Source organism: Micrasema longulum, unplaced genomic scaffold (genome assembly GCF_059751315.1).
Source record: "Micrasema longulum isolate JH-2025_06_02 unplaced genomic scaffold, ASM5975131v1 h1tg001751l, whole genome shotgun sequence".
Lineage (NCBI taxonomy): Eukaryota > Metazoa > Arthropoda > Insecta > Trichoptera > Brachycentridae > Micrasema > Micrasema longulum.
This window is the reverse complement of record NW_028278927.1, coordinates 1-72,089: the sequence shown is the minus strand read 5'-3', so window position 1 is coordinate 72,089 and position 72,089 is coordinate 1. Positions and strand designations below refer to the sequence as shown.

Here is a 72,089-nt window from a genome sequence, read left to right as displayed (position 1 = left end):
ACTAACATTCTATCACTTCTTCACAATATTTTAAATAATCCCACTTCGCCTGTTTATCTGAGAGAGCTCATCCAACCTCTTTCACAATACGGACTATCTCTTCGTTCTAGTAACGGCTTGCCCACCACATACCGCACACCGCATCTGAGGACGTAAGTCTCCTTGGCGGTGACAACATACACGGAAAATTTGCTCGTTGTCAAACGAGAAAAGCTGCCCGAAGGAGCTCTCTGAAATCTGGTAGCCTTAGTAATCCAGAAGTACATAATATGTACTTCATTGGATTGAGAAGAGAGGGAAGCGAATTCTTCACTGAATTCGTTCTAGTAACAAGAGAACCCTTTTAATACCCTGTCACCGCTCTAATTTTCTTGCCTCCTCTTTCACAGTAGTAGCCGCTCGATTGTGGAATAATCTACTCACTAATGTTAGAGACGCCCCTTCTTTATTTACATTTAAGTCAAGATTGAAATGTCACTATCTAAATATTTAAATTGTTCCTTTATCTTTCCTTTCCATCCCCTCTCCTCTCTTCATAGTAGTGTTAATTTATTTTTTTATATATATGTTTATTTTTGTTAATCTTTGCTTTTAACTTTTGTATAAAATTGTAAGATTCAATATGTCCATGTATTTATAATTTTCTCAGACTGAACGGTTTGGGTAGGTAGGAATAAATTGCCTTAAGGCAATATGCCCGCCTTTATGTATATATATATTGTATATGCAGTGGCGTGCATTCCATAAAGGCACATAAGCAGTGCCTACCCTATTGAATTTCATTAAAATAATAGCAAAAATAATATATCAAAAATATTAGTAACTATTTTTAAAATTTGAAAAACGCGCCAGAGATGATTCGGTTAAGTAATATATTGTACCGATCAGCGCGCCGCTATCGGCCTGGGTCGGGAGAAGCACGAACTACAAATGCCTGTTTCTTCCATATGAACATAACGCGATGCGGGAACGAAATGTGTATGTGTGGGTTTTATTTCAGTTGTAATTACGCGTGTATGAGTAAGCTAGTAGGCGGTGCTTTTTGAACGTTGGTAGGTACATTGTTTTAGAAAGAACAAACGAATACGTTACTGACATCTAGCGTTTTTTTAGATTATTATTTTATAAAAGACAGTCGTGTCGAATAAATAACCTCAAATTGGTTTCTGTAATAATTATACAATCGAGAGTATTTTTGCTTCGCGTTTATTTAAAAAAATTAAATAAAAGAGGTAATTTTTTGGAACTTATTGATTTGCTAGCTAAATATGTCGGTATCTTAAAAAATCACTTGCAATAATCTAGTAGTGCATTTACGAGAATATCAAATAGAGCCCAAAATTATTTAATTTCGAGTGTAGCAACCGTAATAAATGAAAATATAAAAATATTTAAAAAGGATTTCGTAGTAATATATTATATAAATTATATTAAAAATAAGAAATATATCATATAAATTTAGCATTTATTTGGATATTTGATGGAGCTTAGGTAATTTCAATATAAACTACCTACAGCATAGTGGTGCAAACTAATGTGACTAGTGAAGGAAACTGTTTGGTAAGATTGATTAGGTACTTATACTATATAAAACGTACTTTTTTTCTACTGCCTACCCTAGTTGAAAACTCTGTGCACGCGACTGTGTATATCAGTGGCGAGCAGTGAGTTTTTAAATTGGTAAGCTATGAAAATTCTGATAAAATGTCTATAGCGGTAGTATGGCGTATAAAAAACAAGTCTATTTTATATTTAATAAATAATTTCTAACGAATGGCTCCAGCGGCTAATAGTTTCAGCAAAAATATTTTCTAATGTAGCACAAACATTTGATTTAAAAAAACATAACTGCAAAAAAAATGGAACTCCTGTGGACTTGAACCCCCGCCTTCATCATTAGAAACCATCGACCCAACCGCGCAGCTATTTCGCGTTAAGGGCCACTCGTCGAAAAAGTAATTAATAAATTGGATAATTCATTAGCGCACCAGTGCATCTTTGGTTAAGTCAGACTATTATAACTTGTCTTGAAATAAAACAGTATTTCTTAATAAATTATAATAATCAAATAATTTAAAAGTATTCCTTACCGAGTACGATAGTTCACCAAACAAAACATAAATTACGTTTTAAGAATCATTGTTTCATCGACTTTTATATCACATTATTATTCACAAAACGACATAAGTTATGCATATTATAATTCTTCATATATATTTATTCTTAACACTATACACTAGTAACGTTTTTATCATAACTCTAACTAAATTTTAAAAGTTTAAATGGATACTGAAGAATAACCTACAATATTCAACTGTCATCGTATGCACAAAAACGAATTACAATCAAAAAACAATAAGCGAATCTTTGTTTTTTAAAAAAAAAGGATTTATACTATATTATGGATTAAAATATCAATTCGTTTCGATTAAAATATCAAAATATTTATTTATTTTAAAGCAAATTTACTTTCAAACCACCGAAACAAAAGTATGCTAAATTACTTACGACATACAAAATAGATTCGTTATCTCTTTCTTACACATAACGAGTGCGTATATTGTCACCTCCCTTAGACTTTCGTAAGTCAAATTGATGTATTTTAAAGAACACTAGCCCTTATAAAAAAGTATTGAAAGACTAAATTGCATTAATGAAAGCTGCAAGATTTTACTGTAATCGCAAGTGTAATTTTTCGAACGAGATTCTAAAGTTTTAGGTTAAAGACGTATTTGTGTATATAGTGAATTTAAAGTGAGCAGAGTAATCTCGTGTAATCCAGTAGTAATAATTTTGGCCAATAGAGGCGCAACTGGTCGCTGTATGGAATAAAGGAATATGATATAAATTTAATAACCAAAGAAAAGTAATATATTTTTTTGGTGATGTTTTTTTTCCTAATAATACTACAGTATTATAAAACATTACTTACGATGTCAAAAAAATATGGTAAGTTGCATGTAATCGATTATAAGGAGCGTTCGCCCCTGGTGTAAATGTACATAGTGTCAAATAAATCAAATAAAAAATAAATAAATAACATTAAGATATAATATAACTACAAAACATTGAATCACTGGTACTCTTTAAAGTAGGTTTGAGGTCTTGGATTGGAAGGATATAGACACATTCTTTTTTTAAAAATGCACACTGCAAATAAATCAAATATCATTATATGTTAATATGGTTTTTCTTTTATTTTTCTTTTCTCATCTTATCTTTTCATGTCATTCCATATTTATATGCTATAAAATTTTTGATAATTAAAACGAATATATTGCACCTTTAGGATGAAAACGACTCAACTAAAACAAAGCAGCTTTTTGGGAAATTGCAAAGGAAGAATATAAATTGTGACACTTGAATTTTGAATGAAAGGTGAATTTTTCTACACTTCCTCTTTTCAAAATAGATGGTACGGAAATTCCATTCATGACTTCAGTCAAAAACTCAGGTTAACATATTACAACAGAGATGAAGAACATTTAAGAAAAGGGAATATGGAAGTCCAGGCATCTACAGGGCTTATGACCTGTCAATGGCTGGTTTAATCGGGTTGTGGTCTTGTGGCTAGTGTCTCGGACTCACGGACCAAAGGTCTGTGGTTCGAATCCCACTATACCCCAACTTGATTCCATTTTCTAATAGTGAGTTATTTACAACTCGTTGAGAATGGCTCTCAAAATTAAATATTTGGGTAAATCATAAGAACGCAAATATTTCTTTTTAAAAAAAAAAAAAAAAGTGGCCACTTTACACACTGTAACATTCACCATTCTGCCTATATTTGAACATCTATATTCCTTCAATTCTTCCATCTGTTGATGTTTGTGAAGTTAACTTAAACCAGCCATTGACAGGTCATAAGCCCTGTAGACGCCTGGACTTCTATATTACCTTTTCTTAAATGTTCTTCATCTCTGTTGTAATATGTTAATATATACAGCTCCCCAGGGAGTTGAATCCAGTCCTTGTCTACAAAAATTTGGACAAACTCAAAATATTGTTAAAAACTTAGGTGTTATCATTCATTCGTTGAATGCGTACAGCGAGCCAGTCTCCGTGAATGTACTTTAGGCGCGATTAAGGGTTTTTGGAAGGTCCCAGCTAATTTGAAAGACTGTTAACCATAAAAAATCAAACTCTCTTTTCTATATTGTGTAAAAAATCTACCTTCTAATGCTAGCAAATACGGAAATACGTTTGTATGAAGAGAAGTCAGACCGCGTGTCTTCTAAAAGATAAAATTTGAACAGCTTTCTGATCCATATAAACGGACGCAACAGTTTCTTGTTAACACACATCAACAAAAAAATAATACCAGAGATTCTTCAACTGTAATAAACATAATATATACAGGGTGTTCTTTAAACCTTGTCACATCCGAAACCACAATCATCAGTATGGGCAAGAAGACATATTAGCATATTTAAAAAAATATTTAGAACAAAATTTTTTTTCAAAAATTAAATATTTTAAAAAACAAATGGTTGCTTACTTCTGCAGGGAAGACGTGAGGGGAGCGCGGCGCAGTATCAGACTCCCCCTCCTCGTTTCTTCCCTGCAGAAGGAAGCAACCGTTTTCTTATTTTGATATTTTAAAATTTATTCGTTCGAAAAAAATATTTTAATGTGCCAATATGTCTTCTTGCTCATACTGATCATCGTGGTTTCGGATGTGACAGGGTTTAATGAACACCCTGTATAAGAGCATCTAGGCGTAAAATGTTGCCACCATAAAAAATAAATGTAGTAATTATATTTTTTCATCTGTTTTACTACCTTCCGGAGTGTACGTATCAAGACGTTATTAAAGGGGCCGGCTTTGTAATCGCTTGGTAGATATTTGTCTGTAATTACAGACGATCGCTTAGCCAACCGTCTTGGTAATTGTCAAAAGTCATACAAAAATCTTGTTCTAGCGAGCATTTTTTGCTTGAATTGTGATTTATTTGAGTTTATAATCGCTTTAAAGTGGACACTTTTTATCAAAATATAAATGAGAGTTTTTTTAATGAAGTAAGGACGTGGCCTAAATTTTCGGGGTCATTCGTTGGTTGGATTTGATAAATATAGTATAAATATTAAAATATTAAAATCTTGTTCAAGCGAGCATTTTTTGCTTGAATTGGGATTTAATGGAGTTAATAATCGCTTTCAAGTTAGCACTTTTTATCAAAATATAAATGATACTTTTTTTTATTGAAGTAAGGAACGCTGACTAAATTTTCGGTGTCATTCCTTGGTTGGATTCGATCATATGACGCCGAGATGACTAGTCGGTAGAACATACCGAGGTATGCAAGATGAAAATAGCGTTCATAATCGCGGCGCTGGCAAACTAGCAGTTGAAGAATCACTTTTGCTAGCTTGACCTAACCTGACCTTAGATAGACGAGCGAATAAAGTCAAGTTGTAGTCAGGAGTACTTACTATCGTCAGAGAATATACATTTGTGCCATATGTTCGGATGTACACAGGAAAATAACGAATTATTTTTATTTTTAGCGAGCAGTTTAAAGCTGATATAAATTTATTGCAACATACTTAATTTTGATTACAAACTAAACAATAATGTACTAATGAGAAAGCACGAAATTAAAGATCTTGGGATTGTTTTAGACTCAAAACTACTTTTTGAATCGCATATCAATAAAATTACCTCCAAAGCATCGAGCATGTTAGGTTTCATAATTCGAATGAGTAAACACTTTGATAATCCAAAGGCCCTAATTTCGTTATATTATACGTTTGTCAGAAGCCATTTGGAATACGCATCTCAGATATGGAATCCCCAGTATGCCATATATATAACTAGAATAGAAAATATTCAAAACAAATTTATAAAGTACCTTAAATACAAAACCGGTATTTCTTATGTATCAACTCTCACTGCCTCCACCTTCCGTGGAATCATTTCTCTACAATACCGCAGAGTGTGTGCGGACCAACTACTGCTTTACAAAACTGTGACAGGAATGGTTGACTGTACAGAGCTGCTTGGTTTAATAACAATACATGTGACAGCCAGGATTTGTAGACGGTACCACCTGTTTCATGTACCAATAAGTAAAACATCGTATGTTAAAAATGCTTTTTTTCGTAGGACTTTTTCAGTGTACAATACAAAATTTAAAAATATAGATTATACAAACATCACTCTGTCAGATTTAAAATTTACACTAAAAATGTATTATGTAACTTAGTAGACATTATATTAATAAATATGTACATCTCCCCCCCCCTCCTTATCCTCTCTTCAAGCATTTTTGTCCTTATCCCGCCCAATTTACAGTAACTTAATGTTCTTAAAATGAATATTTAAAAAATCTTTGATTATTGAGTACATGAAAATAACATTTTTATATGTATAAATTGTATGTATTTATTTGATATGTAATATATTTTCTTTACTTACTTTGTATACTATGTGGAAATGTGTTATTAGTTCTGAGTTTATACACTATATCTGTTTGTTTACTAAAAATATGTATGTAGAACTGTTGATTTCCCTAATAAAATAAAATAAATAAAAATAAAATACGAGGGCGGATTGAAAATGAAGCTACCTAAGTAGGAAAAAAACTTGTTTTTTTCAAAAACCATTTATTTCTCAACAAAATCTCCGTTTACTTCGACACAATTAGTAAGACGATATTCCAACTTTTTTATACCATCTGAATAATACGATTTCGGGAACCTCTCAAAATACGCGTTAGTTTCAGTAATCACTTCTTCGTTTGAGCTGAATCTTTTCATGCGAGCAATTTTTTCAAGTTTGGAAACAGGAAAAAGTCACTAGGAGCTAAATCTGGACTATAAGGTGGATGATCAACCGATTCGAAGTGTATTTCACGTCATTTTAGCATCGTATCTAATGCTGTGTGAACCGGTGCGTTGTCTCGAAGAAAGAGCACTTTTTTCTTCTTTAAATGTGGTCGTTTTTCCTTGATTGCATCATTCAATTGATCAAATATTGCGCGATAATACTTTCCTTTGATTGTGGATCCTTTTTCAAGATCATCATTGAGCAATATTCCGAGTGCATCCCAAAATACAGTGGCCATAACCTTGCCAGCCGATTTCACTGCCTTTGCCGTCTTCGGAGCACTTCCACCAGCTTCTACCCATTGTTTCGATTGATTTTGGTTTCAGGTGTATAGTGGTGCACCCACGTTTCATCGACAGTTATTAATCGACGCCAAAAGCAACAGGATTACGCTTTGTCATGTCCAAACACTGCTGTGAAGTGGTCTCTCGAACTCTTTTTTGTTCGACACTGAGCAAACGCGGCACCCATCTTGCCGATAGCTTTTTCATATGCAAATGTTCATGCAAAATGTTGAACACACGTTCATATGAGATGTTTACCATTTCAACAATCTCACGCAACTTCACTCGGCGATCATTCATAACTATATCGAGGATTTTCTTGACATTTTCTTCAGTAACCACCTCTTTTGGCCTTCCTGTTGATGGTATTGTTGCAGTGCTCGTTCGGCCGCGTTTAAATTCAGCAATCCAATATTTGACCATGTAATCTGACGGAGCAGACTCACCGTAATGTTTATCGAGCTTTTCTTTTGTCTCTTACGCCATTTTCCCTTTCAAATAATAGTGTTTAATCACTGCATGAAAGTCGCTTTTTTCCATTTTTCAAGAAACACAAAAGTTGTGTACTTCAAACGACTACAACAAATAAACTAATCGATGAATTTGAGTGACATTTTAACAGCTGCCGTTTGACAGATCGAAATTCGGAAAAATAAATCTTTTTTGTGTTTGTGCTGCCATCTAGCGCTAGGTAGCTTCATTATCAATCCGCCCTCGTAGAGGGAAAATATTTTCGAGTTATAAATCTCAGAGTAATAATGGGCCAAGCTTTAGAGGAGCCCAAACGTAGGGAAACCATTCTATGACTATTGGGTATTAAGTTAGCTACAGTTCGCAGCGGATATTAATTTGCATTGTAAATACTTTTAAAAATGGACCTGTGTATTTATTATTGCAAGGGTTATTCCAATTTATTTTTCTATAATTCTCGTACATTTATTTTATAAAACTGAAAATACAAGTGCGTATTTACGTTTTCATTTATTTATTAATTTTATTCACAATATACTTATGTTACATTTATTGAGACATAAATCCCAACTCCATGGAACCAAAGTCCTGCGTTGAGTTTGTTTGTTTGTCCGCACATCGTCGGAAGCTTAAAAACTTCCTTATATCAACATATTTACTTCAGATACTGTTTTTTTCTGAGTAAAATGAATACATTTGGTGAATTAAGTATGTTTACTGTTGATAATGACAGTTGATTACTGGCAATATTTCGGCCTAGTGCGGCCCCGAAATATTGCCAGTAATCAACTGTCATTATCAACAGTAAACATACTTTAATTCACAAATGTATTCCTTAACTTGAGAAAAAACAGTATCTGAAGTAAATATGTTGATATAAGGAAAGTTTTTAAGCAATATAATACACGTGTCGGGACAACAAATGCCAAAAATCAATGTAAATCGTGGGAGAATATTCTTTAACAGCTCCTTTTAAAGACTCCTTTAACAGCTTTGGCGCTCCTACTGCTGCAACCAAACATACTGCAATTCACCACAGTCGATTACTATTTATTACAACGCATTACCGCGCTTCTTCTCCAGGTAAAATCACTAAAATGTTTTTCCCAACGCTGGCTGATGCGGCAAACTTCCGCCATCATCACCAAAGTACTTTCGAAACGACCCAAATCTTTACCGGACACGGAGCTATGAGAAGTTACCCATGAAGGTTTAAATGAAGGAATGATGACTATTAATATTATGTATCTTTTTTGGGTGATACCGTGTATGTTGGATTTGATCCGACGTTTCGGCTACCATTGCAGGAGCCATCTTCAGGGAAAACTGTGTGTTTTATAGGGAAAAGTATGTGTTTGAGTACTAGTAATTTGTACCGTGTCACAGTCAGCAGTAGGCACATTTCTAGTTTTGTAGGAAAGAATAATTATGTTTATGTACTAGTAATTTGTACCGTGTCGCAGCCGGCAGTAGGCACACTTCTACTAGTTTTTGTCATATGTAGTGCTGGGAACCATGTTAAATTTAATTTAAGCCCGTCGTCTTTGTTTATATTATTTGGATGTCTGTGTATTTCAATTGCCTCTTTTATTATTCGTGCACTATAATTACTAGGTTTTTGTAGAATTTTTGGTTCAAAGGCGAAAAAATGTCCTGTGTCTATAAAGTGTTCCGCTATTGCGGATTTGTCTGGGTGCCCAAGTTTACACGCTCTTTTGTGTTCGTCAATTCTCTTCTTTGCTGTGCGCCCTGTTTGTCCAATATACACTTTACCACATCCTTGGCAACTTAGTTTGTACACGGCTTCAGTTTCCAGAGGATTTTTATCTTTTGGGTTTACTAAATGGTCTTTTGTTTTTCCCACAGTCCCAAACGTTGTTGCAATATTTTGTTCCTTCAGCACTTTGGCTATCCTGTCAGTTACATTCTGTACATATGGCAGGTATGCAGTCTCTCTGGTAATATCTTCTTCCTTGTTCTTCTCTCGACTATGATGACTATTGTCCACGCGATGATATTTCTTCACAGAGTATCGAACCTCTGTTATTTCAGTGCCCATTTTTCAGTTTGCTACGCCATAATCTCGAAGCAGAATGCAGGAAAGATGGAATATCCTTAACAGATATCCAAACTGTAGTTTTTTTTTTTTTTTCTTCACATAAGCATTCTTCCAAACATTTTTATTTAATTCCCGCCAAACTGCAAAAGCAGTTTTTTTGCAGGGACTTCTCTCTTTAAACATTTTGGTAACACAATATAATAATGTTTACATAAAATACAAACAGCGCACTAAATTTGGTGAACGCGCATTTGCGGTCGCAGGCCCTACATATATATAGTTGGATAATTTATATAGCGCCATTTTTGTGAAAATCACCTCAAGGGCGCTGTACAATTAATAAATATCCCAGTACGTCTTGCAGCTACAGAGCGCATGGACGGTTGGGATTCTAGTTCCTCGTTTTCAATTAAGATCAATAAAAAAATATAACAGATAGGAGCTAGATTACAGGACGTCTTGCAGCTACAGAGCGCATAGACAGTTAGAAATTTAGCTCCCATTTACACATTTTAAAAATTGACAAATAAATTTAGAGTATTAATGATACTAAAAAAAATAAAAAAATATGAATAATAAAAAGGAGTAAGATTACAACACGTCTTGCAGCTACTAAGCGCATAGACGATTGGAATTCTAGACCCCATTTATAAAATTTAGGTATTTTTAAGTTGGTATATGAAAGCTAGATAACCAATCATCATGCAGCTACAAAGCGCATGGACGAGTGGAATTCTAGCAAAGTTAGAATGATATCAATAAATTTATAAAAAATAGAGCATAGTAGTAAGTTTGTCAAGTGTTCATGCCAAGAACTAAGCAATAAAAAACTAAATAAATAAAGCACTGTTTCAACTCCATGGTTGAAAGGGAGATAGGGAGCAAAGGAAACAAAGGGAGATAGATGTCCTACGGCATGGAATGCTCTCCCAGCAGAGGTGCGAGGCTGTGAAAGTGAAGTGATGTTTCGGAAAAACTTAAAACCCACTTGTTCTCTAAATCATTTGAATAAATCCGTAGCACGTGACAACAAAATAAATTGTTTTGATTAAATTACAAATTTAAAATCTTCAAATAAATTAATTTAAAAATAGAATCACCATATAAAGCGCCCTTGAGGTATTTTATTACGAAAATGGCGCTATATGAGTTATCCATAATAATAATAATTCACGGATCTCGACATACATCGTTTTACCACACATTCGCCTGAGGGATTGCATTTCGACAGCATTCGACCTACTTTCATCGTCATTTTTCCAGTTTCATACTTCGCTCCTACCATTGCCATTTACATAAATTTAAAAAATAACACATTTAAAACCCGATTAATTTTACCGGTAGGTAATTCTGATAATACTATCAATTATATACATTACACGACCTTCATTTCATAGAATTAATGTGAAAATATTATTGTTTGTGAAAATTTCAATACAAACATTTCTTTGGAATTTTGCTGATATCAAAACTTCTGGAAATCTCAGAATTACGTGGAATTATAAAATAATAAACACATACATATTTTTCAACAATATTTTGAGTTTGTCCAAATTTTTGACAGAATGGTGAATGTTACACAGTGTAAAGTGGCCACTTAAACCAGCCATTGACCAGTTCTTCATCTCTGTTGTAATATGTTAATATAATAAGGACTGGATTAAGCTCCCCGGGGAGTTGAATCCAGTCCTTGTCTACAAAAATTTGGACAAACTCAAAATATTGTTGATAAATTACCTGGTCCATGAAGAAGTATAGAAATTGAAAAAATAACATTTTCAGGCGTTGCCTAGTATGCAGGTGAAATAATTCAATTAGATGAATACCTAGACTTCCATATTCCCTTCTCAAAAACGTTTTCCCTCTCTGTTGAAATAAATTTTAAAAAGTAAGTGTTTAAGTACTAGTAATTTGTACCGTGTCTTTAGCTGACGATGTCGGCCACGACAAAACCCGGCTACTGGTAAAAATGTATAAATAAAAGAGGAATAAAACTACGGTAATACCTCGTTTTTACACCGAAATGTTCAGGATCCATTTTTCTTCATTCATTCTCATACAAATATTCCCCCAATTAACGCTTTTTTATAATTTTCATCACCCCGGTTTTACGCTTAAAAATTTTCAGAATTCATTTGATGTGTCAAAAAAGCCAAAATTGCGTCGTATTCATGATGCCGCGGCCCGTGCGCCGCCGCGTGTGCCACGCGAATGAAGAATAAAAACAGGTAAACAACTAAAAAAGGATAAATTATTGTCTTAACCTAAATTCAAAGGAGGCGCAGTGTAATGGACCTTTTGTTTAAGTGTTCTGACAAAAACGTCATATTGACTTGTACAAATCATGTTTTTTTTTCATTTTTTTTTGCACAACAACAGGCCAGGAGGCCCCATTACAGTTGTGAATTACATCACAAAAGGCCGTGAACTATATGGAGTAAAAAAATAAATAAAATGAACGCAGCACTAAGCACAGTAATTTCTAATAAAAATATGTCAATCGAAGCTAAACTGGCAGTGCGCAACGGACTTTAGTCCCAACACTTATGTATGGAAGTGAAACATAGAACTGGCAGAGGAAGGATGAAAGCCGAGTGAACGCGGTTGAAATGCGATCTCTTAGACGAATGTGTGGAAATCAATGTATGAGAGGGTTACGAATGATGAAATCAGGCGAGAGTGTAAATCTGAGACAAGTATAATTGATAAGATTAAGAAAGGGTCTCCGAGATGGCTCGGTCACGTGGAACGAATGGACGACGAGAGAATAGTAAACAAGTGTATATGCGAAAATGAACGGCAACGTGAGACGAGGACGACCGAGGAAGACGTGGCATGATCAGATAAACCAAAATCTTAAGTCTGGTCATGTCAGAAACAGACAGAACCGAAGGGCATGCGTGACAAGATGTATGAATGTGGAAGAGGCTAGGATTGTATGCCGGGATAGACGTGTGTGGCGGTCCATTCTCTCTGCCTACCCCTACGGGGCAATGGCGTGATGGTAGTAGTAGTAGCACTTCTCACAACATCTTCGAGATTTGCACTGGTCAAAAAGCCCAGAGAGAATAAAATACAAGCTTCGCTGGACAGCATTGGCTCCGTTCATTTCGTTGCCCGCATTCACTCTTCTTTCAACATCTTTTTCTACCTTCCATCTCTTGAAAACATGCAACAAGAAAAAACTGCTTTATGGAATTTCGTTTGAATTAAAATATTTTCACACCCCTAAAAAAATTCCTTCAATTCTTAGTAACAAAAGTCTACTCTGTATGCAAGAAAAGCGATTTGCTTATGAATGTTGATAAATCGAAAGTGATGGTTTTTGAAAGGGATGAAAATATAACTAAATGTGAGATCAGCGTGAACGGAGATATTCTGAATCAGGTAGAAGAATTTGTGTACCTGGGAAGTATGTTCACTAGGGACGGAAAGACCGATAAAGATATTGAAGGAGGGTGAGTGCCGGGAACAGGATGAACGGTGCACTAAAATCTACTTTGGCAAACAAATGTTTATAGCAGGAGGCTAAACTAGCAGTTCACAACAGAGTTCTAGTTCCAACTCTAATGTATGGGAGCGAAGTATGGAATTGGAAAAATAATGATGAAAGTAGGTTGAATGCTGTCGAAATGCGATCCCTCAGGCGAATGTGTGGTAAAACGATGTATGATAGGTGCACAAATGTCGAGATCCGTGAAGTGTGTAAGGCTGAGACATGCATTATCGACAGGATCAAGAAAGGGGTGCTGCGTTGGTTCGGACATGTAGAGCGAATGAACAGCGAAAGAACGACTAAAAGGATCTACGATGCAAATGTTGATGGATGAGGAAGACCGAGAAAGACATGGCACGATCAAGTCCATCAAATACTTGAAGATGGACATGTCAAAAGTAGGAATAATCGGCGTGCGTGCATAAGAAGATGTATGAATGTAGAGGAAGCGAGGTCTGTATGCCAAGATAGAGTGATATGGCGTTCTATCCTCTCTGCCTACCCCTACGGAGAAACGGCGTGATGGTTTGTTGTTGTTGTAAAAAAATATTACTGGAATGCACGAAGCATAATATATGATTTAGTGACATTTTTCTGAAAATAAATAAAACCTATTCAAAAATATTTTTTTTATAATTTTTTCCACTAGCAAAAATACCATTTTTAGCGCCGAAAAATTTTTCAGCAAAAAAAAGTCATGCAATGAAAGGGTTAAGGAAAAACAGTTGCGAATTTCATATTTTATTTTCGTTTTCTTAAATTTATACATGAAATTCTTTTAACATGTTTTAAAATTAAATAAAAAACAGATTACATAATTGTTTGAAAAAAATACACAATATGAAATAATTAAAAGCAGGTAAAAATATTTACATCCCCAATTACAATAGTTTCTACCTCAGAGTAATAATTCTCTAGAGAAGCAGCAATATTTTGAGTTTGTCCAAATTTTTGTAGACGAGGACTGGATTCAACTCCCTGGGGAGCTGTTTATATTAACAATTTACAACAGAGATGAAGAACATTTAAGAGAAGGTAATATAGAAGTCTAGGCATCTACAGGGCTTATGACCTGTCAATGGCTGGTTTAAGTGGCCACTTTACACACTGTGTAACATTCACCTTTCTGCCTATATTTGAACATCTATATTCCTTCAATTCTTTCATCTGTTGATGTTTGTGAAGTTAAAATGATGAAACCTTTATTTATGCGGGTGAGATTCATCCAATTGAATTATTTAGACCTTATCCTAGACTTCTATATTACCTTCTCTTAAATGTTCTTCATCTCTGTTGTAATATGTTAATGTAAACAGCTCCCCAGGGAGTTGAATCCAGTCCTTGTCTACAAAAATTTGGACAAACTCAAAATTTTGTTGATAAATTACCTGGTCCATGAAGAAGTATAGAAATTGAAAAAATAACATTTTCAGGCGTTGCCCAGTATGTAGGTGAAATAATTCAATTAGATGAATCTCACCCGCATAAATAAAGGTTTCAGCTCTTTAACTTCACAAACATCAACAGATGGAAGAATTAAAGGAATATAGATGTTTAAATATAGGCAGAATGGTGAATGTTACACAGTGTAAAGTGGCCACTTAAACCAGCCATTGACAGGTCTGTAGATGCCTAGACTTCTATATTACCTTCTATTAAATGTTCTTCATCTCTGTTGTAATATGTTAAGTATGTTTTATTTATAAACCAGCTGAACACGGCAATGCTTTGCTATTGCTAGGTTTGAGTAAACATTTGGACAAACTCGAATATTGTAATACCAAAATGATGCTTAAAAAGACATGAAAGTATATGAATCGTGCATGTTGCCGGTGACAACATACAGACTGGAAACCGTGTCTTTAACACAAAAAAGTAGACAGAGATCAAAAGTCGGGAACAAAGTTCAAAATAAACATGAATCGTGACGTACTTGGGGCGTAAATGTAAATGCCTAGACTTCCATATTCCCTTCTCAAAAATGTTTTCCCTCTCTGTTGAAATGAATTTAAAGACTATTAGGTTATTGCTCTGAGGTTTTCACAATTTTATATTTACACTTTAGTCTAGCAAATTAATTTTATTTTCACAAGATTCCACTTTTTTCCGAACGTTCTTCATTCATAATTTAGGCGTTTTCCTCGGTTTCACACTATTTTTCTTGCTCCTTTGATAGACGTAAAAACGGGGTTCGACGGCACGACTGCGTTTTTGACTCGTGTACCGACGATATAACAATGAGCTTTCGAGTGGAACTCTCCGGTTCGATTCTCCGAGCGGAACTGTTTTCACGGGACCGAAAAACGTTTGAGAATAGTTCGCGTGCAACCGCACTCGTCCTTAGTCCACGAGTAAACTCGCACTCGCGTAGCTCACGGAGGAGTTCCGTGTTGTGGCGGCACTGCGAGGATTGCGCGTATTGGAGGAACTTGAGGGAGACGCTGCGCTGGCGCGAGAGTGGTCCGCAAGCCTGGAAGATTACAGTACGATATTAACAATATTTTCAATTTGTCCAAATTTTTGTAGACAAGGACTGGATTCAACTCCCTGGGGAGCTGTAAACATTAGCATATTACAACATGAAGAACATTTAAGATAAGATAATATAGAAGTCGAGACATCTACAGGGCTTATGACCTGTCATTGGCTGGTTTAAGTGGCCACTTTACTCATCTATATTCCTTCAATTCTTTCATCTGTCGATGTTTGTGAAGTTAAAGAGCTGAAACCTTTATTTATGCGGGTGAGATTCATCTAATTGAATTATTTCACCTACATACTAGGCAACGCCTGAAAATGTTATTTTTTCAACTTCTATTCTTCTTCATGGACCAGGTGGATTTATCGACAATATTTTGAGTTTGTTTAAATTTTTGAAGACAAGGACTGGATTCAACTCCCTGGGGAGCTGTTTACATTAACATATTACAACAGAGATGAAGAACATTTAAGATAAGATAATATAGAAGTCTAGGCATTATTAGGTTAAGTTTTATGGGGCTTTTATATCTTGAGCATTATTAATTTTTTTTATTATTAGAAAGCCATCAGACAATAATTGGGTAATAGTGACAGAGTGCGGGTATTATCCTCAGCTCCACCCGACCGAGTCTCCCCAGGGTACGCTCGGCTACAACAGTTTAGAGACTAGAAGGAATGTGTATTTGACTACACATTTTCATCAATTGTTGCGCGGTATGGTCGATAATTCTGAGATTATGATGAGCATTGGTTTGTATGTTCCTGATAATTCCCTAAGACAGCGTCAGCATAGATTGTTTCATATTCCTATATACTGGAGCACCCTGCCGTTGGAAGGGCTATCGCTACGCTGAACAACGTCACTCTGGATGCCGATCTATTCATGTATTCGAAGGGGTTTTACGGAGCAGGATTCTCCTGCAACTTTGACCAGAGTCTCTTTCGTATATTCTTTTTCTTTTAATAATAAATAATAATAAATATTAATAAAAATAATAAATTTTAATTTTAAAAAATTAATAATAAATAACAGCAAATCCCCTGTTTACGTTTTTCAAGGAGAAGCGAAAAAAATGTGTTAAATGAAAAACTGCAGAAAAATTGTAAAAACGGTCATAATTGGGGATTATTAATATTTACCAATGATTCCATTAAAATTGTTTTGTATTTTTTCAATCAATACCACAATCTGCGTTAATTTTTATTGAATTAAAAAAAAAACATGTTAAATTTTTTTTATGGGCATTTAACCTTAAAAAACGAAAATAATAATATGAATTTGCATAAAATGCATACGACGATTTTTTCCCTAAATATTGGGAAATTTTGTTTATATGGTATCACTTTTTTTAGTGTGGCACCACAGAATTTCAACTGTCAATTAAATCGCGGCAAAACTGTTTCACACTTTTATGATAATTGTTTAAACTAATGATGGGAATAATCGAAATGTTTAGATAATCGAAATACAAGCATTCGAGACATGCAAATAATCGAATTCAAACATCGAATCAATCGATTTTTTTTAACCGTGAAATGTAAGAAAACGGCAAAAAAACACTGCTGACTGTTGGGTGTGGTAAAAAAAAATACATGTGTAGTAACAAAGTACTTGCAAATAATAATGAGGAAGTTCAGCCCTACGGGAACTTTGATATAAAACATGTTTTATTACGCACGGTAAAAATTAGAGCAATAAATTGTAAATTTCTTAAAAATGTATGAAAGAAAGATTGCAAAAAAAAAAAATGTTTTTTTCCACAAAGCCCACTTTTTTATTTTAAAATTATCCAATCGAGTAACATTTAACCTACTAGCCCCTCCCATTCCCAACCCCACACCCAAATATTCTGCAACATATCCCTAAATATTACTAACCTAATTTTAGCACATGTTCGGACATGGTGCTGTTTGCACCCCCTTTAACTCTGCATGTAATTTATGTATTTTTTCGTAAATACTATGTATACTACGGCGATGGTCGGCCTCGTGGTGTAATGGTCAGCGCGTTTGCCTGCCATGCAAGAGGTCTCGGGTTCGATTCCCGACATGGTTGATTTGAAATATTTATTTATAAGGGTGTTTTCACACTAAAATATTTCATCGTCCCTGGACTGGTATCTTAAGCGTAAGACTGATCATCTGACCTTCATGTAACACAAAATGACCAAAATACGCTGCGTTTGGTTTACCAATACAGTGCCCTATGCACCATTAGGTGCGGAGAGGGAATGATGATGACGATGATAGTTATCCTATTTCCGGAAAACAAACTAACAGACGTGGACTTAATACGTCACACGCAGAGTAATTTCAAAATAAAATCAAAATTAAAATCATAGTGCTGATGATACGACACACAAAAATGTTAAAAGTTGTGAATGTTTGGCCACATGTCAGAATTCATATCTCGATTGTCTCGAAATGTCAAGTCCGAAATCATATTTCGATTGTCTCGAAATGTCAAGTCCGAAATCATATTTCGATTGTCTCGAAATGTCAAGTCCGAAATCATATTTCGACTGTCTCGAAATCTCAAGTCCGAATTCATATCTCGTTTGTCTCGAAATGTCAAGTCCGAAATCATATTTCGACTGTCTCAAAATCTCAAGTCCGTATTCATATTTCGATTGTCTCGAAATATCAAGTCCGAAATCATGTCTCGATTGTCTCGAAATGTCAAGTCCGAATTCATATTTCGACTGTCTCAAAATCTCAAGTCCGAATTCATATCTCGATTGTCTCGGAAAACCATTTCGAATGAATTCACTCGAGATATCTCGATTATTTTTCCGATTAGTACGAGTGAACTCGATTAGTTGTAAGCATTTCGAAATGTCTCGATCTTTTTAATAATCGAATATTTCGATTCGATTATTCCCACCATTAGTTTGAACGATCTTCTTTCCAAATTATGTTTTATAACCTCAAATAATATTTCTATTTCCTAATTTTAAACTTTCTGCATCGTAACTTATTGATGCAAAGACTTTATTCTTCTTAAACATGCGGCAACCGCATGTCTCAATTTAGTAAAATGTCAAAATTAGGCACTTAAACAAAATGGTGAATTACACTGAACCTATTTTGAATTTAGTTTGAGACAACAATTTACACATTTTTTATTTACCTTGATTTTATTCACCATTTTGGGCAAACGCGGCGGCGCGCGGCTCGGCGTCTTTTGACAGATCGAATGAGTTACGAAAAAATTCCAACGTAAAACCAAGGTTATAAAAAACTTAAAATACGTCAATAGGGGGAATATTTGAATGAGAATGTATAGAAAACAATAAACAAATTTATAAAAATAGAAGTTAGATCACAACAAGTCTTGCAGCTACTGAGCGCATGGACGGTTGAAATTCTAGACCTCACTTACTAAATTAAGATATTTGATAGTTGATAACATTTACATATTACGATAAAAATAATATGATAGCTAACATCTGGAATTTCAACGACATAAGAATGATTTTAAAAAGTTAATAATAAAAAATAATTTTAAGAAACGCAATAATAATACATTGAGCAAAGAACTAGTAAGTATGGCAATGAAGTGAACATGTAACAGCACAAAAAGTAAAATATAAAAAAGTTAACAAAGATGGCATTCCTTAATTAAGGTTAACAAGACAATAGACGATACTCAAACTCGTCCCTGTTTTATTTTGGTGTGCAGTAAACATGATCTATTGTCTTTTTTTTAGTAAATAACTGTAAAAACACTCGGTTCACATTTGGCTGTTCCCTGGGAGATGATAGTAGAAACGCATCTGTGTGCGTAGTGTAGAGTGTAGGTACCAAGGAACATATCTGCTTCTTTTTAGTTTTGTTTGTTATTACGCATGTTTCTCGCGTAAAATTTCTGATTATTATTATTTTACTTTATTGATTAAGATGTCAGATAAACTTGTGTATTTATTTATTTATTCACACTCTTCATCAAAATACAATTCCATGTTCACTTACTGTATTACTTTTAATATTGGAGTAATTTTACGTGATACATGAAAAAAGGTATCATTTGTATTTTTAAATGAACATAGAGAGGTAGCACTATATCATACAGAAATTGTTCTATAATAAATAGTTAAATTTTGGCACTTGATCTTCACGAATAAACCCTGTATAATAAACGGTCATAAGCCCTGTAAATGCCTAGACTTCCATATTCCCTTCTCAAAAATGTTTTCCTTCTCTGTCGAAATAAATTTGGAAATTCTAGCAACTTAAAATAACAATAAATTTACAAAAATATGGTTATAAAATAAAAATAATTACCTGTAATAGAACGCCTATAGGATGACGGCCACAAATTGTGTTCCCAAAATTATTGAGGTATTCTGTAAACGCTTGCGGGTTCAGTGTTTCTATAATGTCCATGCCCTGGAATCATATTTAATTGTTATTTATTGCAGCCTTTACTAATGAATTATTAACTAACTAACTAACTAACTAACCATCACGCCATTTCCCCGGAGGGGTAGGCAGAGAGGATAGAACGCCACACCACTCTGTCCTGGCACACTTCCTTTGCTTCCTTCACATTCATACATCTTCTCATGCACGCACGTCGATTATTCCGACTTTTCACATGACCACTTTCAAGAATTTGTTGCACTTGATCATGCCATGTCTTTCCCGGCCTTCCTCGACTTCTACAACCAGACGCATTCGCATCATAAATCTTTTTAGCCGTTCTTTCATCATTCATTCGCTCCACATGACCGAACCATCGCAAAAGACCTTTCTTAATTTTGTCGATAATGCTTAACTCAGCCTTGCATTCTGCTCTAATTTTGACATTAGGGCACCTATCATACATTGTTTTTCCGCACATTCGCCTGAGGGATCGCATTTCAACAGCATTCAGTCTACTTTCGTCCCTTTTTTTCCAACTCCATGCTTCGCTTCCATACATTAGGGTTGGTACCAGAACTCCATTATATTTATATATATATGATTTTTATAGCGCCGTTTTTGTGAAAATCACCTCAAGGGCACTGTACAATAAATAAATATCCCACCACGTCTTGCAGCTACAGAGCGCATAGACAATAAGAAATCTAGCCCCTGTTTACATTTTTTATTTGACAATAAAGTTTAGAGATTTCGCGATATTTAAAAAAAACCATGTCGAGAATCGAGCCTCTTGCATGGTAGACAGACGGGTTGACCATTACACCACGAGGCCGACATAGGGAAATATCACACACTACTAATACTGGTAACAACATGTGAAATGAATTTAGAAAAATTATTTGTGATTTCAAAATGAATATATGTTTTCATACATAACTTTAAAAATGAAATGATTAAAAAATGTTTTTACAAAAACGCGACCTGTTTGCTTTTGACAATTGTGACGTCAAGATTCGTAACGGTTTTCTATTCATATTTAAACAGTCACAAACAAAGTTCAAAATTTGACTGAATCGTGACATGTTAGGGGCGCGGCCGACGCAAGGAATATTGGTGGAGAAATGTTTTCATACATAATTTAAAAAATTAAATTACTAAAAAATATGTCTATACAAAAACGCGACATGTTTGTCTATGACAATTGTGACGTCAAGATTCGTAACGGTTTTCTATTCATATTTAAACAGTCACAAACAAAATTCAAAATTTGGCCGAATCGTGACATGTTAGGGGCGCGGCCAACGCAATGAATATTGGTGGAGAAACGTTTTCATACATAATTTTTAAAATTAAATTATTAAAAAATACGTCTTTACAAAAACGCCAAGTTACTCCACATTTACTCTGTGTGTGCACACATATATAGATACCACATTTATAAGGTTGAGGCGTTCATATTTATTTGCTACCTACTGGGCCCTGGTTAAGATGTTGCAATGCCTACCGGGGTACCAATTATTTTCCCGGCCCCAAAATAACAACCGAACTGATCGTGTGTGCATGTGTTTTTGATATTCTCTCCGCGATCGCAAGTAAGTTATTTTTGCGATCGATAACTCATTGAATCCACTGTGTTGTATAATCGCATTTAATATTCAAGAAAACACGTCAGGTGCCCCTCCTTCCTGACCACAGGATCTCATCTGATCCCGACTGCCGTGAGAGAAGTTCCAAAAAATAAGGTGCCGGAACCCAGTACAAAGTAGGTAATTGCATTCATAGTATTAGGGTTCAGTGGCAAAGCAAAAAAGGATAACGCATCCCGCGAATCGGACCATTTCGAGCGTTTATCTGCCAACAGGCAAGTGGCGCGATCAGTGACAACGTTCTATTCATATTTAAACGGTCACAAACAAAGTTCAAAATTTAACCGAATCATGGTATATCAGGGGCGCGGCCAATGCAATGAACTGTTTTCGCACGAATTAATTATTTTTTTATGCTGAATGCTTAACAAATACACAGTACTGACTGACCAAAGTTACGGTTTCAATAATTGGCTGAAACTTTGGCTCAGCCGAAACCTGCGGTCAGGATGTGTCGGATTACGTTCGGCTATACCCGGATGCATCTTATGACTCGTGACTCGGCCGCGTGACCTGCGACCTTTAGGCGGTTGTAGAAACGGGAGCAGTGATGAAAGTCGGGCGAATTTTATTACATACTGGAATAATTAAGTATTAATAATAAGTTCTCCCGTTGATCGTGTTCGGCCCGCGTGTCGAGAGGTTGAACGATTACAAAAAAGGCGTTACCTGTTTGTCTAGATTCTCTATGCTCTGGTAGATATGTCCGTAGCGCTTGTCGTAGTACGTGTAGCGGAAGCGGGAGCCCCAGTGACAAAAGTCGGACGAAACCACAAACAGGTTCTGGGGATCCGAAAGGTAGGGAGCCAGTAGTCGGCCATATCTGGAAGGAGAGTTAAAATCGTGTCGGAATACTGATATAATTTTCTAAATGACAAAAATTAAGGAAACAAATACAGTTTTACGAGGAGTGTTCAGAAAATAACAGGAAAGCGATTTTTGTCTTTGCAATTCAGAATTCATTTCAATTCAATTCATTTATTTTAAATATAACATATACATTACAAAAATATATTCAATACGTACATATTATAAAAAGAAAAAAAAAATACAAGAAAGAGACTCGTGTCAAAGTAGTAGGAGAATCCTGCTCCGGAAAACCCCTTCGGATACATGGAACAGATCAATATCCAGAGCGATGTTGCTCAGCGTAGCGATAGCCCTTCCAACAACAAGGAATATGAAACAATCTATGCTGACGCTGTCTTAGGTAATTATCAGGAGCATACAAACCAATGCTCGTCATAGTCTCAGAATTATCGACCATACCGCGCAACAATGGATAAAAATGTGTAGCCAAATACACATTCCTTCTAGTCTCTAAACTGTTGTAGCCGAGCATACCCTGGGGAAACTCGGTCGGGTAGAGCCGAGGATAATACCCGCACTCTCTCATGTAGGGATATCTCAGAAACTTCTTTAGGATTGTCTCTGCCAGAATGCCTCCACTGGGACGATTGAGCCTTAGTTTTGACGTCATATCCGTAAACCCATGTTTTGTCACCTGTTATAACATGTTTCAAACCCATGTTTTGTCACCTGTTATAACATGTTTCAAACCCATGTTTTGTCACCTGTTATAACATGTTTCAAACCCATGTTTTGTCACCTGTTATAACATGTTTCAAACCCATGTTTTGTCACCTGTTATAACATGTTTCAAAACCATGTTTTGTCACCTGTTATAACATGTTTCAAACCCATGTTTTGTCACCTGTTATAACATTTTTCAAACCCATGTTTTGTCACCTGTTATAACATGTTTCAAACCCATGTTTTGTCACCTGTTATAACATGTTTCAAACCCATGTTTTGTCACCTGTTATAACATGTTTCAAACCCATGTTTTGTCATCTGTTATAACATGTTTCAAACCCATGTTTTGTCATCTGTTATAACATGTTTCAAACCCATGTTTTGTCATCTGTTATAACATGTTTCAAACCCATGTTTTGTCATCTGTTATAACATGTTTCAAACCCATGTTTTGTCACCTGTTATAACACGTCTCAATAATGAGGAATTCCGCTGTTTTCTAAAATTTTTTTCTATTAGCGTACTATTTAACTAAGCAAAAATATATTCATATATTTTTTTTTTTTGCGCTATTTTTACAAAGATATGATTTTTTAAAGTGACATTTATCAAATACCGCGCCAAATGACCGCAATCAGTGTGTCACTTTTCAGTAGTGACGTCATGAAACGGTTGGCGTTCTTACTTTCACCGACCTGACAAGAATCTACGGAATATTGCTTTGATTACTTCATTCAGTTGATCGTAATTTGCTCATTTCTATGTTATGGTTGTTTTTACGAACGTTTCGATTTAGAAAAACCTACAAAGTTGACATAATCTCTGGTTGAAATGTCAAATTATACTAATTATACTCTTTTTTTCTATGGTCAAAACGTTCCTTACAAGGTGCGGGGGCTTTAGAGCGGAAACCGGAAATACTACACGTAGATATAAGGAGTGACGTCATTATTTACGGTTTTAAAATGAATACTATTTTTAACATTTTTTATTTATTTTTGCGTGCGTTTTTGAGATATTTCATCCTACTCCGAAATTTTTAAATATACACGTGTACACGAAAACATTTTTTTAATTTAATTCCGCGTTGGGCTGGAATTCCTCATTCTGCATCGTTGTTGACTTCATTTAGTGACACCTGAGCGACTTCCATTCGCCGCTGTTTTTGTTCAAAATTCAACAATTTCGGAACAAATTTTGCTGCCACGCGTTTCATACCCAAAACATTAAAAAAAAAATCACGGCATGAGCCAACCGATATACCAACATCATCAGCGGCTTCTCTGATTGTGATTCGGCGATCGTCATAACTATTTTATTCACTTTTTCCACGTTTTCATCGGTTGTTGATGTGCTGGGGCGTCCGGGCAGTTCGTCATCTTCAATGTCTTCACGGCCATCTCGAAAACTAACCATAAGCGTTAGTTAACATTTCACACACTTCGTTACCAATTTAGATCTTAATAACTCCCTTGGAAGGAAATCCAGCCTGTCGGCGATCATTTGAACATACTCAAAACATTGGCGACTGTTGATTCCATTTACCAGATATTTTTTTTGAAAATCCCAGGCCATCGACATTTTTAAGCCAATGACAACAGATGGAAGAGTTCACTCACTTCTGTTCAATGTACTTCATAGTCCTAACGCTCCTTTATACCTCCGTCAACGCTCATCAGTTCACGGTTTACCCTTTCGTTCTAATTCTCGAGGCACTCTCTTAAGACCCATCCACAATTCCTCTTTCTTCTCTAACTCACATAGTGTCCATGCGGCTCGACTGTGGAATCATCTCCAATCCAACATCAATCACGTCTGAAGAAACATCTCCTTTCTCCTCCTTAATCTCTCCTCCTTTCCTCTTTTTTCCTTTTTCCCATTGAGTAATGGTACTGATTTTAGATAATTTTCCATAACTACATTTATTTATATTTTTATATACATATCTTTTGCATTTTTTTTTCTATTGAATATATTAACAATAATATTTTGAATGTAACTATTTTTTTGTTGACAAGGATTCAACTCCCTAGGAAGCTGTTTATATTAACATATTACAACAGAGATGAAGAACATTTTAGAAAAGGTAATATAGAAGTCTAGGCATCTACAGGGCTTATGTCCTGTCAATGGCTGGTTTAAGTGGCCACTTTACACGCTGTGTAACATTCTATTATTTTTCTATGAAATATATTTTGTAACTTGACTAAAATAAAAAACTTTTATTTTATTTGTTGGTTGGAAGAAATTGCCATATGGCAACAAGCCCGCCATTGTACAATTAATAATATGTACAAAAAGTTAAATGAATAAAAATAAAAGAAGTGAAGAAATTCGGATGTTTAAACATAGGCAGAATGGTGAATGATTACAGTGTGTAAAGCCACTCAAACCAGCCAACGACAGGTCGTGAGCCCTGTAAATGCCTAGACTTTCATATGCCCTTCTCAAAAATGTTTACGATCTGTTTTATTTTATTTTATTTGGGAAATCAACAGTTCTACATACATATTTATAGTAAACAAACAGATGTAGTGTATAAACTCAGAACTAATAACAGATTTCCACAAAGTATACAAACTTAGTAAAGAAAATATATTACATATCAAATAAATACATACAATTTATGCATATAAAAATGTTATTTTCGTGTACTGAATAATCAAAGAATTTTTTTATATTTATTTTAAGAACATTAAGATACTGCAAATTGGGCGGGATTAGGACAAGAATGCTCGAAGAGAGGATAAGGAGGGGAGGGGAGATGTACATATTTATTATTATAATGTCTACTAAGTTACATAATGCATTTTTAGTGTAAATTTTAAATCTGACAGAGTGATGTTTGTATAATCTATATTTTTAAATTTTGTATTGTACAAAAACGTTTTTAACATACAATGTTTTACTTATTGGTACATGAAACAGGTGGTACCGTCTGCAAATCCTGGCTGGCACATGTATTGTTATTAAACCAAGCAGCTCTGTACAGTCAACCATTCCTGTCATAATTTTGCAAAGCAGTAGTTGGTCCGCACACACTCCGCAGTATTGTAGAGAAATGATTCCACGGAAGGTGGAGGCAGTGAGAGTTGATACATGAGAAATACCGGTTTTGTATTTAAGGTACTTTATAAATTTGTTTTGAATATTTTCTATTCTAGTTATATATATGGCATACTGGGGATTCCATATCTGAGAGGCGTATTCCAAATGGCTTCTGACAAACGTATAATATAATGAAATTAGGGCCTTTGGATTATCAAAATGTTTAATCATTCGAATTATGAAACCTAACATGCTCGATGCTTTGGAGGTAATTTGTAACAAATTTAGATCTGAATACCTCCCCAGGGAGGAAATCCAGCCGGTCTGTCCCAAAACATTGTTTGAGTATCCTATTTCACTTCTCATCTCTACGGCTAACCCCGCGCAAGAAACTATGTCAATCGGTCGCCCCGTTGAGACGTGAAGAAAAAGCAAACAAATTACTTACTTTGCTTCCTTTTCAGGCGTTAAAGATCCCACCAGGATAGGAACAATGGTGAAGGCATTCCTGTATCTGTAAACAATAATTAAATGTCATTAAATATTTGTGTATAACCATTTTTTGACTTCTCTACGTCTACCGGTTGCCTCCGGACACCAATCAAACCAGCACCATAATTGTTGCACAAAAATATAAAACTAACGTGCCATGCTTTTTAGCACGATCAGGTTAACGAAGTTAGTCGTAAACTTTATGGCAGTTTGCACTCACTTAAAAGATTGCAGAATTTCTTACCAATTAATGTGAAGCAAACATTAGTCCAAAGCTTACTTCTTCCACTCCTTAACTATGCAGATGTATCAACAATATTTTGAGTTAGTCCAAATTTTTATAGACAAGGACTGGATTTAACTCACTGGGGAGCTGTTTATATTAACATATTACAACAGAGATGAAGAACATTTAAGAGAAGGTAATATTGAAGTCCAGGCATCTACAGGTCTTAGGACCTGTCAATGGCTGGTTTAAGTGGCCACTTTACACACTGTGTAACATTCACCATTCTGCCTATATTTACCTTCTACCTTCTCTTAAATGTTCTTCATCTCTGTTGTAATATGTTAATGCGTATGTATGTTATCCAGATGCTAACTCTGAATTGCTTGATAAGTTAGAACAATTGCAGAATATTTGTATTCATTATATCTCTAATCTTGGCAAATTTGACCACATAACCGAGTATCGCACGCAACTGCACTGGCTCATCATCAGGCACCGAAGAAACATTCACATTCTATCACTTCTTCACAATATCCCACTTCGCCTGTTTATCTGAGAGAGCTCATCCAACCTCTTTCACAACACGGACTATCTCTTCGTTCTAGTAACGAGAGAACCCTTTTAATACCCTGTCATCGCTCTAATTTTCTTGCCTCCTCTTTCACAGTAGTAGCCGTTCGATTGCGGAATAATCTACCCACTAATGTTAGAGACGCCCCTTCTTTATTTACATTTAAGTCAAGATTGAAATGTCACTATCTGAATATTTAAATTGTTCCTTTGTCGTTTTTCTTTCCTTCCCATCCCCTCTCGTTTCTTCATAGCATAGTGTTAAATTATTTTTTAAATATATTTATTTTTGTTAATCTTTGCTTTTAATTTTGTATAAAATTGTAAGATTCAATATGTCCATGTATTTATAATTTTCTCAAACTGAACGGTTTGGGTAGGTAGGAAGAAATTGCCTAAAGGCAATATGCCCGCCCTTATATTTATATATATTGTATATGTATATAAAGTGTCAAATAAATAAATAAATATAAATGTAAAAACATTTCAAAAAAGTATATTGTTAAGTGTCCTCGGCACGGGTAACCCCAAGGAGATTACATTATATCTATTATTAATTATAGTTTGTAAGAGAAAAATATGAATAAATAAATAAAATAATAAAAACTGAGTTCGTAATAATATTTTTAATATGATAAAAATAAAAGAATAAATATTAAAAATAAAGCTCACTCACTCTTCCATGACTTTAGCAATATACGGCAGATGCATTTCTATAGAATGCTCGTCTTCATCAGTCTTCATGTCCATCCACTGGAACTCGTTGGTGGCCTCCAGCTCCCCGTACACTGCACGACAAAACGCACACATCTATATGTTATATCCATAGAATAAAGAATAGTCTAGGATCTCTTTTTGACATCTTTCACAGAAACGAACACTAGAGGCAAGTCTTGGTACTAACGCGGGTCACCGGTGCTCGTTGTGTTCAGGAGACCCCCACTACCAATCAATGTTGCCAACTTTTCCCAAATTCTGCCTATATTTGAACATCTATATTCCTTCAATTCTTTCATCTGTTGATGTTTGCGAAGTTAAAGAGCTGAAATCTTTATTTATGCAATTGAATTATTTCACCTACATACTAGGCAACGCCTGGACTTCTATATTACCTTCTCTTAAATGTTCTTCATCTCAGTTGTTTTTTATTTTTTTTAAAAAGAAATATTTGCGTTCTTATGATTTATCCAAATATTTTATTTCGAGGGCCATTTTCAACGAGTTGTGAATAACTCACTATTAGAAAATGGAATCAAGTTGGGGTAGAGTGGGATTCGAACCACGGACCTTCGGTCCGTGAGTCCGAGACACTAGCCACGGGACCACAACCCGATTAAAAATATATAAGATTGTAATATGTTAATATAAACAGTTCCCCAGGGAGTTGAATCCAGTCCTTGTCTACAAAAATTTGGACAAACTCAAAATATTGTTTTTCCATTTTTATGCCAACACCTTAGATAAGTCGAGAAAACCCCCAGCTCTGAGTTACACTGATTAATTAATTTATTTTTGTTTAAATTCTATGACATTGTGAACAATATTCTGTGTTTACGATATTAGTTTTATACCACCCGTCGATGGGAGGAGTGCTCTCCCGAAACTGTAGTAAAATAGTAAAAATTGTGTGACACTAATAACAAAGTTTTATTTATTTTAGTACTCTGGATATGCCTCGTAAAATAAAATGAAAGAAAAATAACATACCTTTCCTATCGATGTGTAGATCGTATATTGGAGTATTGTACTTGTCCGCCTTGGAGAGAGCGCACTCGGCAAGCCGTACATGGTGACTCGGTCCGAGTATAAAAATCCGTTTTCTGTAATTTAAATACCAACGTACAAATCAGCGACAATATTCACTTATTTTATTTATTTTATTTTATTTTATTTTATTTAGAAAACATACAGTCATACAAAATCAGTATTAAAAACAACAATTTTTTAACATAAAAAGACCAATTAAGTTTTCATAAATTAAAAAGATATAAACATTAAATGTGACAAAAAATAAAAAATAAATAAGAATTTTAAGTGAAAAAAGGATAATTGTTGACATTTGCGTTTTCCATGGAGGTAATAAATTAAAATAAATAAAAATACCGAATGTACACTCCGAGCCATCCACGCACACACATGAACGCACATATAAAACATACACAAACATATACATTACATGCGGCACATATACATAGCATAAACCACTCGAGATGCACATTCAGCAACTATCCCAAATAATCGACCCCATGAAGAAATTTTCTGTACAAATGCAACGTGCAGTTAAAAATGTCTACATCAATACTGAGTCCGTTATAATTTCTACAGGTACGTCTAATGAATGAATTCGAGGTATAATTGTTTTTACAAGTTGGTACATAAAACAGGGAATTTAATCTAGTATAGCGAAGAGGACAACGGAAACCTATATTTTGTAAAAGATACGGCGAATCAACTATGTTATTGAGAATTTTGAAAAGAAAAATTAAATCATATCTAAGGCGCCTTTTTTGTAGTGATTCTATATTAAAATTGATCAAAGATGCGCCGTAATCATTTTCAATGTTACCAAAACGATATTCCAGGCTCCTTATAAATTTCTTTTGAATGTTTTCAATTTGATTAATATATACATTATATTGAGGGGACCATACTAATGAAGCGAATTCGAGTTGACTTCGCACATAAGTATAGTAAAGAAGTTTTAATGTATTTGGTGATGAGAATGGCTCGGAGATTCGTAAGATAAACCCTAGAAGTCTGTACGCCTTATCTACTATTGTATTTATGTGATCTCTAAATAAAAGCTTATCATCCATCAGTACACCCAAATCTCTCGCTTTCATTGAACGATTGACAATTTTCCCAGATAGTTTGTGGTCAAATAGTATACTTTTTTTCTTTCGAGTAAATGACATGACAAGACATTTATCAGAATTCAATAATAACTGATTGCCCTTGCAATAGCAACTTATGTTCACTTGTTCACTTCACACGTTCACTTGATTGCCATACTTACTAGTTCTTTGCTCGATGTATTATTATTGTCAACATTTTGAGTTGGTCCAAATTTTTGTAGACAAGGACTGGATTCAACTCCCTGGGGAGCTGTTTATATTAACATTTTACAACAGAGATGAAAGAATTGAAGGCATATAGATGTTCAAATATAGGCAGAATGGTGAATGTTACACAGTGCTTTATTTATTTAGTTTTTTATTGCTTAGTTCTTGGCATGAACACTTGACAAACTTACTACTATGCTCTATTTTTTATAAATTTATTGATATCATTCTAACTTTGCTAGAATTCCACTCGTCCATGCGCTTTGTAGCTGCACGATGATTAGTTATCTAGCTTTCATATACCAACTTAAAAATACCTAAATTTTATAAATGGGGTCTAGAATTCCAATCGTCTATGCGCTTAGTAGCTGCAAGACGTGTTGTAATCTTACTCCTTTTTATTATTTTATCATTAATACACTAAATTTATTTGTCAATTTTTAAAATGTGTAAATGGGGGCTAAATTTCTAACTGTCTATGCGCTCTGTAGCTGCAAGACGTCCTGTAATCTAGCTCCTATCTGTTATAATTTTTTATTGATCTTAATTGAAAACGAGGAACTAGAATCCCAACCGTCCATGCGCTCTGTAGCTGCAAGACGTACTGGGATATTTATTAATTGTACTGCGCCCTTGAGGTGATTTTCACAAAAATGGCGCTATATAAATTATCCAACTATATATATAGTGTGTAAAGTGGCCACTTAAACCAGCCATTGACAGGTCATAAGCCCTGTAGATGCCTAGACTTCTATATTACCTTCTCTTAAATGTTCTTCATCTCTGTTGTAAAATGTTAATATTATTATTGTGTTTTTTAAAAATTATTTTTATTGTTAACTTTTTAAAATCATTCTTATGATGTTGAAATTCCACTTGGCAATGCGTTTTGAAGCTACAAGACTTTTTGTGATGTTAGCTATCATATAATATTTATCATATTTTGTAAATGTTATCAACTATCAAATATCTAAATTTAGTAAATGGGGTCAAGAATTTCAACCGTCCATGCGCTCAGTAGCTGCAAGACTTGTTGTTATCTTACTTCTTTTATTATAAATTTGCTTTTTATTTAGTTTTTAAAATATCACTTAAACTTTAAACTTCACTGTTAAAAAAAAAAAATGTAAATAGGGGCTAGATTTCTTACTGTCCATGCGCTCTGTAGCTGCAAGACGTGATGTTATCTAGCTCCTATATATCATAATTGGAGACGAGGAACTAGAATCCCAACCGTCCATGTGCTCTGTAGCTGCAAGACGTGCTGGGATATTTATTTATTGTACAGCGCCCTTGAGGTGATTTTCACAAAAATGGCGCTTTATAAATTATCCAAACATATATTTATAATATTGACTATTCACAATGCCAGTTGAGTACAAAATAACATATAAATAGCAGTACGGGAAAAATATAATAAAGCTCCAACATTCATAGTTTACATAGTGGTTGAGCCACATTTACTATGTTAGTTGCCGTGCGCAATTTATTTATTACCTATTGAGAGGCAGCGGCGAGCGGGGAGTTTTTATATTGGTAAGTTGCGAAAATTCAGATAAAATATCCACGGCAGTGGTATGGCACATCTTAAAGGTCTATTTTAAAGGCGTGTTCGAATTATTCGACTAAAGAGAAAAATATGATCTTTTTAACAAATCGAAATAATTGTGATTGTATTTTGTTCGTCGGCCTCGTGGTTTCTATGCATATTCTGCTTTTCGATACTAAAATTTTTCCTTTAATTACGATTTATTTCAATTTAAAATCGTTCTGAGGTAGGCACTTTTTTTCTTAAAAGCCAATTTTGAAGTCAAATTAAATTCCGACATAATTATCAGTTTTGAAAACGAGTGGCTAGATGAAGCGGCTAGACTGGCTAGATGCTGCCCTATTAACATACAAAAGCATCTAGCCGTAAAATGTTACCACTGGAGTTTATAATCACTTTGAAGTGGGCACTTTTATTATGGAAGCCTATTTAAAATATAAATGAGTACTTTAAAAAAAAATAATGAAGTAACGCGGAATAAATTTTTGGAGTCATTCATTGGTTCTATTAGATCATATGACGTCGAGATGACTGGTCAGTAAAACATACCGAGGTAAATACAGACAGTACAGAAGTGAAGTATACCGTCTCGATATGTACAGATTAGGATAGCGTTCATAATCGAGGCCCTGATCTGTTGTTATATAAATTATATTATTGCATTTATAAATGAAAAAATACATACGTAATATTATACACTTATACTCACACAACGGCGGGACTAACTAGACGGTATGCGTAGGCCGCGCAGGCTCCGCAGTACGAGTATCCCGCGTGTCTGGAAACAATTACATACGAGGTGTGGTCAGTTTTAAATTTCGCAGGCTCGAAGAGTCCTACGTTTTTAGCTTGGCCGTTTAACCCATCAGGTAACAACAACAACGTTTCTCTGTAAGGGTAGGCAGAGAGGATAGAACACCATATCACTCTGTCTTTGCATATGGACCTCGCTTTCTTTACATTCATACATCTTCTCATGCACGCACGCCGATTATTCCTACGCTCGACATGTCCATCTTCAAGTACTTAATGGACTCGATCGTGCCGTGTCTTTCTCGGTCTTCATCGTTTTCTGCATCCATCAACATTCGCATCGTAGATCCTTTTAGCCGTTCTTTCGCTGTCCATTCGCTCTGCATGCCCGAACCGACGCAGCACCCCTTTCTTGATTCTGTCGATAATTTGCATTTCTTTTTGCATTTTTTTTGCACCACAACAGGCCAGGAGGCCTAATTACAGTGGTGAATTACATCACAGAGCACCCAGGATTGAGAAAAATCACATTTTTAATTTTTGTGTTCTCACCGGGAATCGACCCCGGAACCTTCCGTGCGTGAGTCAAGCGTCTTGACCACTACACCACGGAGGCCGCCAATGCGTGTCTCAGCCTTACATACTTCCCGGATCTCGACATTTGTGCATCGTTTTACCACACATTCGCCAGAGGGATCGCATTTCGACAGCATTCAACCTACTTTCATGGTCATTTTTTCAATTCCATAGATCGCTCCTATACATTAGAGTTGTCACTAGAACTCCGTTGTGAACTGCTAGTTTAGCCTCCTGCGATAAACATTTGTTTGCCAAAGTAGATTTCAGTGCACCGTTCACCCTGTTCCCGGCACTCACCCTCCTTTCAATATCTTTCTCGGCCTTTCCGTCCCTAGTAAACATACTTCCCAGGTACACAAATTCTTCTACCCGATTCAGAATATCACTTAAGTGTGCATATAAATATATTTTTTTCTTCATTTATTATTAAACTATGTACTTAAAATTAATATTTTTTTTTTTTTTAATGTAATGTAACCCGCAGACAAGCTTCGGCTTAGCGGGAACAACAATACAATTATGTATGTTACTTATTTGTTAAAATAAATAAAACTTAAAAAACATTATTTTAAAAAATGATCGACAATGCGAATGTTGATGGATGCAGAAAACGAGGAAGGCCGAGAAAGACATGGCACGATCGAGTCCAACAAATACTTGAAGATGGACATGCCAAAAGTAGGAATAATCGGCGTGCATGCAAAGATAGAGTGATATGGCATCTATCCTCTCTGCCTACCCCTACAGAGAAACGGCGTGATGGTTTGTTTGTATGTTGGTGCGGTCGTAATACTTACGGGGCGATAATGGCTCGAGCAGGTCCGTGAGTCAAATCCGCTTTCGAGAGCCAATGCTCTAACTGTCCGGACAGCTCTGCGCCTGTAGGAAGAATAAATTAAAAGTAAGAGTATGTAGCTACATTTCTAGCAACAGAGAGGGAAAACATTTTTGAGAAGGGAATATGGGATGCGTTAGCAAAGGAGGCGGTCCGTTCCGGGGATCCTGCCTACAGTTTGCCCACCACATACCGCACACCGCATCTGAGGACATAAGTCTCCTTGGTGGTGCCCACATACACGGAAAATTTGCTCATTGCTGAACGAGAAAAGCTGCCAAAAGAAGCTCTCTGTAATCTGGTAGCCTTAGCATATTTGTGCTGAAAGAAATTAATCCAGAAGTACATAATATGTACTTCATTGGATTGAGGAGAGGGAAGTGAATTCTTCACTGACTGGGATTAAATTGATTGGACATGATCAATTCGCCGAAATGATTACAAAACTTTTTAAAAGCCTCGAAATTCTTTTTAGAAGCCACCAGATCTGTATATCCGACACGACCTATAACAGGGCCACGGATAGTAGCGAGAAGCTTCATTCGGTTATCATAGAGAAGGGGAAGGGGACAAGACCACAGGTGTGTTCAGAAGATTGGTTAGGATATCCGCAGCAGCACGAAGGGGAGTCAACAATATTAAAAACAAATCATTTTTGATTAAATTTACCATAACCTGATAAAAACTGCGTAGTCCAGTGATCGGGGATAACCCATTTTAGACATTTAAACAGCAATTTGTAGGACAAAACATTGTCTTGAGACATTGCCACGGAGATAGACGGGCAGGCTATCTCCACGGAACAATGATCACCACCAACACCGCGCGTGGCCGCATTGTCCTCGTGTGAACAAGCGTGGACGGGACCATAGGACAATAGTGATTCGCTTGACGCGTACGTGTCACTCCCGCACATTCTTATTATTTGGTTTGTCCTTAAACAATATTATTTATATATACGCCCAATGGGCATTTTTATGGACACATTTATACATACAAAATTATTATAACAAAATTAGAAAGACTCAGTGGTTTATGGTAGACTTTGTGGGGGTGGAAGCGGGAGAGAGGTGTTTATAATTGAATTTGATTCAGTGATCGTTTGAAAGAAGACAACTTGTTATCAAAGCAATCAAGACTGGTATGTTTGTTGGCAGACCTGAGAATTCTGGGCATAGGGGAATGGAAACCAGTTAGTTCTATGGTTATCGGTATGAAAGAGTAAGTTTTGTCTGAGGTTTCTAGTTGGGATATTTAATTTTATCGAGCTCAGTAGTTCAGGCGCATCAAAGAGTGAGTTGAGAATTTTAAACAGGACTAGAAGGTGTGATTTATTTCGACGGTCTTGAAGAGAAGATATATTCAAGGTAGTTTCTAACTCATTATACGTATATTGGTCTCTGGATAAGCCCAACCTCCAGCCTATCTTTCTTAAAAATCGATGTTGAACTGATTCAATATTTTCAATGTGAACATCATAATATGGAGACCAGATAACAGAGAAATACTCTAGGTGCGGGCGAACTTGGGAACAGAAGAGAGCTTAAAGGGTATTGATATTTTTGAAGTCAGCTGTGCTTCTGTTAATAAACCCAAGAAGTTTTAAGGATTTATTGATAACATGTTCAATATGAATTGTAAAAGAAAGTTTAGTGTCAAGTATAATACCCAAATCTCGTATACTAGACACAGATGATAATATTTCTATAATTATTTATTTTTATTAATATTTTTCGTGAACTCGCTTGTAACAAACGTCGTCGTTTATTGATTTTCGCAGCGCTCTCGCGCATTGTCCCAGCGTTCTGTCCCGCGCAGTCGAAACTGGGACAAGACAATATTGTCCTATCAATTGAACCTAAATTAGTTAAAAGATTATTTAAAATATTATTTTTCTGAATATGCACCTGTAAAACGGAACCCACTTTTGGATATACCTCGTATATACAATTCAGAACATAATCTGGGGGCCGAAGGATCGTAAAATGAAAATTAAGGTCAATGACATCGCGAGGTTAGGTGTGGAAGTCAAAAAATTGCACAAATACACCGAAAACGAGTGAAAATGGTTCTAGTCGAAGTTAAACAGCTTGTAAACGCTATCTCTCAGTTCAAACTCCATTTAAAATTTGAATAGGCGTAAAAAAGGCGACAAATAAAGCAAACGGGGCTCTTTCTCACCATCGTCGCTGTACCAGCTCCCGGCGTGCGTAGCGCGTCTGGAAGGCATTTTAAGTCAAACGTCCTCCGAAGTTGTAAAACGGATATTAGCTATCGCGATTTCTCGCAAAGTTTGAGAAAATATCCAGTTTTCAAAGTGACAACAAAGAATAAGAAATTGACACTTTCGTGACTGACGAAGTCAAGGTGCGTCTATTTGTGAATATGAATGTGTGCATTTTGTATGTTACCTAATATGCGGTGTACCACAATGACAATGCGAAAATCGTGTAAGTTCTTACTTCGATTTTAAATATGTAATAACAATAATAATAATAATTGACTGACTTCTATGGCGCTATGTTTGTGAAAAATCATCACAAAGGCGCTTTACAATTACACTCTACTAAGCTAAACTGACATATTATATTTTCTGATTTAAAATCGAGGGTATTTATTTATTTCACAGAAACGAACAGTCGACAATGATATAATAACGTAAAAAAAGATACAGTTTAAAGACAGACCAGTGAAGTTTCTAAATACAAATTATACATTTAAAATTGTGGTACAACAAAAGGGTGCGTTTGTGACGTTTGTGTGTATTTGTATGAGAATAAGTGTAGAAGTGTGTTTGTCTGTATTTGTGTGGGAATAAGTGTTCAGGTGTGTGTAAGCGTGAGCATCATTAAATAGCAAGTGGGATCGTATCGCAGCTAGAAAGAATGAGTCTTATTTTATGTTTTAACAAATTACGGGGCATGTTAAATGTATCAATGGATGAAAAAAAGGCGTTATAGTTTGAGCAATAACGATAAAGGAAAAAGTGTTGTGCATAGTTAGTGCTACAGACTGGCAAATGGAAAAAATACTTGTTTCTCTGATAAATTAAAAAACTGAGATTTTAGTTGGGATCTGAACTGACTGGGACTGTCGATGATTCGTAAGTTTGAAAAAAATAAGAAAGTAAGAATCTCCGAATCTAGTGTTTGGGGAGCGCCGAATTCCGACAAGTTTTCCTCTCCGTGAATCAAATGCTGACCTAAGAGTAGATTTTCTTTGACATGTATTTTTCCTAATACAAAGGTCCGATAAGTATTTTGGAACCATTTCATGAAAGGATTTGAATACTGTCCAGCAAAGCTTGTATTTTATTCTCTCTAGGCTTTTTAACTAGTGCAAATCTCGAAGATGTTGTGAGATGTGAAAATATTTGTTACTCCCGTAATAAGCTTTGCTGCCACATTGAAAACAGATTGAAGTTTATCAGTTTGGTATTTTGGGAGATTTGCGTACATTCTATGCAATTAATAATTTTAAATCCATTTCATATTCATAATCAATATGGATATAGTAGAAAAATGATTTTCTACATAAATGTAAAAAATAAATTCAATTAAAATACTTTAACAGAAAAACACGACGTGTTTGGCTTTGGTTGTTGTGGCGTCAAAATTCGTGGTATTGTTCTACACAAATTTCAATGGCAGGGAACAAATAAACATGAATCATGACGGATTAGGGGCGGGGCCAATAGAATCACCCTTTTGCGAGAGTTCAAAATTACAAATTTAACAGTGTTTTTTACGATACTAATAATTAGCAAAATAAAATTTACTTGACAATATTTCATAGAATTTTAAAAGAAATTGTATGTTTACTTTAAGATGATGTAAATTGATATAATGCAATATAAGTAAGTGCAAATATTATAAAAACAAATTATTATATCATCGACATCATCATTCTCTTTCCGCACCTCATGGTGCATAGGGCACTGAATTGGTAAACCAATCGCAGCGTATCTTGATAATTTTTGTTACCTGCAGATAAGATGATCAGTCTTATGTTCAGGTACCAGTCCAGGGACTAAATATTCTAAAGGAAATATTCTAGCGTAAAAACGCCTTTTGATATAAGCTAACTTAAGAAATAAATTTATAAAAATAAAATAACTTAGCAAATTTAAAATTACGATTTTTTTATGTATCGTATTATCAGCGCTATGATTGCTTAAAGTTTTGTGGCTTTGAAATTACTCCGCCTGTAACGTCATAAATTCTCGTCTGTAAGTTCTGCTGATTGGTGAGTTAGTTTTAAGGAAAAACGTGTGATCTAGTTCAAACAGTTCGTTTTCATTAAAACCATTCTCATATTTTTTTTCATGGGTTTTCGAGAAACTTCGAAAAATGCTCTAATTTTTAGCACGTGTAAAAAAAATATCCTCATGATGATTTTTTGTGTGTGGGCACACCATAAAAAATACTGTAATTTTTTCTTTATTCAATTTGGCAATACTAACCACTATCGCCCAGATAGCATAATAAATAATGATAATACGGAACTTTCTAATGAGACATTACATAATGATAATTGTTTCTTTATTTTTATCAGTAGTTATTCAAAGGTCCACTAGTATCTCGTGTCTAATATGATAAAATAATAAAAAATACTTTAAATATTTTCGTCAGTTTTTTGACATTTGCAGTAGTAAAGTTTCTATTTGACAGTTAGCGAATTTTGACAGTTCACTTTTTGCGGGCTGTGTCGATCGTCGGTAATTTATGTAATCTCTGTCAATTTGATGACATTTATTAATTAAAAGGTCATAAATAACTATCATTTATTTTAAATTACCACATTTTGTGCACAATGAGTGTAAATTTACGCAATGGTCTCATTAAAGTTGGTAAGTATTCAAAAAATCTTGGTCACAAAAGTCTACGATGTATTTATTTATTAGTGTGTACACGGCACAAATGCCTTTTATAAACATAAACATAAATACATTTGACATAACGGTGTTCTATTAAAAAAGTATGAAATAATATGATAACAATATATCCATACATACTCGTATTACACAATTGTTTTATACATTATTCTATATAATAACTTTGGGATTTTAATACTTGACCACAGAATTAAGAATAGTCCAGAAACCGCATACGCACATCAAACAGTAGGCGACTAAACTACTCATAAATGAGTAGGTTTACGTTTTGACCCAATAGTTTCTTTGTAGACGTCGCTCAGTACGCAACTCCTGATTTTAACGCAACTATGCCGTGTTGTGTCCTTTTAAAGTGTAGAAATACTGCTAGGATCTTAAAGAAACAGGATGGTATCACATTTCATGTGTAATTAGCAAACGAGTGTTTAAGTAGAAAATGCATTACTTAAAAATTGAATTATTTTTCCATCTGTCAGATTGTCGAAGAAACAAAATGGAAATTTCGCTAGTGTTGCCAGGGTAGTAATTTTTTTTTACCCTACTTTGCTCATCTAATGAAAGAAGTAATGAAAATTAGACCTCAGATTAAACAACGCCGTGGGGGACATTTGAAAGCCTTATCTTTAATACAACAAATATTATTTAAAATGATATAAAAATATACATTTTATGTAAAATAAAATTGGTTTTATATTTTCAGTTCAGTTGTCTATTCTATTTTGATAAACCAGTTCAAAAGCCGTTAAAAGCCTAATTTGAATGCTCAACTTATGAGACAAATTTACTTTGCTTTTTGCCAAAGCAAACTATCATATTGCAATTTAGCTCGGGGAGATTGCTCTCGTTCAATCCTTGAACCAGTAAAAATAGCACAAAAATGGATCATGAAGATCATTCTCAAAAAACCCTCGAGGTATTCAACGGAAGATCTATTCGCCGAGTTAAAGATATTGGATGTAAGACAATTGTTTGTGAGGTGCCTACTACTTAAATTTTATGATAAATTAAGTGAGGTCAAAAGAACCCAACAAAATATAAACACTCGTTCAGCAACACAAATTAACTGTATTGTCCCATTTGTATCAACCGCCTTCGCCTTTGGTAAAAAGCAATGCAATTTTCGGTCATGTGGAGCGAATGAATGATGAAAGAACGGCTAAAAAGATTTATGATGCGAATGTGTCTGGTTGTAGAAGTCGAGGAAGGCCGAGAAAGACATGGCATGATCAAGTGCAACAAATTCTTGAAAGTGGTCATGTGAAAAGTCGGAATAATCGACGTGCGTGCATGAGAAGATGTATGAATGTGAAGGAAGCAAAGGAAGTGTGCCAGGACAGAGTGGTGTGGCGTTCTATCCTCTCTGCCTACCCCTCCGGTGAAATGGCGTGATGGTTAGTTAGTTAGTTAGTTAGTTAGTTAGTTAGTTATGTAATTGCTCCAAAAATATTGAATGATTTATTGCCAAATATAAAAGACTCAAAATGTAAAAAAAAATTAACAAACAAACAAAAATAACTGCATATATAAATAGTGTAGCGAGAGATTAAAAAAAATTATTTATGTCAATCAAAAAACGTAGTACTTTATATAATTGGTACACGTATTATTTTTATTTTTATGTATGTCATTGCTTTATATTTGTTTTATTATATATTATACTGTATTATTTATGTTTATGTAACATGTATTCTTGGCACATATATATACTTCGTATTTGTATAATAACAATTTCTTACATTTGATTAGCTAGGCATTTATAAGTAAGTAGTTTTAGTTTTTATTTTTTATGTTATTGTTTTATTACTTAGGACTTATGCTCTAAAGAAGAAAATCTCCATCTTAGAACAGGCTGTGCCATGTTAGATGGAGACTATCATAAAAAGAGAACACTCCGTTTTCATTTTACATTATTTGGATTTATATAGATTCCCTGTTATTAAGTATGTATATTATTTTTTTGCAATAAATTTATAAATAAATAATAACCATAAATAAATAGAATTGTTTTTGTCTATGTGAAGAATGGTAAAATTTTCAGCATTTAGCGAGATTAGATCAATTAATAAATGCGTTTGTAGTGTCTAGAGTCGATTATTGTAATTGTATCTATGCAGGTCTACCAATGAAAAAAATGACTCGCCTACAATCTGTATTGAATGCCGCAGCGAGACTTATTTTCGGAACCTCTAAGTTCAGTCATATCACTCCACTACTTCGGGAACTACACTGGCTACGTTTTCCACAGAGGGTCGAATACAAACTATGTTGGCTTATGTATAAGTCACTGCACAACTCGGCTCCGGAATATCTAAGGGAACTATGCATTCCGGATGAACTAGCTGACAGGCGTCTCACGCTTAGATCAGCTACGTCTACGGCTAGAGGAAAAGTTATTATACCTCCACGCAAACAGCGCACTAAATTTGGTGAACGCGCATTTGTGGTCGCAGGCCCTATGGCATGGAATGCTCTCCCAGCAGAGGTGCGAGGCTGTGAAAGTGAAGTGATGTTTCGGAAAAAACTCAAAACCCACTTGTTCTCTAAATCATTTGAATAAATCCGTAGCACGTGACAACAAAATAAATTATTTTAATTAAATGACAAATTTAAAAGCTTCAATTAAATTAACTTAACGATAGAATCACCATGTAAAGCGCCCTCGAGGTATTTTATTACGAAAATGGCGCTATATAAGTTATCCATAATAAAAATAAAAAAATAAAATAAAATAGCCAGTTTTTGGTCCATTCATTGATGTGGTCCAAATCCCAAAGTAGTTGTCCAGAGTAAAGAAGGGCGTTTGCAAGAAGTTTGGTGCCATCTGCAAAGAATTGCCAATTAACTCTTTTTTCTTTGTTAATTACCAATTAATTAAAGCGAATAAAATTTATCAGATCAAGTCAAAGGTCAAATGTTTACTTTGTATCAAATTATGTAAACACTATTGATAATATTAAATATCTTTTACATAACACAATTTATTGTGTAACGATTTGAACAAAATTACGTGCGATATTGAAAAGAGAGTTGGGAACAGAGTGAACGGTGTTCTAAAATTAACCTTGGCAAATAATGTTTGTCGCAGAAGGTAAAATTACCCTGTAGTAGGGCTGAACTTCCTCGTTGATTGGTTATTGTAAACACGTGGTCGTATGTTGACAAATGTAAACTATTATCTTTTCAACATATTACAACAGACATGAAGAACATTTAAGAGAAGGTAATATAGAAGTCTAGGCATCTACAGGGCTGGTTTAAGTGGCCACTTTACACACTGTGTAACATTCACCATTCTGCCTATATTTGAACATCTATATTCCTTCAATTCTTTCATCTGTTGATGTTTGTGAAGTTAACGAGCTGAAACCTTTATTTATGCGGGTGAGATTCATCCAATTGAATTATTTCACCTACATACTAGGCAACGCCTGAAAATATTATTTTTTCAATTTCTATACTTCTTCATGGACCAGGTAATTTATCAACATGTTGAATGTTCTTCATCTCTGTTGTAATATGTTAATATAAACAGCTCCCCAGGGAGTTAAATCCAGTCCTTGTCTACAAAAATTTGGACAAACTCAAAATGTTTTAATATTAGGTGTTGCCAAGCATCAAGTTGAAGTATGACAATATTAAACGAATATAATATTCCCGATCGATAACTTTCACGGATGTTTCATTGTGACCGCGCATACGATAAACAACCACAGTGGAAAATTGTTGTCACGCCGCTAATTAGCACGTCGATAGTCATTTGTGATTGTGCTGCCAGCAGACCAGTCTAGAACTCATTTGATACGAGTATCACCCACTTGTAATGTTTTTTGTGTATTGAAATAAGCATAAGACATTAAAAAATCGTAAATTGTAATAATGTGCCGAACCGGCACTTACTAAGTTCACAAAGCTTGAATTTTTTAAAAACCATGTGTGTTCATTTTTCAATATTGTTGGTGAAAAATCCGATTAGGTACTTAGACACTTACATAGCTAACTTAAACATAATCCGATCCCAACGCCCGGCGGTATTTATCCTTTACATTAGCTGACCGTTTGGATTTTATTATTTAGGTTCTTATTTCGAGAATGATGTTTTTAACAATTGAAGATTTTTTGTGTAATTTTTGACAGTATTTTTGTTCGGTATGTCCGAGAAGTAGCTCGTTATAGCAGTGAATCATAGTACGGAGAAAACTTTGAACTAAAATGTCAACTAATGTTTCCTCGTTACATCCGAGATCTCGCTATTTCCGTGATCGTTATAACCGAGTTTGACTGTAGTTCGTTTTTGAGAAATTTTACTGGAGAATCAAACCCTCTAATTTTTACTAAATCGTCTAATTTGAAATTTCTGAGAAGGACGGGGGGCAGGTGGTCATGATCATGATCCTCGTAATTGACCAGGAAGAAGAATCATCTTTGTATGTTTTCGTCAAACCTCTGATTTGTCTCTTAATTGTTTTTCTTCCAGGGAAGAGGCTCGGAACTGTACCGTCCCAAAGAGATTTTACAAGCGGACTCAATGCGAAGCCCAAAACCGCCATAGTCATGATTAATATGGGGGGTCCCCAGGAGACGAGCCAAGTGGGAGAGTATTTGCACAGGATTATGACCGACAGAGACATGATACAGCTTCCCGTTCAAAGGTAAGCAATATGTATAGGTTTGCTTTTGCCCTAATAAAGCTCAGTTGAAACGGAGTGAGGATTATCACTAGAGCCTGACCAGGGCGCTGCAGATTGAACAAACACCGCGCTAGAATGAACCTTTCCCAAACTTCTAGACGTAGGTTCTGCAGTGCAGACGAGGAAACACCTATACGTGTTCTATGATGATTTGGTATAGATACGTATTGTTTTTCTTCTGTTGCTCGAGTGCATGTTGTATAGGGCCAATTATTCAAATGTTTCCAATATGTATGTGGGTTTTGTGTCGTTGTTTGGTTTGTTTGTATTACTACGTTCTTCTTCCTTTCCGAGGCGGGATCTGTTGTGCTAGCGCTGTAGATCAGTCACCACACTGCCTGCGCTCCCAGTGAACTTAACCCGAGCTCCCTTAAGCGGTCCTCGTTTGATTTATTTCTTAGAGAAACTACCATTTCGAAACCGGTCGAAGTATAACTAAAGTGGTCCATATAAATTTATAAACATATAAGTGAAAAATAATGTATTTAAAAAAAGGATTTCGTAGCAATATATTTTATAAATCATATAAAAAAATAAGCAATATATTAAATAAATTTAGCATTTATTTGGATATTCGATGTGGCTTAGGTAATTTCAACAATAACTGCAAGTCAACAGCATATTGATTCAAACTAACGTGACGAGTGAAGGAAACTGTTTGTTAATATTGATAACTTATATTCTATAAAACATACTTTTTTTTCTACTGCCTACCCTAGTTAAAAACTCTGTGCACGCGACTGCATACATATGAATAAACAAATTGAAATTGAAATAATCTTTGAAACCAGGGGGTAAAAAAACAAAGTGGCAAAAGCAAAGTTGTTTTTTATTTATTTATTAAAATGAAGCATTTTTATTTTTATGATCTTAGTAAACTCGGTCCATGGATTGCCAAAAGACGCACGGCTGAAGTGCAGAAGAAATATACCGAGATCGGGGGCGGATCCCCCATACTCCACTGGACCAGGCTGCAGGGGAAGCGGCTCTGCGAGCAGCTGGACGCAGCGTGCCCCGATACGGCCCCGCACAAGCCCTACGTGGCCTTCCGATACGTGGACCCCATCACGGGAGATACGTTGGACGAGGTTGAAAAGTAAGACAAAAGTCATATTATTCAATTACAAACGCTATCTTCATCAGTATACTTGTAACAAACTCACTACTGGTGTCGTGTTAGGGTTTTGCTACAGTCACTAGACCGCATATGTAAAGTAAAGTAAAGTCCGAATTCATATCTCGATTGTCTCGAAATGTCAAGTCCGAAATCATATCTCGAAATGTAAAGCCGAATTCATATCTCGACTGTCTCGAAATCTCAAGTCCGAATTCATATCTCGATTGTCTCGAAATCTCAAGTCCGAAATCATTTTTCAATTGTCTCGAAATCTCAAGTCCGAATGCATATCTCGATTGTCTCGAAATGTCAAGTCCGAATTCATATCTCGATTGTCTCGAAATGTCTAGTCCGAAATCATATCTCGAAATGTAAAGTCCGAATTCATATCTCGATTGTCTCGAAATCTCAAGTCAGAAATCATATTTCGATTGTCTCGAAATGTCAAGTTCGAATTCATATCTCGATTGTCTCGGAAAACCATTTCGAATGAATTTACTCGAGATATCTCTATTATTTTTCCGATTAGTACGAGTGAACTCGATCAATTGTAAGCATTTCGAAATGTCTCGATCTTTTTAATAATCGAATATTTCAATTATTTTAATTCGATTATTCCCAGTACTTGTTGGTCACTTAAAAATAAATGTGTCAGTTTTATTATTGTACATGTTAGTGAGGGTGAGTATATATATTTATATTGTGTGTATTGTTTGTGTGCGATAGTGTAGTGAATATAAGTGGACTTATTGAACAATGAATATGAAAAAATATCTGTTTTTTTTAAAACCTTAATGAGGAAACCTATCAACCACCTTATCGATTGATGTAAAATTGTTAAGATTGTTAAGAACGCTCCGGCCTAAAATCAAAATTTAAAAATATGTTAAAAAATTTAAAAAGTAATAAAAAGGCGTTTTTGAAAATAAAAGGCGTTGAAAATGACAAATTCATATTATTTACTGACTTTTGTTCAGACTATAACCTTAATAAATCAATGTTTCGATTGCCAGGGATGGAGCTGAGAATGTAGTCCTGTTCTCCCAATACCCTCAGTATAGCTGCGCAACTTCTGGGTCCAGTTTCAACGCCATCTACGACCACTTCAAAGCGAGGTAATGTTTTCAAACTGAGTGATTATTTATAAATTTATTGCATCTACACAAAATGTGATCAGGACCAATATGGTCGGCGGTAAAAATGTGCTCCAAAGAGCGAGGGTCGATGAACAGTCGCTGACTGATATAAGTCCGGAAGGTGTCCTGTCTGGGGCAGGTCCTCGGAGGAGAAATGGAGTGTGGGCGGAAGGCAGAACTCCTGGCTCCGAAACATACGACATTCAGGTACTGAAATGACTAATGATAACAATTATAGTACCGAGATTAGAGCACGGCTATCGGCAGCGAACAGATGTTTTTATGGCTTGTTTAAACATCTGGGATCCAAATTGCTCACTAGAAAAACTAAGACCATTATTTACAAAACTCTCCTCAGACCGGTCATTGCATATGATGCCGAATGCTGGGTTATGACCAAAAGAGATGAAAATATGGTATTAGTATTTGAAAGAAAAATATTAAGGAAGATATTTGGCGTTGTCAACCAAAACGGAGTGTGGAGGAGGCGGTTTAATCATGAATTAGAGGCGCTGTATGGCGAATCCGACATTGCACAATTCATCAAAATAAGAAGATTACAATGGTTTTTTTATTATTTTTTTTATATGGGAGTTGCTTTATTATTTACCTCGCTTATAATATACAAGGTTTATATTTCAAAAAGTGGATTTTTCTGCTATTAAATATCTTAAAATTTATCTAAACTATTGGGATCAGGAGGGATATATTAATGTGGGCTAATCAGGAACTTCTCAGCATTTGCTCACGTGGAGAGGAAACCACTTAAAACTCTTCAGGAGAAGCCGGCCTGTTGGCAGCAGTCAGCAGTCAACAGGCCTGCCGTTCCACTAGAGGAGTGTTCGGCATTTTGTTCCCTACTTTGGTTTATTTTACCAATTTCCTGCGCTATATTTATCATGTATGATACTACCTCTCGTGTGAGTTCTTTATTACCTATCACCGATGGGATGTCGCATAGATCTTCACCCAGGCCTCTGCATCGCGCCTCCAGCTGTTGTCTTTGAAAGCTGAAAAAGGGGCAATGCATCAACAGGTGAGGGACATCTTGAGGAGTTTCATCGTCGCATGGGCAGCTGTCGATCTCTGAGAGCTTGAAGCGATGCAGGTAGCTCATGAAGCCACCATGACCCGTAAGCATCTGGGTGAGAGATTACAATGGTCGGGCCATGTGCACAGAACGGATGATAATCGTACCCCAAAAAAGATTCTTTATACCACTCCGGGAGGCAAATGAAGCAGAGGCAGGCCAAAATTAAGATGGCTGGATAATGTGGAAAGTGACATTAGAGCGATTGGCCTGACGAACTGGAGAAGAGCCGCGGGGTGCAGGGAGGAATGGAGACAAATCCTGGAGGAGGCCAGGGTCCACAACGGGCTGTAGCGCCATTGATGACTCCGGCTCGGTGGCTAATTTCATTTTTATTTTTTATGTGACCTGCATTAAGAAAAAAAAAACATTTTTGAGATATCCGGTTTCTTAGGTCCGTTCCCGCGAGCCAGAAGTTCAGCGTGATCGACCGCTGGGCGTCTCACCCCCTGCTGGCCGCAGTGGTGGCCGAGAGGATCAGGGAGGCTCTTCTCAAGTTTCCGGAGTCGGTCCGCGACCAGGTCATCATTATGTTCAGCGCGCACAGCCTACCACTCAAGGTTAGTGAAATTGGTAAAAAAAAATATTAAAATATTGGACCACACGTTAACTACTGTAGTAGCATTTTATTTTTATCAAACAAAGAAAACATAGATAAACTAACTGTATTACAAAATAAAGCCTTTAGAATCATTTTGAAAAAAAACAGATACACGAGGGTAAAGTCGATGGTAAATGAAATGAAATTATTAACATATAAACAAAGAATATTTTACAATACAATGATATTTGTTCATAAAATTATAAACTCTAATAAAAAAACAGAATTTTGGAAAAAAATTGATCGGAACCAGCGTGAACACGATCACAATACTAGAGAAAAGAACAAAATTAGACTTCCATTTAGGAAAAAGGCAAAGTCACAAAATTCCATTTTATTTAAAGCAATTAAAAAGTATTACGAAATGGAAAAAAGTATTTATGAAGAAAAAAACATATCAAAATTTAAAATAATGGTCAAGACATATGTGATAAACAATTTATAAATTAAATATATTTGCAATGTTATTATTAGAACACACATAACAATATGTATGATATATGTGCCCTACTTTAAGATTTAAATAAAATAAAAAAATCTTATAGATCATACTTTTGTTTAAGTTGTCTTTGTGTTGAGGATCTAGTGATTATATCATTTGTATATTTAAATTATTGCAACAGAGAGGGAAAACATTATTGAGAAGGGCATATGGAAGTCTAGGCATTTACAGGGCTTATGATCTGTCATTGGCTGGTTTAAGTGGCCACTTTACACACTGTGTTACATTCACCATTCTGCCCATGTTCAAACATCCACATTTCCTCAACCTTTCCATCTGTTGACTGTGAAGTAAAAAAGCTGAAACCTTTATTATGTGGGTGAGATTCATCCGGCTGAACCAAATCACCTACTAGGCAACGCAAATGTAAATCCCTAGACTTCCATATTCCCTTCTCAATAATGTTTTCCCTCTCTGTTGTAATAAATTCAAATATGAATAACTCCCTAGGGAGGAAATCCAGCCAGTCTGCAAGCATTTGGACATACTCAAACATATTTAAATTTAACATATTACAACAGAGATGAAGAACATTTAAGATAAGGTTATTTAGAAGTCTAGGCATCTACAGGGCTTATGACCTGTCAATGGCTGGTTTAAGTGGCCACTTTACACACTGTGTGACATTCACCATTCTTATTGTTATTAACTTCACAAACATCAACAGATGAAAGAATTGAAGGAATATAGATGCTCAAATATAGGCAGAATGGTGAATTTTAAACAGTGTGTAAAGCGGCCACTTAAACCAGCCATTGACAGGTCATAAGCCCTGTAGATGCCTAGACTTCTAAATAACCTTCTCTTAAATGTTCTTCATCTCTGTTGTAATATGTTAATATAAACAGCTCCCCAGGGAGTTGAATCCAGTCCTTGTCTACAAAAATTTGGACAAACTCAAAATATTGTTGATATTTAAATTTATTTCAACAGAGAGGGAAAACGTTTTTGAGAAGGGAATATGGAAGTCTACGCATATACAGGGGTTATGACCTGTCGTCATTCTGCCCATGTTTGAACATTCACATTTCCTCAACTCTTCCATCTGTTGACTTTCTTGAAGTAAAAGAGCTAAAACCTTTATCACGTGGGTGAGATTCATCCGGCTGAACCAAATCACCTACTAGGCAACGCCTGAAAACAATTTTCCAATTTGTATACTTCTTTTTTTACCAGGTAGTAATTCAACAATGTTTGAGTGCGTCCAAATGCTTGCAGACTGGCTGGATTTTTCCCTAGGGAGATGTTCATATTTAAATTCATTTCAACAGAGAGGGAAAACGTTTTTGAGAAGGTAATACGGAAGTCTAGGCATTTACAGGGCTTATGACCTGGCATTGGCTGGTTTAAGTGGTTCAACCGGATGAATCTCACCCACGTGATAAAGGTTTCTGCTCTTTTACTTCACAAAAGTCAACAGATGGAAGAGTTGAGGAAATGTGAATGTTCAAACATGGGCAGAATGGTGAATGTTACGCAGTGTGTAAAGTGGCCACTTGAACCAGCCAATGACAGGTCATAAGCCCTGTAAATGCCTAGACTTCCATATTCCCTTCGCAAAAACGTTTTATCTCTCTGTTGAAATAAATTTAAATATGAACAACTCCCTAGGGAAAAAATCCAGCCAGTCTGCAAGCATTTGGACGTACTTAAACATTGTTGATACTCAAACATTGTTATTTGTATAGTTTTTGGATCCGTAAGCTAGTATTGTTTTAGCGTATAATTGCTTCTGTGTCATAAGTTGTGATTTGTGGAATATTTCTTCAGTAGATGTCCGCATCGGGACTCTTGAGTATTGTCAATTGTTAGTACACTTTTTCTTTTTCCTTTTCAGGCGGTCAATCGTGGAGACAATTACCCCGGGGAGGTTGCGGCCTCCGTCCACGCCACCGTGAACCATCTCGCCAAGCTGGGGACCCGGAACCCCTACCAGCTCGTGTGGCAGTCCAAAGTGGGTCCTCTGCCCTGGCTGGAGCCGTACACGGATGATGCGATCAAAGTTTGTACTGGATTACAGTAAAACCTCGTTTTTCACAAAACAAACAAACAAACCATCACGCCGTTTCCCCGCAAGGGTAGGCAGAGAGGATAGAACGCCACAACACTCTATCTTTGCATACAGATCTCGCTTCCTCTACATTCATACATCTTCTCATGCACGCGCGCCGATTATTCCGACTTTTGACATGTCCATCTTTAAGTATTTGTTGGATTTGGTCATGCCATGTCTTTCTCGGTCTTCCTCTATTTCTGCATCCATCAACATTCGCATTGTAAATATTCTTAGCCGTTCTCTCGCTGTCCATTCGTTCTACATGTCCAAACCAGCGCAGAGCTCCTTTCTTGATTTTGTCGATAATGCTTGTCTCAGCCTTACATAATGTACGGATCTCAACATTTGTGCATCTATCGTACATAGTTTTACCACACATTCGCCTGAGAGATCGCATTTCGACAGCATTCAGCTTACTTTCATCCCTGTTTTTCCAAGTCCATACTTCGCTCCCATACATCAGGGATGGGACCAGGACTCCGTTGTGAACTGCCAATTTTGCCTCTTGTGACAACCATTTATTTGCCAAGGTCGATTTAAGTGCACCGTTCACTCTGTTCCCGGCACTCACCCTCCTTTCAATATCTTTCTCAGTCATTCCATCCCTAGTGAACATACTTCCCAGATACACAAATTCCTCTACTTGTTTTAGTATAACTCCATTCAAGGTCCCATTTTTCCCTACATTCTCGTTCAAATGTTCCCCAATTAACGTTTTTCATAACCCCGGTTTTACATTGAAATTTTTTTGAAACTCATTTGATCTGTCAAAAGATGCCGAGCCGCGCGCCGCCGCGTTGTTTGCCCAAAATGGTGAATAAAATTCACACTGATCGCACATTTAGTTATATTTCTCTAACTTCTGTTCAATGTACTTACAATTGATAAATACATAATATTTCAAATATCTGCCTTCTGATAACATACAAAACGATAAATCAAACCGCTCATACACGCGTTTGTGTAATACTCATGTAAAAAAGTGAATTTGAACAGGAATGTTGCGTCTCATAAAACGGACCAAAATGGACACCGAGTCGTTGGAACAAAAGGCATAATAGTACTACACACGTGCGTTTCCAGAAACTATCCAGCAGCCAGCTGGCCACATGGCGACGGTATCTACCTACTGTCTACAAAAGATATTAATTTATCAAATATTTTTGTGTACCGTATATTATATTATTTTCACATATATACTTACTGTTAACTAATTTTCATTATTTGTTTTTAACAATAATTTGTTGATACCATTTTTTTATACTTAGTATATGAAAATGTATTTATTTTTTTGTTTGAATTCTTTACAAGTTATTTACAATTTGCTTTTTAATTCAATTACTTTTATCATATCCATTTTTTTTTTTTTCTTCTTCTTTTTTACTATGTAAAGTTTCACTTTTTATTTTGCATGGCAGTATGCTTCTTATTGTTTCTAAATGTATACAAAAAAGCGTTGTTTATCTTTTAAATTTTTACGCACTATGTTTGTACTTGCCTGTATATTTTTTGTAAATGCCCCTTGGGCGTATTGTAAAATTAAATAAATAAAAGCTTCTCTTCGGACATCTATCTCCCTTTGTTAACCATGGAGTTGAAACAGTGTTTGATTTATTGAGTTTTTTATTGCTTACTTCTTGGCATGAACACTTGACCAATTTACTACTATACTCTATTTTTTATAAATTTATTGATATTGTTTTAACTTTGCTGTAATTCCTCTCGTCCATGCGCTTTGTAGCTGCACGATGATTGGTTATCTAGCTTTCATATATGAACTTTAAAATACCTAAATTTTGTAAACGGGGCCTAGAATTCCAATCGTCTATGCGCTTAGTAGCTGCAAGACATGTTGTAATCTTACTCCTTTATATTATTCATATTATTATTATTTTTTAATACACTAAATTTATTTGTCAATTTTTAAAATGTGTAAATGGGAGCTAAATTTCTAACTGTCTATGCGCTCTGTAGCTGCAAGACGTCCTGTAATCTAGCTCCTATCTGTTATAATTTTTGATTAATCTTAATTGAAAACGAGGAACTAGAATCCCAACCGTCCATGCGCTCTGTAGCTGCAAGACGTACTGGGATATTTATTAATTGTACAGCGCCCTTGAGGTGATTTTCACAAAAATGGCGCTTTATAAATTATCCAACTATATACATATATATACTTCATAGTCCTAACGCTCCTATATACCTGCGTGAAAAATTTCTACGCTTATCAGTTCATGGTTTACCTCTTTGTTCTAATTCTCGAGGCACTCTCGTGATACCCATCCACAATTCCTCTTCCTTCTCTAACTCATATAGTGTCCATGCGGCTCGACTGTGGAATCATCTCCCATCCACCATCAAAGATGTTACTACAGTATCTCTGTTTAAATCACGTCTGAAAAAACATCTCTTTTCTCTTCCTTAATCTCTCCTCCTTTCCTCTTTTTTCCTTTTTCCCATTGAGTAATAGTTTTGATTTAAGGTAATTTATAAACAAATTCGTTTATTTCTATTTTTATATATCTTTAGCTTTTTAATCTTTTTTTTTCTATTGAATATGTTCTGTAACTTGAATTATAAATATAAAACTTTTATTTTATTGGTTGGTTGGAAGAAATTGCCATTTGGCAATAAGCCCGCCAATGTACAAATAACATTATGTACGAAAAGTTAAATAAATAAACATATTTTCATCCCTTTCAAAAACCATCACTTTGGGTTTAACAACATTCATAAGCAAATGGCTTTTTTTGCATACATCGAAGACTTTTGTTACCAAGAATTGCGGGTGTTCTTTGCTGCTAGCAAGAAGCGCGGCATTACTGTATATATTTTAGATATTTTTTGATGATACCTCCTTTGATGATAAGTCCTTTGATTATTATATTGTGTTTTTTAGGCGTATGTGAAACAAGGAAAAAAGAATCTTCTGTTGGTGCCGATAGCGTTCGTGAACGAGCATATAGAGACGCTTCACGAAATGGACATAGAGTACTGCCATGATCTAGGAAAAGAGGTTATTTTTTTTCTTTTTTTCTTTCATTCAGGAAACATACAGTACAGTTACAAAGTTTAATATTTTACACAATTAGACTTAATTCTAATGGACCAGTGAAGTTTCCATATTAAAAAGCAATTATATGTAAGGTTAATTATGAAAGTATAAAAAAGAGAAGGAAAAAGAAAACATAAATGAACTAACTAACTAACCATCAAGCCATTTCCCCGGAGGGGTAGGCAGAGAGGATAGAACGCCACACCACTCTGTCCTGGCACACTTCCTTTGCTTCCTTCACATTCATACATCTTCTCATGCACGCACGTCGATTATTCCGACTTTTCACATGACCACTTTCAAGAATTTGTTGTACTTGATCATGCCACGTCTTTCTCGGCCTTCCTCGACTTCTACAACCAGACACATTCGCATCATAAATCTTTTTAGCCGTTCTTTCATCATTCATTCGCTCCACATGACCGAACCATCGCAAAAGACCTTTCTTAATTTTGTCGATAATGCTTAACTCAGCCTTGCATTCTGCTCTAATTTCGACATTAGGGCACCTATCATACATTGTTTTTCCGCACATTCGCCTGAGGGATCGCATTTCAACAGCATTCAGTCTACTTTCGTCCCTTTTTTTCCAACTCCATGCTTCGCTTCCATACATTAGGGTTGGTACCAGAACTCCATTATGAACTGCTAATTTAGCCTCTTGCGATAGACACTTATTTGCTACGACAGACTTTAAGGCACCATTAACTCTGTTACCGGCACTAACCCTCCTTTCAATATCCTTGTCCATATTTCCATCTCTAGTAAACATACTACCCAGATATACAAATTCTTCGACCTGTTTCAAACTATCTCCATTTACTACAATCTTACATTCAGTCATAGTTACATTTCTTTCAAAGACCATGACGTTCGACTTTTGCACATTCATTAGCAAATTGCTCTCCTTGCACACTTCGTAAACCTTTGTAAATTTAAATTTAATTTTGTGTTTGTTTAAAATTTAAGTGAAAAAAATATATTTTAGGGTTTGCAGTTTGTAGTGAGTATTTACAAATGGAAATAATATTAAAAATGAAGAAAATTTGTAAGAGTAATTAAAAATTAAGAATGGAAATAAAGAATGAAAAACATGCTCAGATGTAAAAATAAAATAAAATAGTAATAACATTATTTTTAAAAAAGGAAAAACATAAACACATATTTATTTTAAGGGATTCAAAGAAACGATGAGAAGAATCTTTAAGTGAAATATAAGACAGTAAATTTAGGTTAATTTAAAAAACATCTTCAAAATTAATGACACATTATAGTAAGAGCAGCAATATATTGATTTTATTAACATATATAATATAAGTTATTAAAAGTAGTTTAAAAGTATAAAAACATGCCAATGGCAGCAGGTTAGTGCTACATTACAAATTTTAGTAGCATCATTTCAATCAAATCTCCGTATCTCGCTCCGGTCCGATCACAACTGGAATTTGCATCGTCAGTCTGGAGCCCTTTGTACAACCGCCACTTTCTTAACTTGGAAAGAGTTCACTGGAAGTTTTTACGCTACATACAATTCAAATAATATAATCACTAGATCCTCAACACAAAGACAACTTAAACAAATACAACTAATACCACTTTTGGACAAGGGGATTTTGAGTATTATTCAATTAAAATCTATAACCTACTTCCACTATCTATCGAAACAGTGAGTAACGAGAAAATGTTCAAAAAGGCTATAAAAAATGGATAGTGGAGCTAGGTAGAAGTAAAATGGATTGTCTGATTCGCCCAAACCAATATTGAATCAACTGCTCCACAAGTATAGCTTATGTTAGGGTTTTGTTCTTTCATTGTGCGTTTTGTAATATAAATAATATAGATGTACATAAATTAGTTATAAATTATTGAGTATTTTATTATAATACAAATATTATTATAGGGAAGAATTTCAACTATAATCCTTTTACTGCAGTATTTGAGTTTGTCCAAATGTTTGTAGACAAAAGACTGGATTTCACCCCCTCGGGAGTCATTAAGATTAACAAATTACAACAGGGATGGAGAATACCTTAAATTCAGCTCTTTAACTTCACTAAAATCAACAAATGGAAGAATTGAAGAAATATGGATGTTCAAACATAGGCAAAGCGGTGAATGTTACACAGTGTGTAAAATGGCCACTTAAACCAGTCGATTACAGGTCATAAGCCCTGTAAATGCCTAGACATCCATATTCCCTTATTTAAGGTATTCTACATCCCTGTTGTAATTTGTTAATTATTTTTAATACAATTTACAAGTTTTAAGCAAATATATTATTTTCATACTTACGCACCCATACAAACGCACCCTCTCCCTCATTCATTCCCACACGCACATGTATCCTCTCCCTCATTTATTCACGCATACACACATTCACATACACATGAATACAAACGTCACACAAATACAATTACTAAACTTCTTTTCTTATATATTATGTGTCATTATATTTACAGTGGATTTTTTTAATTGGTTTTAGTATTGTTAAGATTTTTCTAATTATTTTGTTTATGTAATAGCTGTAAAAATCCCAAATAAAATGAAATAAATAAATAAATGATTCTATTTTATGCAATGCGGAATACGAGAAAGACATGGCACGATCAAATCCAACAAACAGTCGAAGATGGACATGTCGAGAGAAGGAATAATCGGTGTGCGTGCACGAGAAGATGTATGAATGTAAAGGAAGCGAGGTCAGTTTGCTACCCTTACGGGGAAGCGGTGTGATGGTTCGTTGCTGATTATTTAATGTATTTTAAGCGGTGTTTTTTGTTTTAAACTAGGTCGGAGTCACCCAGATCGAACGAGCATCCGCACCCAATGATCATCCACTCTTCATACAAGCTCTGACTGAAATTGTGAAGGAACACTTGAAGTCCGGACCCAGGCTGGGAAATCAATTTACCAATAGGTAACTACAGTAAAACCTCATTTTTACCAACAATATTTTGAGTGTGTCCAAATTTTTTTAGACAAGGACTGGGCGTTTTCCTCGGTTTCACACTGTTTTTCTTGCTCCTTTGATAGACGTAAAAACGGGGTTTGACGGCATGACTGCGTTTTTGACTCGTGTACCGACGATATAACAATGAGCTTTCGAGTGGAACTCTCCGGTTCGATTCTCCGAGCGGAACTGTTTTCACGGGACCAAAAAACGTTTAAGAATAGTTCGCGTGCAACCGCACTCGTCCTTAGTCCACGAGTAAGCTCGCACTCGCATAGCTCACGGAGGAGTCCGTGTTGTGGCGGCACTGCGAGGATTGCGCGTATTGGAGGAACTTGAGGGAGACGCTGCGCTGGCGCGAGAGTGGTCCGCAAGCCTGGAAGATTACAGTACAATATTAACAATATTTAACAATATTTTCAATTTGTCCAAATTTTTGTAGACAAGGACTGGATTCAACTCCCTGGGGAGCTGTTAACATTAGCATATTACAACATGAAGAACATTTAAGATAAGATAATATAGAAGTCGAGACATCTACAGGGCTTATGACCTGTCATTGGCTGGTTTAAGTGGCCACTTTACTCATCTTTATTCCTTCGATTCTTTCATCTGTCGATGTTTGTGAAGTTAAAGAGCTGAAACCTTTATTTATGCGGGTGAGATTCATCTAATTGAATTATTTCACCTACATACTAGACTAGGCAACGCCTGAAAATGTTATTTTTTCAACTTCTATTCTTCTTCATGGACCAGGTGGATTTATCAACAATATTTTGAGTTTGTTTAAATTTTTGAAGACAAGGACTGGATTCAACTCCCTGGGGAGCTGTTTATATTAACATATTACAACAGAGATAAAGAACGTTTAAGAGAAGGTAATATAGAAGTCTAGGCATCTACAGGTTCGATAGAAAATGACGACATTGCATCGTTGGTCATTAGTGTGTCATCGACTATGGACTATGGACCCTACAAAGTTTCTAAAAAAAAACTTTTGTTTTTAAGCCCCAATGTCCAGAATATGTAGATTAGTCAATTCGTCACACAAATTGGAATTCTCCGGGATAGATCTTTTCGCCACTAAAACAGTGTGGGATGAAGATTAACCCTTAGACTGCTAAACAACGATATATCATTGTTGTTAATCCCTAGCATAAAGTTCTATCTAGACTGATGCTGACGTCATAATCCCCAAAAGGGTAAATGAATTCGGGAACTGCTTGTTGCACTTAACCGTCAGTGGTATAAAACATTTTCAAAACATGAAAATTACTTATCCGACGGGCTATTATTCAGTTTCGTACCTATTTCTTCAGCCCTACGGAAAATTTAATACAAAAAATGTTTTCTTACGCGCGGTAAAAATTCGAGCATTAAATTGTATAGCAAAGTTTCTTGAAAATTAATTAAAAATAATATAACATATTGTAATAAAAACGAACTACTTTGAAGGACGTCACTTGTTCATATGAATCATCCAAGATATATTTTACTCAAATTTTGTTAAGCATGCATTGATGGAAGTGGTAGCTTTGATAATAAGGGCACTTTGCCCCGCAATCAACAAAAAAACCATCATAATACTGTCGTTTCAATAATAACTATTAAAACAATGCGCCTTGAGATTGCTGTGCGAGATCATTTTTGTTTGTTTTTATTTTCGATTAAGAAAGAGTTTACAACCGCTGTACGAGAATGTGTTGCGGGTGGCACGAGTTGTCCATCTTGCTCACTCCACTGGGCTTGAATTAGATATTTATGAAATGGAAGATTTTTCTTGGAATTGCTATTAATTTTTAAAACAGTAGTGTGTTTGGAAAACAACGTATTCGATAAAATATTTTTTAAATGTATTAATAATAAGATTTCTGATTAGATTCTTGAAAAACTGCGTAGCAGCGTAAGGGTTAATTAGTATGGTTCAGCTCAAAGTTTTTTTACCAAGAATTGCGGGTCTCCTTTGCTGCTAGCAAGAAGCGCGGCGTCGTCAGCATACAGAAGGCAGTTAGCAGTTGTACCACTCATTTTTATTTATTTATTTATTTATTAATGAAATCATACAGTCTTTATATAAAAAACAAGGTACAAAAGAACAATTTTAAAAAGTAAGACTAATTACAGATTTCACACTAATGAATGCAGGAGGAGAGGGGAAAAATAATTTAATTCTAAAAAAGTAAAAATAAAAATATTACATAAAAAGTTCATATAAAGGAGAAGACATTGTAAAGCTATTATTTATATCACTACAGAGATGGGTAGAATTTTTGTTTCAAGATTATGGATATTCGAGCGTTTACAGGGCTTATGACCTGTCATAGGTTGGGTTCAAATGGCCACTTTTATGTAGAATTCTACAACATTCCCCACTCCGCTTATTAGCGAATATGTAAATATATATACATACCAAAATAATATTGTGTAAAAACATGATCTGGTCAAAATTAAGTAAATAAAATTGCAGAGCCATCTGCAGGCGATTACTAGTAATTAATTTAACTCGGATAGAGTCTTAGCTACATAAATAAAGTAATTTGCTTTAATACTTAACCTCAATATCAAATACATAGATGGCGCTCCAAACGCGCTAGCGAAAGCTTTCCCTGTTTCATGACATATATACTAAAACCAAAAATGTCACCGATATGGATATTCGCTAATAAGCGGAATGGGGAATGTTGTAGAATTCTACATAAAAGTGGCCACTTGAACCCAACCTATGACAGGTCATAAGCCCTGTAAACGCTCGAATATCCATAATCTTGAAACAAAAATTCTACCCATCTCTGTAGTGATATAAATAATAATATACCTACTCCCCCTTGGGATAAAAAAACCCAGAATTGTGTGTGTATAAATATGTAAATATATATACATACCAAAATAATATTGTAAAGCTACTCTACTTTCCTCCCTCTCTCTCTGCTTCCATGAACATTTCAATTTAATTGTAAAAAAAATCACAACTAACAATAAATTATTCGATGCAGGTAGTAGATGTAGGTAAGTATAAATTAAGAGTTGAAATCAAATTATTAAAATTAAAAGTAAAAGTTAAAATTAAAATGAAAAGTTTAAATTAAAATTAAGTTAAAAGTTTAAATTAAAAGTTAAAATTAAGAATTAAAATTAAAAAGTTAAAATTGAAAGACAAAATTAAGAATCAAATTAAAAGTTAAAAGTCAAGCAGGAGATAAATTCAAAATGTCTTTAACTGATCTGATAAAAATATGGTATTTATTTATTTATTTATTTATTTCATTTTATTTGGGATTTTTACAGCTATTACATAAACAAAATAATTAGAAAAATCTTAACAATACTAAAGCCAATTAAAAAAATCCACTGTAAATATAATGACACATAATATATAAGAAAAGAAGTTTAGTAATTTTATTTGTGTGACGTTTGTATTCATGTGTATGTGAATGTGTGTATGCGTGAATGAATGAGGGAGAGGATACATGTGCGTGTGGGAATGAAAGAGGGAGAGGGTGCGTTGTAGTATGTATGTACAATGTAGTATGTCGATGTCATTAAAACTGTCATTATAGGTAATCTGTATTCTTCGTAGAGTGCTATTTTTTAAATAATTAGTCATTGACTTAGGAATGTCGAAGAGTACAGATTGACGAGTTCTACGGACAGGGACTCGATATGAAATACCTCTAACAATTTCTGGGCTATCAACTACGTTATTAACAATTTTGTATAGAAAGCTCATATCCAACATGGTACGCCGAGTTGCGAGATTTTGAACCTTGTGAAAATTAGCTGACTCTCCCATTCTTAAATCTTTGCTCCCATTCTTAAATCTTTCATAGTTAAAATATCTTTCGTTTCTAAATTAATTGAATATTTATTTTTTCCAGATGCCCCCACTGTACCAACAAACGCTGCTACGAATCCAAGAAATGGTTCAAAGAACTGTGCAGTATGTAATTATAATCGACGTCATATCGGCCCGAGATTTCAACCAATATTCTGATTAATATTTTGAGCAATATTCCCGTGTTCAAAATTTCAACCAATGCTCGACAAGATTTGATCCGATTAGATATCTACGAGTGTCAGCTCACACAACCCTGAAATTCTGAGGAAAGTGGCTCGATTTCAGCTGCAGTGCCTCGTCAGCCCCCGACCCTATTCACCGACATGTTGAGGCTGTAGTCTGATGAAAAGCGAGGAAATCATACAATTTTGCCATTTTAAAACACTCTTCTAAAAATCACACCATTATAGTTCTTAAAATATAGCTTAATTAAAAATACAGCTGCCAAACTAATGTGACTAGTGGTGGGGAAGTACTGAGCACTGAGCACTGACCATGTACCGATCAAATCCATTTTACCAGTTTTTTCAAGCAAACATGAAACTCTGTTTCTAAAAATTGATGTAAAAACGCAAAAGCAAGCCTATTATAGTGTGTTTAAGACAATTATTCACAAAAAATAAGACATTTTGTACTTTTTTTCATGAATTCCATTAACATATAAGAGAAGGTAATATAGAAGTCTGGGCATCTACAGGGCTTACGACCTGTCAATGGCTGGTTTAAGTGGCCACTTTACACACTGTGTAACATTCACCATTCTGCCCATATTCGAACATCTGTATTCCTTTAATTCTTTCATCTGTTGATGTTTGTGAAGAGCTGAGATTCATTTAATTGAATTATTTCACCTACATACTAGGCAACGCCTGAAAATGTTATTTTTTTCAATTTCTATACTTCTTTATGGACCAGGTGGATTTATCAACAATATCATATAGGTCATAAGCCCTGTAGATGCTTAGACTTCTATATTACCTTCTCCTAAATGTTCTTCATCTCTGTTGTAATATGTTAATATAAACAGCTCCCCAGGGAGTTGAATCCAGTGCTTGTGGACAAAAATTTTGACAAACTCAAAATATTGTTAAAAAAAACTATTTCAAAAAAGAGTTAGAACTAAAATATTTTTATGGCATGTGAAATCCAGTCTTTGTTTACAAACATTTGGACAAACTGAAAATACTCTCGATTTCAATTATTTTGTTATATTTTGGAAGAAAATGATCTTAAAGAATTTAATATTGTTATGAATGTGGTACTCATTTGGCTCGAACATAAACAATTTTCATTTTAGTATACATCGATATACGAATATCTTTTTTACTGTTAAAATATTTTTTAATAAAGATTTTAAAGGTTTTTTGCGTATTTTATTTTTCTAAGAAAACGAAGCCTCTTTACTCACCTCAGCCCAGGGCCCTGATTACAATAGGAAGTTAACAGAGTTATCTTCGACTGTATAAAAAAAACGATATTTGTGAAAAGCAGTCGCCATCGTAATTGTAATTTAATTTTCACTTTTTTGTATTAGATACTCCTTACTATTTAACTGTTGACAAAAAGGCGGACTGTAAATGAAAATCGAATTTCATTCAGTTTTGTGATTGGGAAATATTTGAGGAAGGATAGGAACATGGAATGGATACCTACCTTTGATATGATCTGAATGTTCTTCAATTTCTGGCACCGGATCACAAAATGAACTATAAAATATAACTCCACGACGCGCGACGATTCCAACAACTTTTTTATCCGATTTTATGTGAAGTCAAAAAGGTTGTATTGTTTTTGTTCTAAATCCGAATCTTCTAATTTTGAATATCTTCTATCTTGATGTTAGGTAAGTACCATAAGGGTGGGTCAAAGGAAGGATGGGAACGAAAGGTAATTGGCCAGGAATAGTATCGATAAATGCTGTTATTTATTCTTCTCTGGTCTCAATCCTGGGATTGGCTGGCAGCAATTACATTAATTCTTCTCCTCCATTCCTCTCTGTCTTGTGCGGCTCTTTTAAAGTCAGCATATGATGAGCAGCGCACGTCCTCTCATAGGTCCTCCAGGTACTCTCGGCGTGGGCGTTCCCTAGAATTTGTCCCCTCGGTCGTCCCCTCCAATATGACATGCAGGAGGCCTTCTTGACGTATTACATGGCCGATCCATCTCGCTCGCCTTTCGGACAAGGTCCTGAGCAGGTGCCTTCCACCTTCGATTCATCGGAGAACCTCCTCATTTGTAATGTGGTCTCTCCAGGAAATTCCTAGTAGTCTTCTATAGGACCACATCTCAAAAGCCTCTAGTCTCCGTTTATCTCTTTCGGATAGGCACCATGTCTCGTAGCCATACATCAAGATACTCCATACATAGGTCTTGATTAGGAGTATTCTTAGTTTTAGGTCTATATTATTTGATTCTATTATTGTTGACCTTTTATTAAATGCAAGTCTAGCTTGATGTATACGGCTGTCGACCTCGCTCTTAGACCGACCGTCCCACGTTATTTTGCTCCCGAGGTAGACAAACTCCTCGGTGTTCTTTGGTGGTATTCCCGACATCCCTACTCTCGTCTGGTGTTGCATTCGGCCTGTTCGGCTGTTATTTAACGGAACTGTATTTATTTAAACAAACAGACACAAGCGTTAACTTAGAGATTACACACGCGTTGACTTGTGATCGAGATAACTTAAGCATGTTCATTATTGAGCATTGTGATCGCTCAGATGCTTAGCATGTTTTTAAGCACGTCGATAGTGATTTGTGATTGAGCTACTGGATCAAATTAACGTAGTTATGCAGAAAGCAGCCACAAATTTTCGGTGTTATCATGTGCAGTAAAGTTAATTCTATGTTCTGTTAAAAACAGTCAGGCCGTTTTCATCAAAAAAACCAATAATCACCTTCTAAAAATAGTGCACAGCACCAGAAATCTTACACTATAGATTCTGATGGGAAGATTAATGCCTCCAGGGGTGGCGGCCTCCGTGGTGTAGTGGTCGAGACGCTTGGCTCACACACAAGGTCCCGGGTTCAATTCCCGGTGAGAACACAGTTCGATCAATTCAACCTAATTAAGTGTTTTGGGTAATGCTTACGGTCGCAATAATGCTCTAAATAAAAATAATCATGTTTGATTTCACAAGTTCATATTTATTTAACGTTTAATCACCAGTGTGGCCAGATATGAAGCAAAGTGTAAACGCATGCAAAAAACAAAAATCCATAAATTAATCACTCTCTAGGGGGTAAAGAAGATGCAGAATACCACCCCAGGTGCGGATAAAGGTTCGATGATGATTATGGGGTCATTGTCTCTCTGGTGTGAATTCGCAGATGCTTTTTTAGAAGATAATTTAAAGCAAAAGACTTTTTACAAATTTCGCAAGAAAACGGTTTTTTCCCCGAATGTTTCATCATGTGATTATCGAAATGATCTTTTCTATTCATAGTCGCATTGCACAAATCACAAGAAAACCTTTTAAAGTCGCTGTGAAGCTCCGCGTGTCGCTTCAGTGCGGTTGTCGACGAAAAAGATTTATGACAAATATTGCAAAGATACGGCTTAGAAACCGCATGATCTTTCATATGCAATCTCAGCAGCAAATCGAATCGAAAGACGCATTCGCAAATAAGACACGGGAACACGGAGTCCGAGTGTATTTTTGCGTGTCGTTTTAGCACCGCTGCGTCCCAGAAGCATTTCCCGCAATCTTCGCAAGTGTAGCGCGTCGACGACTGATGCAAGCGCATGTGTATTCGTAGAGTTTGCAAGCGGCGGAAGTCGTTTGCGCACAGTTCGCATGTGAACGTTTTCCCTTTGACGTGGGACTGTTTGTGCGAGCGCAGATTGCTGCGGCTTTTGAACATTTTCCCGCACTCGTCGCACGCGTGTGTGCGCTCATCCGAATGCGTTATCTCGTGCTCTTTGAGACAGTCAGCTCGTTTGAAGACACGTTCGCAAATCTTGCAAGCAAACGTGGCCGTACCATGGTAGTTCGTATGGTGTTTCTTTAGAGAAACGATTCCTTTGAACTGTTTACTACATTCCCTGCATTGTAACATTGTTTCCCAATGGGACTTTTGTTCGTGGTCTTTTAAATGGTTTTTATTCCCATAAGACAGCTTACATGCAAAACATTTATAGCTTAATTCAGTTCCACGCGTACTTGGGTCGTCGTTTTGGCTAACTATCTTCGGTTTTCTACAACTATCGAAGTATTTTTGGTGTTTAAATCCTTTGAAAGAATGTATTTTTGGGGCTGAACTTAATTCCGATGAGGTAGATTTAATTTTTGTTTGATTTTCATCTTCAAATACCCCGCTATCCTCGTTTTCTTGACTCTCATAATTGTCTGCAAAAAAAAAGAAGAATTTCAAACCAGCATCTTAAATAACGTCTTTGCCGTATTGTTAACTCAAGACAAGATCTGGACTTTTTGGTTAAAATTTACAGCGATTTAAATAAGCATAAATAAATAGTCCAGATCTTGTCTCGATGTCCCTTATGTTTGTCAATGCTTTTTTTATTTTTTAAAAATGTTTTTAACTATTCTTTTTTTGTAATATTCAAAAAATTACAACAGGGATGGAGAATACCTTAAATAAGGGAATATGGAAGTCAAGGCATTTACAGAGCTTATGGCCTGTCATTGGCTGCTTTAAGTGGCCACTTTACACACTGTGCAACATTCACCATTTTGCCCATGTTTAAACATCCATAATTCTTCAATTCTTCCATTTGTTGATTTTAGTGAAGTTAAAGAGCTGAAACCTTTATTGTTGCGAAGAGATTCATCTGACTCAACTATTTCACACACTAGGCAACGCCTGAAAACAATTTTTCAATTTTTAAACTTCTTCTTGGACCAGTTGGTTTCATTACAATATTTGAGTTTGTCCAAATGTTCGTAGACAAAAGACTGCAAATGGAAGAATTGAAGAATGATAGATGTTCAAACATAGGCAAAATGGTGAATGTTTCACGGTGTGTAAAGTGGCCACTTAAATCAGCCAATGACGGGTCATAAGCCCTTGACATCCATATTCCCTTATTTAAGGTATTCTCCATCCCTGTTGTAATTTGTTAATCTTCATGACCCTCGAGGGGGTGAAATCCAGTCTTTTGTCTACGAACATTTGGACAAACTACAATATTGTAGTAATATTTAAACCTTATAAATTGTATAAACGGACAATGTCTGTTAATAAATAAATAAGTAACTAATAATATAGATACATTTTTACAGAAATCATAAATACAAAGTCCATAAATGAAATAAATCTGGCATAAATATAATTGAATACAATTTCAAATATGGAATCCACCAGCTGAGTTTGTTCAGTCTGTTCTCTTATTTATTTATTCATATTTTTTCTCTTACAAACTATAATTATCAATTATAATAACGTGACCTCACTGGGGTTACCCGTGCTGCGGACACTTAACAATATTAACATTTTACAACAGAGATGAACAACATTCAAGAGAAGGTAATAAAGAAGTCTAGGCATCTACAGCCATTGACAGGTCATAAGCCCTCTCGCCATCTCTGTTGTAAAATGTTAATATAAACAGCTCCCCGGGGAGTTGAATCCAGTCCTTGTCTACAAAAATTTGGACAAACTCAAAATATTGTTGATAAATTACCCGGTCCACGAAGAAGTATAGAAATTGAAAAAATAATATTTTCAGGCGTTGCCTAGTCTAGTATGTAGGTGAAATAATTCAATTAGATGAATCTCACCCGCATAAATAAAGGTTTCAGCTCTTTAACTTCACAAACATCAACAGATGAAAGAATTTAAGGAATATAGATGTTCAAATTTGGGCAGAATGGTGAGTGTTACACAGTGTGTAAAGTGGCCACTTAAACAAGCCACTGACAGGTCATAAGCCCTGTAGATGCCTAGACTTCTTTATTACCTTCTCTTGAATGTTCTTCATCTCTGTTGAAAATGTTAATATAAACAGCTCCCCAGGAAGTTGAATCCAGTCCTTGTCTACAAAAATTTGGACAAACTCAAAATATTGTTGATAAATTACCTGGTCCACGAAGAAGTATAGAAATTGAAAAAATAATATTTTCAGGCGTTGCCTAGTCTAGTATGTAGGTGAAATAATTCAATTAGATGAATCTCACCCGCATAAATAAAGGTTTCAGCTCTTTAACTTCACAAACATCAACAGATGAAAGAATTTAAGGAATATAGATGTTCAAATTTGGGCAGAATGGTGAATGTTACACAGTGTGTAAAGTGGCCACTTAAACCAGCCATTGACAGGTCATAAGCCCTGTAGATGCCTAGACTTCTACATTACCTTCTCTTAAATGTTTTTCATCTCTGTTGTAAAATGTTAATATAAACAGCTCTCCAGGGAGTTGAATCCAGTCCTTGTCTACAAAAATTTGGACAAACTCAAAATATTGTTGATAAATTACCCGGTCCACGAAGAAGTATAGAAATTGAAAAAATAATATTTTCAGGCGTTGCCTAGTCTAGTATGTAGGTGAAATAATTCAATTAGATGAATCTCACCCGCATAAATAAAGGTTTCAGCTCTTTAACTTCACAAACATCAACAGATGAAAGAATTGAGGGAATAAAGATGTCCAAATATAGGCAGAATGGTGAATGTTACACAGTGTGTAAAGTGGCCACTTAAACAAGCCACTGACAGGTCATAAGCCCTGTAGATGCCTAGACTTCTATATTACCTTATCTTAAATGTTCTTCATCTCTGTTGTAAAATGTTCAAATAGATGTACATAAATACCTTGTTTGTAAAACTGTCTGTTGTAAAACTGAATATTTGTTGACTATGTTTGTTTTTTAAGTTAGTCTTCTTTGTTTAATCTTAAATGTAATTTCCTAAAACTAAATTGCTAAGTGTCCTCGGCACGGGAAACCCCAGTGAGTTCACATTATTTTTATTATTAATTATAGTTTGTAAGCGAAAAATATGAATAAATAAAAAAAAAATTAAAAAAAGCAAAAGAAAACAAAACCTTAGGTGCCTAAATAATGTTTTTTTCCCAATGAGGAAGTTCCCTGCCGGGAATCGAACCCTGGACCACGAGAATGGTAGACGAATTTGCAGACCACTACACAACGAGTGTCCATGCGGCTCGACTGTGGAATCATCTCCCACCCACCATCAAAGATGTTACTACATTATCTCTGTTTAAATCACGTCTGAAGAAACATCTCCTTTCTCTTCCTTAATCTCTCCTCCTTTCCTTTTTCCTCTTTCCTCTTTTTTTCCTTTTTCCCATTGAGTAATAGTTTTGATTTAAGGTAATTTATAAACAAATACGTTTATTTCTATTTTTTTAACTTTAACCTTTTTTTTTTTTTTTCTATTGAACATGTTCTGTAACTTGAATTATAAAAATAAAACCTTTATTTTATTGGTTGGTTGGAAGAAATTTCCATTTGGCAATAAGCTTGCCAATGTACAAATAACATTATGTACAAAAGTTAAATAAAAAATAAATAAAAAAACAACGAGGCGGACTAATCTCCACTCAATTTTCTTATTCGGGACTTTTGCCCAGTTCCGGTTCTATTTCAAACTCAGAACTGTATTCTTCATCCGGCTGGACGCCGAGTAAATTAGGAACAGAAATTCTCACCAGTGCTTGCGTTTTCGTCTATTTCTTGTTTGACAACCGGGATCCAAACAAATATTTGTTTAGTATTCTTCATACTGCACGACGCATTGGCGTCCATCTTGTAGACCTTTTGCGTTGCACCTAAAATAAACAAAGCTTTATTGAAAGTACTTCCTCCACATACCCGAAACCGTTTTAAAGAACATTGGTCTTCCTGTCGGTTTCACTCGTACAAAAAAGCAATGTTTTTTCGTCAATAAACAAGTTACTGTTTTTAAATTTCATCGCAATTTTCATTGAATTTTACTCAGCTACTTTCACTGCCCCTTTCGCTGTGAATTTGACAAATTACATGGAGAGACTTTGTCTGATATTTTCATTCATCTATATGACCCTCATATAGTAAACATGAACAGTAGCAAAAACTGTATTTACTTGTATCACCACAGCCTATGTCCGTTATAGTAATTTAATAACGTCGGATTAGATTCTTATTAACATAATTTTTTAATATAGGTGTCATTTTTTCTTTTGACACCTCAAAAGGAATTGTTTAGTTGTCCTGTATTGTATAGAAAATGACATACCTTATTTATTTATTAAATATACGGCTTAAGCCAATTACAACAGTTACACAAAGAAACAAACAAATGTTTATCGCAGGAGGCTAACCTAGCAGTTCACAACGGAGTTCTAGTTCCAACTCTAATGTATGGGAGCGAAGTATGGAATTGGAAAAATAATGATGAAAGTAGGTTGAATGCTGTCGAAATGCGATCCCTCAGGCGAATGTGTGGTAAAACGATGTATGATAGGTGCACAAATGTCGAGATCCGTGAAGTGTGTAAGGCTGAGACATGCATTATCGACAGAATTAAGAAAGGGGTGCTGCGTTGGTTTGGACATGTAGAGCGAATGGACAGCGAAAGAACGGCTAAAAGGATCTACGATGCAAATGTTGACGGATGCAGAAAACGAGGAAGACCGAGAAAGACATGGCACGATCAAGTCCATCAAATACTTGAAGATGGACATGTCAAAAGTAGGAATAATCGGCGTGCGTGCATAAGAAGATGTATGAATGTAGAGGAAGTGAGGTCTGTATGCCAAGATAGAGTGTTATGGCGTTCTATCCTCTCTGCCTACCCCTACGGAGAAACGGCGTGATAGTTTGTTGTTTGTTGTTGTTGTTGTACACAAAGAAACGTAAATACAAGAAACTGAACAAAAAAAACTTAAAACTATGTAGCAAAGACAATACAATAATGGTAAACAATATATTCATAAAAACGAAAGATAAGACTTCGAGCTAAACCATGCCAATCCAATTTCATCCTTTTTGAAGCCTCATGTAGTTCCATAATCATTTCGCCTAGTTCATCCATGTCTTTACTTCTTCTCTGGTCTCAATCCTGGGATTGGCTGGCAGCAATTGCCTTCATTCTTCTCCTCCATTCCTCCCTGTCTTGTGCGGCTGTTTTAAAGTCAACATATGATGAGCAGCGCACGTCCTCTCATAGGTCCTCCGGGTACTCTCGGCGTGGGCGTCCCTTAGAATTTGTCCCCTCGGTCATCCCCTCCATTATGACATTCTTGAAGTATTACGTGGCCGATCCATCTCGCTCGCCTTTCGGACAAGGACCTGAGTGCCGTCCACCTTCGATTCTTCGGAGAACCTCCTCATTTGTAATGTGGTCTCTCCAGGAAATTCCTAGTAATCTTCTATAGGACCACATCTCAAAAGCCTCTAGTCTCCGCTTATCTCTTTCGGATAGGCACCATGTCTCGCAGCCATACATCAAGATACTCCATACAGGTCTTGATTAGGAGTATTCTTAGTTTTAGGTCTATATTATTTGATTCTATTATTTTTGACCTTTTATTAAATGCAAGTCTAGCTTGATGTATTATGACAACTATATCATCTGCAAATCTGAGGTGACTCGAGTACATGCCATCGATCTTTACACCCTTATTTTTCCAATTTAGGGTTTTAAATACATCCTCTAAGGCTAGCAAAAAGAGCTTTAGCGATATTGCGTCCCCTTCTCTGACACCTTTTTCTATTTTGATTTTATCAGTCTTTGTGTCCTCAATAATCCTCACATCCATAGTGGCATTGTCCTAAATGAATGTTATTAATCTAATGTATCTAGAATCAACTCGGGCATTTTGGAGTGCTTCAATAACAGCCCATTTTTCAACTGAGTCAAACGCTTTTCGATAGTCGATAAAAGCTAAATGTAGTGTTATGTTGTATTCAGTTGACTTTTCTACGAGTAGTCCAATAGCTTGGATGTGGTCTATAGTTCCAAAGCCTGATACGAATCAAGTTTTCGTGTTAATCGGTTAGTTAGAATTTTTGTTAACAATTTATAAAGGTGTGACAGTAGACTGATTGGTCTATAATTTTCGAGATTATCTCTGTCACCTTTTTTAAACAATATCTTAATTTCTGCATGTTGCCAATCGTCCGGTATTTTTTCCTCTTCTAAAGATTTATCAAGTAATATTTTTATGGCTTGTTAGCTTTCTACCGCCTAATTTTAACATTTCGCTAGCAATGAGGAACTTCAGCCCTACGGGAAATTGGATACAAAAAATGTTTTCTTACGCGGAGTAAAAATTAGAGCATTAAATTGTACTGCAAAGTTTCTTGAAAATGTACAGAAAAAATAATAAAAAATATTTTGATAAAAACGCACTACTTGAAATGACATCACTGGTTCATGTGAATTAACCTATGATCTGAGAGCTATGGAAGATTTCCGGTCTGCTTGTCGCTTCTGGACCAATGGGAAGAACTGAATGAGAATAAGCGGAAATGAACCTCTGACGTCACACGCGGAGTTATTTCAGAAATACAAAACTTTAAAAATCGTAGCGCCGATAATACGATATGTAAAAATTAAAAAAAAAAATTTTGACTTAGTTTAACAGCCTATTTACAAATAAAAAATTTGAAAAAAACCACTGAACTTCCTCATTCTGTCTTCGCCTGGGGCTTTACTATTTTTCATATACTTCGGGGCATGTTCAATTTCGCTATGCTCGATTTCCGGCACTTCTTCAGATCCTACATTCATTATACACACCTCTTCTTGCACGCTATGATTTATATTTGATGTAAAGAGTTCCGTGTAGAATGTTTCTATAACTTTTGAGATTGAATCCTTGTCTTTTACTGATTTTCCATCTTTGTCTTTGATTTTTGTTATATTTGGTTTACCGCGTGATTCAATTCCCTTTGAAACCTTCATATTTTTATTGTTTTCTATTGTTTGCAAGATGAGGTTTGTATATAACATATAAATGTTCTGATATCTTTTCTCATTTCTTTGTTTAATACTGATCCGAGTTTATCAAGTCTCTAATAAATATAGGTAACTTTTATGCAGAATAAAGACAATTATTCATTATTTATTTGTTTTATTTTATCTATTTCTACTAAGCCACCGATTATTTACTCTAATGATCGGTATCGGAATCGTATCGGCAAAATTATGTATCGTTACATCCCTAGTACTTATTTAATTTTACAATACGCCCAAGGGGCATTTACAAAAATATACAGGCAAGTACAAACATAGTAAGTAATAATTAAAAAAATAAACAACGCTTTTTGTATACATGTAGAAACAATAAAAAGCATACTGCTATGCAAAATAAAAAGAGAAACTTTACATAGTAAAAAAAAGAAAAAAAATATATGGATATAAGAAAAGTGATTGAATTAAAAAGCAAATTGTAAATAACTTGTAAAGAATTTAAACAAAAAAATATATATTTATACATGTACTTATACGTATAAAAAAATGGTATTAACAAATTATTGTTAAAGACAAATAATAAAAATTAATGTATTACAACAGAGATGAAGAACATTTAAGAGAAGGTAATATAGAAGTCTAGGCATCTACAGGGCTTACGACCTGTCAATGGCTGGTTTAAGTGGCCACTTTTCACTACATTGTCTACAAAAACTTGGACAAACTCAAAATATTGTTGATAAATTACCTGGTCCATGAAGAAGCATAGAAATTGAAAAAATAATATTTTCAGGCGTTGCCCAGTATGTAGGTGAAATAATTCAATTAGATGAATCTCACCGCATAAATAAAGGTTTCAGCTCTTTAACTTCACAAACATCAATAGATGAAAGAATTGAAGGAATATAGATGTTCAAATATAGGCAGAATGGTTAATATTACAGTGTGTAAAATGGCCACTTAAACCAGTCATTGACAGGTCATAAGCCCTGTAGATGCCTA

General features: G+C 35.3%; 3 protein-coding genes across 5 annotated transcripts; 1 reads left to right on the top strand and 2 right to left on the bottom strand.

Moving 5' to 3' along the window:
* Positions 1–15,294: 15,294 nt before the first annotated feature.
* LOC148274113 (protein MEMO1) lies at positions 15,295–36,681 on the bottom strand. The gene is given in 10 exon segments (XM_088237612.1): positions 15,295–15,521; positions 15,523–15,609; positions 19,905–20,009; positions 22,301–22,454; positions 26,664–26,729; positions 28,183–28,294; positions 29,214–29,326; positions 32,827–32,895; positions 34,247–34,328; positions 36,466–36,681. Coding segments are annotated over 10 exon segments (879 nt in total). The 5' UTR covers positions 36,515–36,681; the 3' UTR covers positions 15,295–15,479.
* A 2,044-nt stretch (positions 36,682–38,725) lies between these two features.
* FeCH (ferrochelatase, mitochondrial) lies at positions 38,726–61,571 on the top strand. Of its 2 annotated transcripts, none has more exons than XM_088237608.1 (9): positions 38,726–39,133; positions 43,653–43,827; positions 44,741–44,962; positions 45,997–46,098; positions 47,604–47,769; positions 50,150–50,314; positions 53,268–53,384; positions 56,213–56,340; positions 60,249–61,571. In XM_088237608.1, exons 1-9 carry the CDS (start codon positions 39,097–39,099, stop codon positions 60,316–60,318), a joined length of 1,182 nt encoding a protein of 393 aa, XP_088093734.1. In that variant the 5' UTR covers positions 38,726–39,096; the 3' UTR covers positions 60,319–61,571. The 2 variants fall into 2 exon arrangements, with proteins under 2 accessions (XP_088093734.1, XP_088093735.1); XM_088237609.1 differs by lacking the exon at positions 38,726–39,133 and adding an exon at positions 42,166–42,266.
* Positions 61,572–63,334: 1,763 nt separating this feature from the next.
* LOC148274111 (uncharacterized) lies at positions 63,335–68,042 on the bottom strand. 2 transcript variants are annotated; one of them, XM_088237610.1, is made up of 2 exons: positions 67,840–68,042; positions 63,335–64,557 (listed from the first exon to the last, which is right to left on the bottom strand). In XM_088237610.1, the coding sequence occupies exons 1-2, from the start codon at positions 67,934–67,936 to the stop codon at positions 63,503–63,505; spliced, it is 1,152 nt and encodes a 383-aa protein (XP_088093736.1). In that variant the 5' UTR covers positions 67,937–68,042; the 3' UTR covers positions 63,335–63,502. The 2 variants fall into 2 exon arrangements, with proteins under 2 accessions (XP_088093736.1, XP_088093737.1); XM_088237611.1 differs by lacking the exon at positions 67,840–68,042 and adding an exon at positions 66,129–66,199.
* Positions 68,043–72,089: the final 4,047 nt, after the last annotated feature.

Excerpts from the sequence above, each read along its gene's own strand:
- FeCH (XM_088237608.1), top strand. The coding sequence starts at position 39,097 with ATGAGTGTAAATTTACGCAATGGTCTCATTAAAGTTG. Across the intron at positions 39,134-43,652 it reads CAATGGTCTCATTAAAGTTG|GGAAGAGGCTCGGAACTGTA; the intron begins GTAAGTATTCAA and ends TTTTTCTTCCAG. Across the intron at positions 43,828-44,740 it reads ATACAGCTTCCCGTTCAAAG|TAAACTCGGTCCATGGATTG; the intron begins GTAAGCAATATG and ends TTATGATCTTAG.
- LOC148274111 (XM_088237610.1), bottom strand. The coding sequence starts at position 67,936 with ATGGACGCCAATGCGTCGTGCAGTATGAAGAATACTAAACAAATATTT. Across the intron at positions 64,558-67,839 it reads AGACGAAAACGCAAGCACTG|ACAATTATGAGAGTCAAGAA; the intron begins GTGAGAATTTCT and ends TTTTTTTTGCAG.